At 47.1% G+C, this 72,089-nt stretch overlaps 1 long non-coding RNA gene across 1 annotated transcript; it reads right to left on the bottom strand.

Moving 5' to 3' along the window:
* Nucleotides 1-38,173: 38,173 nt before the first annotated feature.
* LOC142564842 (uncharacterized) lies at nt 38,174-57,316 on the bottom strand. The gene is made up of 3 exons (XR_012824689.1): nt 57,206-57,316; nt 55,442-55,464; nt 38,174-38,261 (listed from the first exon to the last, which is right to left on the bottom strand). It is a non-coding gene; the product is annotated as an uncharacterized LOC142564842 (long non-coding RNA).
* Nucleotides 57,317-72,089: the final 14,773 nt, after the last annotated feature.

The raw sequence follows: 72,089 nt of genomic DNA, 5'->3' as shown, positions 1-72,089 counted from the left end.
GTGAGGGCGCCAGTGATGCCTGTCTAGTGCTTACGTCACACAACAGCCCTTAGACATTGCAGGTTGATGCAATTTTATATTCATGGCAGGTTTCGAGAAACATAGGCTGAAGTCATGCTCTTTATGGAAACGGAACTGATTGCAATAAAAAAAATAAAAAGCAGGAACATACTACTGCTGTAATTGTGGTGATGTGAATCATCCGCTGACGTCTATATCGCTTACTTAGGTCGCATGAAAATTTAGCTCAAACATGTCATTACTGGAGGAGCCCACAGAAACGGGCCCATATTTATATTTCATTAAACGCTCCTTGATATTTCTTATCTTCTTGAATAATATTTCCTTTGTCTTTGTTTATTCTGCATGTATTGCTCGTTGCATGCGGTTATGCGTTTGTATTGCGGCATTAATTGACACTTTACACGTTTTCATGGACACTCAGTGCAGAAATCCTGTTTTGTATACATTGTGAAACGCTTTCATAAAAGCGTCACAAGACTGGAAACTATAGGTTGTTTGCCTGCGCATGCAAAATGCGGAACGGAATGCGTGAGCAGCTTCGACAATCATATGAGTGCCGTGGCGGACCGAGGACGTACAAAAGATTGTGTGCGGCGCTGAAGTAAGGCGGAATGGCCGAGTTGGTTTTGCAGGTACGAATAAGCGTTTTTTACATCCGGCGAGCGCAGTCTCTGCTTTGTGTTTTACAAGTTCCGTGTTCGTGCTTGTCTTGCTCATGCGTGGCGATTCTGGGATACTCGCGATAAGGCGACTTCATCAAGTATTTAAGTATAATACGCCAATTTTTGTGCGAACGATGATCATCATTTAATAAAACTGTCACTTTGGCAAGTTGGTAATGCTTCATCTTGAAATATACAGCGGGCAAAAATGAGGACCTGTAAGCCACATGCAACACAAGGTACCCGCCGTTGTCGCTTAGTGACCATGGTGTTGCGCTGCTGAGCACGAGGTCACCCCAGCCATGGCGGCCGGATTTCGATGGAGTAGAAATGGAAAAACACCTTCGTACTTAGATTTCGGTGCATTTTACAGAACTCTAGGTGGTCAAAGTCAGTCCGCAGTCCCATATGACGACTTGACTCATATTCACTCCGTGGTTTCGCACGTAAAACTCCATAATTTAATTGACGTAAATTTAAATCAACACAAGCGCTGTTCGCATTTGAAACGTTTACTGATTGATTAACACAATTACAAAAAAACACACAAGTACCCGTGGCATGAGTTCCCGCAGCCTTGTATATGAGCTGAAGTTAGTCAACTATTTGCTGCAGAAAGGTGAATCCTTTGTCAAGCAAACCAAGTGAGGTCGATCAAACACAGTTTCTTTTCTTTGCTTATATGATATGCTGCTATTACTTCGCGGGGTATCACATATTTATGCCTTAATGTTATCTCAGCACTCGCAGACAGTGGTGAGCAACGACATGATCGGGATTGCAGGGCTAGATTAGTGGGAGGAGCATTCTTTACCGAAGTCTTACATTAATGCAACGTTCTATTTTATTTCAAGAAGGATAATCATCAAGGTCTCTCTGCGCATTGTTGTGGCTACTCGGATCAAATGTTTCTAGCTGGTCAACAATACATGGATGGTTCAAAGCTGTATACTTTACATATACTGATCTTTCCTTGTCAATTTCCTTCTAAGATTCGTGATTTTCAAAGATATGCGTAAGGTAATAGTGGAAGGCCTCACCGGTGACGTATTAGTTGAATTTTGTGCCCATCAGCTGTTCCCGCGATATTGCAATGGTTGCGTGTAACTCGAGGAGGTGGAACCTGTACTCAACGGTGCAATTGTCCGCTAATCCCGCATACTGAACAAGGTTTGAGGCTTGTAGTGGGACGGCTATAACGTTCCTTACTGTTGTAAAATAGGGAGCAGTGGGGCTGTGGCTACGAGAGAGACAACGACGACGAGAAAGAACAACCTTGTTTCGGTGCTCGGTCGGCTACACTACCTCTCGCTGCTCCAACGTTCTAGTCGCGAACGCTTACTGTTCAAAGTGCTTCGCGACATTTGGTGGAAGGTGCTGGACTTATTGCCATCCTGGAACTCCGAAGCCGCACGATCCCTGTCACATCTCCCATGCCTGAGGAGACTAGCCCTACCGCGCCACCCATGGCACCGCCTCCAGTCGTCTGTCCTTGTGCGCCACGCCAACGGGATCCTCCCATATTCAATGGAACTCACGATCATGACGTAGAGGACTGGCTGTCATCATACAACCGAGTGAGTGCCCACAACAAATGGTCTGAAGCTGACAAGCTTGGCTACGTCCCATTCTACCTTTCCGGGATCGCCCATCTTTGGTTCCGCAACCATGAGGCTGACTTTTCCACCTGGTCAGCATTCCGAACGGCACTTCAAGAAGTATTCGGTCGCCCTGCTGTGCGCAAACTTCGGGCTGAACAACAGCTTCGCTGTCGTGCCCAACAAAAGGGCGAAACTTTTACGAGCTACATTGAAGATGTAGTTGACATCTGCCGGCGTATAGACCCAGATATGACCGAAGATAACAAGGTCAAGAACATCTTGAAAGGCATAGAAGACGACGCCTTCCAGATGCTCTTGGCAAGGAATCCTCAGACGGTCAACGACATCATAACGCTTTGCCAGAGCTATGAGGAGCTGCGCAAACAGCGGCTTTCTACGCGCCGAGCTCTCGCTGCGGACTTCGCGCTTTCAGCTCTGAGTGATGGTGTCACTTCTACTCCTTGCAGTTCAGAAATTTTCGACAGAATCAAGCAATTTGTACGAGAAGAAGTGGCGCGCCAACTCTCTCTTCTGCCAGTCACTCCAGCCTCAGAGCCGCGCTTGTCTCCAGATCTCCGTCACCTGATACAAGAACAAGTCGCTAACGCAATACCACTTGCTCATCCACCGCCTCCTACGCCTGTGCCACTTACGTACGCTGCCGTTGTCGCTAATCCAAGGCCTCCTTCTGCAGGTAATCAATCCAGACTTACCAGCGCCTTTCCCTCACCTCCGCAGGCAGCTGCAACATATTCTCCTGCCCCCCCCAAGCAGCTACTGGCCGCCACAGCAGCCCGTGCGGCCACCTCGCCGATATTTCCAACAGTCTACGCCCGCTGTTCTCAATCCATGGCGCACCCATGACAATCGGCCTATCTGTTATTCGTGTGGCCTACCTGGGCATGTAGCACGGCTTTGCCGCCGGCGTGGATGGTATCCTTCGGATTCTCCGAGAGCACAAAGTAACGGTTTCGACTCTCCGTCCCGTTCTGCTCCTGCCGCTCAGCCCTTCGAAGCCTCGTCTCCTCTTTCCCGACCCTTCAATACCCGTCGGTCTCCGTCTCCCCGTCGGCGTTCTCTGTCGCCGCTTATCCGTCGTCCTGAAGCTATCCGAGAGGAAAACTAAGGACCGCAGTTCCGGAGGCAAGAACTGCGATCTCAGCGAACTCCCCAAGACCTCATTTATTTCCTGCGAAGGTCCTTGAAGTTTATGCAGAAGACATTGCCGTTCATGCGCTTGTAGACACGGGAGCAGCAATATCAGTGATTTCGGACCAGCTTCGTCTTACCCTAAGAAAAGTCGCGACGGCTTATTCAGCCATTTCATTACGTACAGCAAGCGCTGCGCCGATTGAACCCTTAGGGAAGTGTACAGTGCGTGTTGTTATAAGCGGCGCTTTATACCATATTGAGTTCGTTGTTCTGCCTCGCTGCTCCCATGCCATGATTTTAGGCTGGGACTTTCTGTCCTCTCATCATGCCGTTATCGATTGTGGCCGTGCTGAACTCGCGCTGTCGCCATTCGGCACCAACGTTTTTGAAGATACTGATGACACTTCCAGTCGTGTGTTCGCCTCCGCCGACACCGAGATTCCTCCATACTCTGCCGCACTTGTACCCGTTTCCTGCGTTGGGCTTTCCGACTCCACAGTTCTTTTCACGCCGTCTAAGCTTGTTGCTCGCCGCCATCCTTTCTTGCTTCCTTTTGCCCTTCTTGCCATTCGAGAAGGTTCGAGCGCACTTTATGTATCCAACCTGTTTCCTTGCCCTGCTAGGCTGCTCCACAATGAGTGTCTTGGTTATGGCGACGAAATCGAACCAAGCTTCCTTTACGATGTGCCTGACGACCCGGCTTCTCCTCAGGTTGACGCTCTGGCCCTTCAAGTTTCTCCTCCCACGCCGCCATGTGACCCAATATTTTACCAGAGTATTGATCCCAACCTCACTCCAGCGCAGCACGCCCAGATCGTCCATCTTCTAGACCGCTTTCGCACGTCATTCGACCTACAACAATCTCACTTAGGCCGTACTTCCAGTGTTGTCCATCCCATCGACACCGGCAACCATGCGCCTTTACGCCACAGGCCGTATCGTGTCTCCGCCACGGAGCGTAGCGTGATCGCTGAGCAAGTTGCAGACATGCTCCAACGCGGTGTCATACAACCTTCGCACAGTCCCTGGGCTTCTCCTGTAGTGCTGGTAAAAAAGAAAGATGGCACAATTCGCTTTTGCGTGGACTACCGGCGACTTAATAAGATCACACGCAAGGACGTTTATCCGCTACCCCGTATTGACGACGCGCTCGACTGCCTCCAAGGCGCTGAATTCTACTCATCCTTAGACTTACGATCCGGGTACTGGCAAGTGCCAGTGGCTGAGTCAGACCGTCCGAAAACGGCCTTCATCACACCTGACGGTTTATTCGAATTCACCGTGATGCCATTTGGCCTGTGTAATGCGCCTGCCACATTTGAAAGAATGATGGACAACATCTTGCGCGGCCTCAAATGGCAGATATGCCTGTGTTATCTGGACGACATCGTTATCTTTTCACCGGACTTCCCTTCCCACTTACTTCGACTTGAACGCGTCCTAAAGTGCATCGCCGATGCTGGCCTCCAGCTTAACTTGAAGAAGTGTCACTTCGCTGCCCGGCAGCTGGTCATCCTCGGCCATGTCGTGTCGAAAGAAGGTGTACTTCCTGATCCGGCGAAACTACAAGCTGTTGCCCAGTTTCCCCGACCAACGACTTTGAAAGAACTGCGCAGCTTCATTGGATTAGCGTCATACTTTCGCGGTTTCATCCGCAATTTTGCCACTATAATAGCACCTTTAATTCAGCTTCTTCATGGCGGCCACAACCTTTCAACCTGGTCACCGGATTGCGATGCCGCCTTCACACAGCTGCGTCGTCACTTGACGTCCCCACCAATCCTGCGCCATTTCGACCCCAGTGCTCCAACTGAAATACACACGGATGCCAGTGGCGTTGGCCTTGGGGCTGTTCTCGCTCAGAGAAAGGCTGGCTTCGATGAGTACGTCGTTGCCTTCGCCAGTCGTGCACTCACTAAACCTGAATTGAACTATTCTATCACAGAAAAGGAGTGCCTGGCTATAATTTGGGCCATAACCAAATTCCGTCCATATTTTTATGGCCGCCCGTTTGATGTCATAACTGATCACCATTCGCTGTGCTGGCTGTCATCCTTAAAAGAACCGTCCGGTCGTCTTGCTCGATGGGCCCTTCGACTGCAGGAGTATGACATTCGCGTACTGTATCGTTCTGGCCGAAAACATTCTGATGCGGATGCCTTGTCTCGTTCGCCACTAACAGACGAGGCTAGGTTTCCGAACGCCTCATTGTCCGAGTCTTCCCTTGCTGCCACGGACATTCTTCTGGAGCAGAAGAAAGACCCATGGATTGTGTCCATGCTCCGTTTTTTGTCCAGCCCATCGACACCTACTAACAATCGCGCATTACGTCGCCAAGCGCATCACTTCTCCATTCGCGACGGGCTCCTGTACCGTCGCAACTACCTCCCGGACGGCCGCAAATGGTTGCTTGTCATCCCGCGACACCGGCGTTCGGATATTTGCGCAGCGTTCCACGACGATCCCCAATGCGCGCATGCAGGGGTACTGAGGACATACGCGCGTCTACGCCTTCGTTACTACTGGCGGGGGATGTATCGATTCATCCATCATTATGTCCGCTCCTGTTTGGTTTGCCAACGCCGTAAAGATCCCCCTCGTCGTTCAACCACCCCATTGCAGCCTTTGCCTTGCCCAGCACGTGCTTTTGATCGAGTCGGCATCGACATTTATGGACCTCTGCCAACCACATCCGATGGCAATCGCTGGGTAATCGTGGCCATCGACCATCTTACGCGCTATGCGGAAACTTCCCCTTTGTCCAGCGCTTCTGCACGTGACGTCGCCTGGTTTCTCCTGCGCCACATCATCCTTCGCCGCATAGCTCCCAGGGAATTACTCAGTGACAGAGGCCGCGTCTTCCCTGTCCGACGTCATCGAGGCTCTCCTCAAAGAATGCCGCATCATTCATCGCACCACTACTGCGTATCATCCGCAGACTAATGGCATGACCGAGCGCTTTAATCGCACTCTTGGTGACATGCTGGCCATGTACGTTGCATCCGACCAAACCAAATGGGACCATGTTCTACCTTTTCTGACCTACGCTTACAACACCGCCACGCAGACTACCACGGGATTTTCGCCCTTCTTTCTCCTGTACGGACGCGAACCTTTTTCCACAATGGATACTATCCTTCCGTACCGCCCTGACTCCACGGAAACAACTACTCTATCCGAAGCTGCTGCACACGCAGAAGAGTGTCGCAAGCTTTCCCGTATATTTACGTCAGAAGACCAGCAACGCCAGAAGCACCATCGAGAAAGTTGCAATGCTCCTGTATCCTATGCTCCTGGCTCGCTAGTGTGGCTTTGGGTTCCAGCCTCTACCACTGGACTGTCACCGAAACTCGCGTCGAAGTACCAAGGCCCATACCGCGTGATCAAACAAACGTTTCCAGTCAACTATATTGTGGAACCCCTCGAGCTCCCTTTGGATCATCGCCGTCGTGGCCGCGAAATTGTGCATGCCCAGCGTCTCAAGCCCTACTATGATCCGCCTGTGCTGTCCTACCCGTAGGTCACCGAGACGGCTTCCTTTTCCGCGGGGGAGATAACTGTACTGTAAAATAGGGAGCAGTGGGGCTGTGGCTAGGAGAGAGACAACGACGACGAGAAAGAACAACCTTGTTTCGGTGCTCGGTCGGCTACACTACCTCTCGCTGCTCCAACGTTCTAGTCGCGAACGCTTACTGTTCAAAGTGCTTCGCGACACTGTATGTTATGGATATATGTCCCTGTATTCAACGTGACTTCCAAGCGTGGAATTAACTTTTTTGAGGTGCCGTGAAGCCGATCGTGGCTATACAGCATCAGAAATGTGTCCGAAGTGAATACGTAGCGAATCGCTAAAAGCGCTCAGAGCCAATCGGAAAAAGATCAGGAGCAGCGCGAATTGCGACGGCAGTTTTATGCCCCGCATATTTTTACGTCACACAGCCGCGTTTCGCGGTGCCGCATGCGTGATCAGGTAAAATTAACGAATAATTTTATCGTGGTATGTAATGATACGCCCCATATTGACGAATAGGAACGCCTAACTGAACTTTCATGGCAGTTTCCTAACACTTGCGAACATAAAATGTGCCATAATGTGAACTCCGAAGTTTATATGCCAGTATTGAACAAATTGCCAGTATCACTAAATTTTTTTTCGTTTGCAATAATATCTGCCTCGGCAAAGAATTCATTTGTTTTAGTGTAAATTGAGTAACTTTTGTTTGCTGTTTTGCAAAAGGTGTTAGCACTTAGAATAAACGATATAAGTACAGTTTCCGGCCCTTAAGGGGCATTGTTATTAATAATATAAACGTACTTTGTTACGCATAGCTAATGCAGGATTCGTACCTGAAACTCTGCGTACGCTGTCGGAAAGAAAGGGCACTGTATAGATATGCGCCTTGGACCTTGCTTCTGTAAGATGCACAATAGGACGGAATTTCGATTTCTATGCGAATATCCGCTATGGCTCATATTTAGATTGTGCGGAGACTGTCTGAAAATTCCCCAGTATTGATACATACTTGTGTAAGCGTCACTGAATCCTTTCTCAGTATTACGTGCTGCTGGACAGTCGGTTCATATTGAACAGCTTTAGGCAGTGAAACGTGGGCACATAGCGCAAGAAAATGGGCACGAAAAGAAACAAAGACAGTAGAATCACTGCCCTTGTCGCTGCATTTTTTTAAATTCCATATTGTTACTGAGTGGCCGGAGGTATTATGCCCTGAAATGTAACTTTGTTGAGTAAAATCGGCTAGAATTGTGTCTTAGTTGGAAGCAAGGGAAAAACATACTAAGTCTCGTACGGATTTTTGAAAATCTGCTACTGCTACATTGCTGCACATGCGAGGTATTGTGCAGCTTGAAAAGTTCACAAAGTTAGCACAAGTGAACGTCTTCCAGCTACGTAGTGTGTACATATTTCGAGATATATTGCGAGCAATATATCTCGCAATGGCACCGAGACCATTACGCACCCACTAAGTCCCTCTGACATATCATTAGCGTATGAGTTGGCTCTTTAGTGATGGCAATGGCAGAATAAGCAATGATGATTCATTATACTGTTTCAGCATAAGTGTGATTTACGTAGGACACGTTGCTTCTGCTAAAACATACGTCATAATCTCTGTTTCATCAATTATAATGCTTCAAATGTGTCAAATCAAAAGCCTTAGCATTCGATCCCAAATCGTGACCTGTGCTTTAGGTGGGCGATGTAGCTCTAATGATGACTAAGACTTCTTACTAATTACAATATAGTTGACTTCTGCCTAATGGAAATGCGATTTCGCTTTATGTTAATGGAATATGGGGACACGTGCCTTTTCATATTCACAAAATAAAACCAATAGTTCGCTTCTGCATTGCGATGAACTGGGTGGCTATCGTGTCAACACACGTTGAGTGCTTTTTCAGAGCATCACATGGCATGATTTTTACGAAAATGAGCCAAACGCCGATAATGTACACTTGCGGCACGGCATTAGCATGAGTGCTTGGGCCTTTTTAAAAACGCAGTTTACTTCGACGTAAATTCAGGATTTTTACAGTTACGTACACAAATTTCAGCTTCAGGCGAGAACGCCACGTAGCTGCGATTGAATTGGCATCCTTATCTCAGGGGACCGCCGCGCTAAAATAAAAATAATATGTAATTTATATTTGCTCAAGTACCAGTTAGGGTCAACGAGCGCCACAACATATGGTGATAGCTTGTCAATATATAATGAATAGAGCAGGCAATGAGTTGGAAATAATAGATATAGCTTGGTTGTATAAATGCTTAAAAGTAATCGCTTTAAATTGCGTAAAATATATGAGTAATGAAACCATAACCCTGACTAATGGTGCGAGCTATAAACATAAAAGTTCCGTTGCGAAAAGCTGTATAAATAAAACGTATACAATAGCGCTATTGCCTCAAGGGGGTCCTAGAAATCACGGAATGAGAGGCACGTTCCGTAAATCCTTTTTGCACCGCAGCCTCAACCGCCAAGCAGATGACCCGGCCAGATGATTTGTACGGTGTTTACGTGTGCTAAAAACATTAAAACTGCTTTGTGATCGAAAGCCACGGCTACTTCAGAAAGAATTGAATTATGTCGTTTTACGTGCGAGAACCACGACTTGACTATGAGACATGCCTTAATGTTGGACGCGGGGTTAATTTTGAGCACCAGGCGATCTTTGATGTGTCCCCAATGTACGGGACAGGGGTATTTTCGCATTGCGCCCCCACTGAAATGCGGCCACTGCGGCCGGGATTTGATCCCCTAACCTTGTGCTTAGCAGCACAACACTACAGAGGCTAAGGGACCGCGGTGGGTGGTTCAGATAAAACGCTTTGTAAAGAGGGATGTGCTCACGATGTTTTTTTTTTACTCTGGGCTTCTTGTTCAGGGCACGGGACAAGAGCATGGAAACTATACAAGGATGTCGCCATGCCTATCACTTGTGGGAGGTTCACTTCCAGTCGAATGTGCTCCATAGGCATGGCGTATCATAGCCTGCAAAGGTTTTCTCGGTCATCCATTTCCTTTCGCAAATATTTTCGGAACTCATGACGCAAGAAAGGCTTTAGGTGTGTAGGCGGGATAGCTGTGTTTGTGTATGAATATTCTACTGACCCAGTACTTTCGTCTACAACTACACTGCCTTTTATGCGTCTGTGACCCAGCCTAATATGGTGACTTGGCTGCTCATGTAGGCTTAACATAACGGGCTATACAGTTCATTAAAAGCTTTATTTTCCTGTTTTTGTAGACTCAGTAGAGCTCTAACGACGCTCAAGGTGTCGGTGAACGCAGTTGGTTTCGTAACATTCATTAGCTTTATGTGCTTAACTGCTGAGAGCATTGCGTATGTTTCCACTGTTACTTTTGTGCGGATTTAGTACGCCAGCCAATAAGAAAGGCGGTCCTAGAACTTAATAAAATGCGCCAGTAAGAAATTTGTAAGCGTCCATGTAAACGTCTGGGCATGAGTACTTCGCCTAGAGTTCGAGGAAGTGCGAACGTACATGAGTTTCAGATGCTCGTCTAGAAATCTCTATAAAGGAGACATCACACTTGATTGTCTGCCACTACCAAGACGGTAGGAAGCCGACTGCGACTCAGTAGGGCATTCTCTTGTAAGCGCTTTTAAACGCTGGAAAAAAGATTCCTCAGAGGCGGAAGAGTGGCTTGCCGGCGAGTTGATGATGCATCAACTCCACATTGTCGCCTCGAAATGTGTACTTGACACGAGTGCACTTCACGCAATACTAAAAGCTATAGATTAGTATGTTTTATTTCTCACGATGTAGATTATAGGTTCTTTTCTGCTCAGCAAGAAGGCGCCTGTGGAGAAGAGAGATATTTCAATTAGGTGCCCTCTCGCATCACAACCAGAGTCGTCCCACAGAGTACTATGTGCATTGAGATCTCAAACAAAAATATATGGCTCTGGAAGTTTAGAGACAAAGCTTGGAAAGTCTGTTCTGGGGAGTTGATGATTCGGAGGGATGTATAACGAACGTGTGGTAACCTAGTTCAGAAAGAGTGCCGCTAGGATTGCAACTTCCTCAGAGGGGGCTCGGAGAAGTTACTGGAGACAACGAACACCTTTGTCAACTATTGCTGCAACGTCACAAGGCGTAGGGAGTGCGTCGTCGCGGTCCCTTCAGAAAATTTCGTATGCCCGAGGAAGTTTCTTTCTGTTGGTTTACGCATGTGTCATGAACCCAAAGGACCTTTGGATTGTATTCGTGTTGAAGTTCATTATAGTCATTGAGGCTATGGATGAGACCTGGAACGTTCGATTGTAATGCTTGTGCATCTATACGGTTAGTGTTTCCGTGCTGTGTCGCATGGAAATAAGTTGTCTTACGGACCCCTTTGTGGTCCGTAAATGTGGGTGAAACTTGCCAAGCGTCCACACAATGGCCAAACACTCCTTTTCTGTAACGCTGTAATTGGTCTCCGCCTTGGTTAACGTGCGACTCGCGTATGCGACGACGTATTCCGTGTGGCCAGGTTGACGCTGTGCCAACACAGCGCCAAGGCCTACACCGCTTGCATCGGTATGGCTTTCGGTTGGCGCATGAGGGTCAAAATGGCGAAGAATGGGTGGCGTCGTGAGAAGACGGTGCAAGGTTGTGAAGGCGTCGTCACACGCTGGAGACCATGATGAGAGATCTCTAGCGCCACTAAGGAGCTGCGTGGGAGGTGATATAATTGACGCAAAGTTTCGAACGAATTGCCGGAAGTAAGAGCAGAGCCCGATAAAACTGTGTAGCTCTTTCATAGTGGTAGGTTTTAGAACGCAGTAACAGCACGTAGCTTCTCTGGATCCGGGCGAATGCCGTGCTTTGACACGACATGGCCTAAAATTGTGAGCTGACGAACTGCAAATCGATACTTCTTCAGGTTAAGTTGCAACCCGGCGTTGGTCAAGCAAGTGAGTACGTGTTGGAGGCGGAGCAGGTGCGTTGCGAAATTAGGGGCGAACAGCACAATGTCGTCAAGATAGCAAAGACAGATTTTCCATTTGAGGCCACGCAGAACATTACCCATCATTCTTTCGAACGTAGCAGGTGCGTTGCAATGTACGAAAGGCATGACGGTGAATTCATACAAGCCGTCTGGTGTAACAAAGGCAGTTTTCGGGCGATCGACCTCTGCCATCGGAACCTTCCAGTAGCTGGACCGCAAATCCAGCGAAGAAAAGAACTCGGCTCCCTGCAAACAGTCCAGAGCATCGTCGATGCGTGGTAATGGGTAGACGTCCTTCAGCGTAATCTTGTTCAACCATCGAAAATCAACACAGAAGCGGATGGAACCGCCTTTTTTTGTTACGAGGACCACGGGAGAGGCCCATGGGCTTTGGGAAGGTTGAATGACGCCTTGACGGAGGATGTCATCGACCTGGTCTGAAATGACGCGACGTTCTGTAGCGGACACGCGATATGGTCTTTGTCGCAGCGGTGAGTGAGAGCCAGTGTCGATGTAATGCTCGACCGTCGATGAACGGCCAAGAGATGTTTGCGCAACGTCGGAAGAATGGCGGAAGTGCTGAAGGATTGCGAGAAGTTGAGATCGCTGCGAATGCGTCAGATCTTCGGCGATGAATGGGCTTAACACACCAGTCCATGTTGAGTCGGATACGGAGAGGGCACTCAGTTCAGCGACGGCAGTAGAAGGCACTTCGTCGAGGACGAAGACAATTCGTGTTGAATCGGCCAACTCGACGTAACCGAGGCATTCGCGTGGAGCAGTGATAGCGGCGATGCAAGATAATTGTAAATGGGCATCGTGCTGACACCGGCGGCAAGGTCAAGAGCTGCAAAGGGCAAAGGAAGCGCTTTTCGGGTAACAAAGTGATGAGAGGGCATGAAGAAGACCGTCCCGTCGGATATGGCACAAGAGAAGACTGGCACGAATGCTGAAGAGCACGGAGGAATACAGGTGTCTCCTTTCACGGCAATTTTAGCGGCAGGATGAGCATCGACGGAGGCCAGGTCACCAAGATGGAAAAGTTCAATCTCAGCCTGAGCGCAATTGATGATGGCATTGTGGCACGAGAGAAAACCCCATCCTAGAATAACTGCGTGGGAGCACCATTGAAGAACTATGAATTCAATCGTGTACAAAACGTCCTGGATGGTCACACGGGCAGTACAAGCAGCGGTAGGGCAAATGGGTTGAGCACTCGCCGTTCGAAGCGACAATCCAGAAAGACACGTCGTCACTTTACGAAGCGAACAGCAAAACCTGGCATCCTTAACTGAAATAGCGGTACCGGTATCGACGAGGGCGTCTGTAACGACATCTTCGATAAACACATCAATGACATTGGCAGGTAAAGGAGGACGACTTCGGCATGGCGACACTTGCGCAGTTCTTGCCTCGGGAACTGCGTCCTCTTTCCCTTTTCGTTAGAGACGGGTCGTCGACGCACATGGGTAAGCGATCGGCGACGTGGGGAGGGTGATCGGAGGCGTTCGAACCGAGGACGGCTATCAGTCTGGGAGCGAGCTGGTTATGGGTCGAAGGGTCCGTAAGGCGCATTTGAATCAGGCGGCACATAGGGCGTTCGGCGATCGTCATCGAACGCCTGCGATCGGTGGCGGCAGAACCTTGCAACATGACCGGGATACCTACATGCGAAGCATATAGGTCGATTGTCTGGAGTACGCCATGGGTTAGTGACGGCAGTGGTGGTCCAGGGCACGGGAGGGGGAGGGCGGTGCACAAGCAGCAGGAAGCGACGCACGGGCACAGTGCGAGGGGACATTGCGTGACTGGTGACTGGTTTAGTATAAGTAAATGGTGTAGTCACGACATCCTGCTGGTGAACAGCCGGCAGCGCTTCCGCGACCTCTTCATGGATCACGTTACGGAGATGAGACGGCAAAGTGCTGGCAGACTCCTGAGTGAGGTATACCAGAGATAGCTGTCGTGCGACTTCTTCGCATACTGAATCCTTGATTTGGGTTATCAGGGAGGCTTGTTCTGGGGGGCCGGTAGTCAGGCTGCAGAGTTACGCCGCATTTGGTGGGGGATGTCGCCTTGTCAGAGGTCGCTGCTTGCGTAATTCATCATAGCTATGGCACAAGCTGATGACGTCGCCAACAGTGTGCAGGTCCTTGGCCAGAAGCATCCGGAACGCGTCATCATCGATTCCCTTCATGACGTGCTTGATCTTTTCCGCTTCCGTCATGGCAGCGTTCACGCGCTTGCACAAATCTAGAACGTCTTCTATATAGCTGGTGAATGTCTCACCCGTGTCCTGTGCGCGTGTACGCAAGCGCTGCTCGGCTCGGTGCTTCCAGATGGCGGATCGGTCAAATACTTTTGTAATCCACGTCTTGAACGCCGACCACGTTCGGATATCCCTCTCATGATTTCTGAACCAGAGACTGGCCACGCCCGCGAGGTAGAATGATACGTAAGCCAGTTTGTCCGAGTCATTCCATTTGTTTTGAACGCTCTCCCTTTCGTAGGACGGCAGCCACTCTTCAACGTCATTGTCGTCGGTTCCGCTGAATATAGGAGGTTCCCGCTGGCGAACGGTGCCAGCGCAAGGGACGGGTGGCGATGGAAGAGTCTGCTGGTCGGCGTCCGGCATGGCGGAGGGTAGCGTCCGAGAACGGAGTTCCAGGATGGTAGAATGGAACGTTACCCCGCACGGCTCCACCACTTATAAAGGCGATTTATTGAGGTTCCTAGCGACCGCCGGTTGTAGGATGCACCGAGCAGTTCCCGAGCTCGAGCCTCTGCTGCGCGCTTGATGCTGCCGATGCTGCTGACTCTGTGCGCACGTTCGTTTTCTATATTAACACTATATTTGTTATTCGCTCAGCGTTCAAATTTGGACTGGCGATTTTGTGCTCCTTGCTACTAAGTTCCGACTACTAAGTTTCGCTGTGATGAGCGCCACTTCGTTTCATCGTTCAGCCCCGGTGGTGAAGTCTTGTTTGTTTCTGTCCGCACACCGCAGCGTACGCAAAAAGTACCCCGCACTGCTGGGGGTGCTGTTGCACACTGCTCGCAAAAACATCTCTGGGCAACTATAAGTGTGCACCGGTCTATTCAGCGTCCAATAACCGTCGCCACAATGCATAAACAGTTCATGTCTCGCACTTGTACACCTTCACGTGTCGTTGAAGCATTGTACATACAATGCGTGATATCCGGCGGTAAGAACCCTATCTGTCGTTTTTTAGATGACGTAGTGACTCCTATTCGCGCCACTCTTGAAATCTCGTTTGTGATTGTTTCCGTTAGTGGTGGCAGCATTAAAAAATAAAGGTTATGCATGGAGGCGCCTTAGTACTTTTTTTATTTTCATGTGTTGCGCGAATAGAAAAGCAACGAGCCTACCAGTTAACTATATTGGGACGTGCTGCTCGTCATTGCTGGCGCAGTAAAAACGATGTTTACTTTTTTCTGTTCAAGGTGCGACCACAAAACTGTACAAGTTACTGTTCTTCACACCAACATATGCTGTAGTAAGATATGTAGCTACACGAAGTGTGCGCCTTGATAACTGCCCCTTTCTTTCTTGCCGTTTTCTTCACGGTGTAAAATAATTCAGAATGGAAAACGAGGGGTGGGTGGGGGGAGAGTGTCCTGTAAGTATTCACCAAGTGGACGGTCCATTTCAGCGGGCACTCTCAAGCTCTATCCATTTAGCGCCCACGAAAATGGACAGTCCACTTAGTGGACACTTCCAGAGTGTATCCCCTCGTGCCAATGTGCGCAGCTCTCTCAGCTATGGAAATTTCATGGGACTGACAAGCTTTTTCGGGGAGACAGTGGAGCCAATAACACCAACATAGACCCTAGAGGGCACCACTGGAACATTTGACAGCCAGTTGGGACAAAATCAAAAGCCCAGATGTACTGTACTTTCAGAGGCTTATTGATACCGATGTTAAGAAATTTTATTGAAGGAAAAACAAGCAATCAAGGCATGAAGCACTTTGACTAACGGAGTATGATTACGTACTGCTTGGTTTTTATGAACTGCGTTGTATCCTGGCTAACTTCAATTTATATTATGTTTGATGGCATCAAGGAAACAACACAACCGAAATGTTACACACCCAAACACCGCACAAGAAAATATCATTTGTATTCTATTTTGCGATACTTCAGGAAGGCAAGAACTCCGTAATGAAAAACAAAAAGAATAAGAACAACAAACGTATCCTGCGCTCATTAAATGTTTAGACAACTTTAGCAACATATTTTCTACGTAATAAAAGCAAGGATGAACTTAATATTATCTTTATTACCACATCTAGCATATTCGCCGAAAGGCGCGTGGTGCCCTGCGTTTTCCAAGTGCAAGAGATACCAGCATGTTTGACTTGAAGGACAAAAATGATTATTTTTAAAACAGCAGTCAGTCCTAGCAATGGCACGGAAGTAGGAGTCTCGATGGACTGGGATGCAAGTGAGTGCAGTATTCATCTTGTACGAGACTACATTCCTCCGATAGTTTTGTTGCGTCTTTTTCAGTGGTCCATACCATACATGGAGTTTTAACTGCAGTTGAAAATGAAAAAAAGAAGAAAAGATGTTTGTAAAATTAAAGAATGGGCCACGCAGTTTGGACGTTATTTGTGCAAATAATACAAGAAATGTACTTCGGGCTTTTGAGAGCGCATAAATCTGCCAGTTCCTACATCAGACGACAATAACTGGATGCTACTGCCATCTATGAGGTACTGTTCTATATTACGGAATGGTTCCGCAAAGAAACTAAAGCAAGGAGTCTGCGCCCGCGAACGTGTGACCAGCCGAAGACGCACGTCTTCTGATTTAAATATTCATAAACCTATATTAAAATTCGCATCCTTCGACGATAGCGACCCATTCGCTTCTGATGAATTGAGTCAGTACCCAACGTGAATTGAACCAACAACCTTATGATTAGCGTGAAGCGCCTATTAGCACAGGCAAGGATATTAGAACTCCACATGCTTTTTCATTTTTAAATTAATTTGTGTGAGCTCTTAGAGCCTTAAATTGCTTTTTGTTCATGCAAAAAGTTTGGCCAATGCTGGACTGCTGGTAACCACCCGGTTTTTGGCCAATCCCCATAGTGGGCATGAGCCACTCTTAGAAAGAAAGAAAGAAAGAAAGAAAGAAAGAAAGAAACAAAGAAATAAATAAAGAAAATACGCTCCGATCGAGTCTTGGCCAATAGCCAAAGTTGGTATGCGCCATCATAGCAGGAAAACAAAATACATTAAAGCGAATATGGAAGGCCGTATTGACTGGTTACTTGTAGAAAAAAAAGCAACAAAAGCGTAGCATAATTTGTGTTAGACACAGTCAGTGACAGAAATCAGATGTGGGTAACATTCTACTCCTCATAGCTTCCTCATCATGGGCTATGGGCTGGACTGTGAGTACATCTTTGAGGCACCGGAGTAAATGACTGCACCTGGCCGCCTCGATGCCATCGCCAGCAAAGCCAAAGCACAAAGTTGGAGGTCAACGAAGCAGGTACTGTAAAAAACAACGTGGAACTGGCCTAGTTTCCAGGAGGAGACTACGTACATGTTTAAGAATGCAGCCCAAGGTGACAGGCGTGAGTACTGCAATGTATGCAAGCCGTAGCAACTGCACTAGCACAGCTCACTCGCAAACTGGCGGCAGATGGAGCGACAACAAACAGTTTTGAAGAATTCCATCTGATGCGATATGTTCAGAGATAGTGATGCTACCTATGTTCGATACATGGAGGAAGCAAAAAGATAGGAGGGAGCATTACGTCACGCAGCCAGTCTTGGCAAGCGAACGCTCTGTGAAGCCACAGTGGTGTTCCGACATGTCAACTCTTGCGTCGTGATCACGCAGCAAATTCGAAATTTGCCGAGACGTTTGGTTACCGGTTGTCTTTATTCGGTGCGCGCTTGGCCAGCAGCTGCTAGCTGCTGAAATGGAGGCCTCCATAGATGCTCAGCTCTGCCTGTCTCTCTGGTCACATTTTTCTCTAAATGCTTGTTCCGCATCCGTCAGTTCCTCCAAGGCATGTGTTCTGCATTTTGGGCGAGTTGTGAGAGGTTCACAATTTAACGTCAGCGCACTTAGGCTACATGTATACTTCAGCCGAAGTAACCAGACCGTTGTGAGTGATAATAAGCGATATGTATTCGTCACAATTTTGACCGAGACCTTGCCCGTGTGTGCTTTTCCCTGGTATGCGAGCTTTATTGATTTGCATTGTCGCTGGTTCAGTAGCATCTTACGCATGAGGGTTTGCATGCATGCGATTGATCGCATTGCGGGAGCGGAGTCGTCATTCTAGGCGAAACGCGGTGGAACTTATTGCTTCAGATGACACTGACTCCCACAAGAAATGAGGAGCTGCATTTTATAAGTACGGGCTCTGCTGTTTTCTCTTGAAACGCGGTGCGTTGTCAACTTATCTGCTCCCAAGAAAAGCAGTAGCAACTGCAACCAGCGCTTGTTCCAGCTTTTGGAGTTTGAGACCAATGTTCGGCAGGGTCATGCGGTCTCCGCTGTGTTCCCAAGCACTCACCCTGCTTCAAACACTGCGTACTCTGAACACGAACAAGTGGTATGTCATCGAACTCACACGATCTTATTACAAACAAATCATGGGTTATTACGTGCCAAAACCACGATTTCATTATGAGGCACGCCGTAGGGGAGGACTCCGGAATAATTTGGACCACCCGGAGTTCTTTACCGTGCGCTTAAATCTAAGTACACGGGTGCTTTCGCATTTCGCTCCCGTGGAAATGCGGCCGTCGTGGTCGGAAGTCGAGCTTAGCAACCCAACACCATTGCCACTAAGCAACCACGGCGGGTAAAACATAACGTGTATTGGCGAACGAAAGAGAAAGGTGCACTCCAACTCATAAACTAAATTTGCTTTATCCTTCACTCGAGAACTGGCCAGTTTATAAAAGAGCTTTTAGCCTTCCTTTATAAGTGAAGGATATGCATGCTTAGCTTCTGGAATGACAACAGATATTACTATGCAGTTTACTGCAACACGAACCACAGCGCACACTTGCACAAAAGCAGTTAGCAATGTAGCAACGCCGCACACCTTTCGGAGAGGCCTGCAATATCTGCCTTCAACTTCCGACACGATTGACAGGCTTTCTTTCTGATGCGGCTCGCCGAACGGACACGCATAGCGCAACACCGCGATTCGATGCCACAATCCTGAAACTTGGACTAGGCATTAAGCGAAAGTGCCGCAGTGGTATTCATGTTTTTGTTTATTTGAAGAGTTTCAAATAGTTGAGAATGTGTAGTGAAAAAAAATCAACGGGGAGTACTAAAACCTACCGCGCGCTCTGACGTTTTTACTACGTGTTGGGCCGCCATATCGGCTTCAATCGCGTTGCGGCATGCTCCCTCCTATTATTTACTTCCTCCATGGCTCGATGGCAGTACAGCTGGCGTTTTAAGTATGCCGTTAGCAAAGCCGCTGGGTAAATGACTCATGTCGAATAATTAGCATGCGGCCATGTACCTATCTGGAAGCGCCAAGAAATGTTATGACCTGCGCATCATGCCACACATTAAGATTTGTGGGACACAAGTAAAGACATTTTTTGCAAGTCCTTTGTTATATTGTGGTTTCCGCATCGGAACTCAACTAATTCGCTCTTAGGGGGCGCTGTCGCAGTGTTCAGAAATGACTGCTCACCGAATAAGGGAATTCTTCGTCTCGGCACCCTCCTGTGTCTGAGTACTTCAGGCCGGAAAAAGACATTTTTGATGGGAGAGCTGCCAAAGTCCAACATTACTACGGAACATGCCGAGAGCTAGCCATATCAAAGGACGAAAAAGTACATTTTAGATATGAAGAGCACATTGCGAGGGGCCTAGCAACTTCAGAAGTTGAAGGTGATTTCTTTTTCCGAAGCCTGTTATGAAGTTATTCATTATGGACATTAATTGTCATGATGGGATCACCACCGGACATTCAAATCTTAGCCTCAAGAAAGGAAAGCCACATGCTCCGATGTTCCTTCGTCGAAACTAGCTGAACTTCTGTGACGGCAGCTATCCTTCAGCAACTGCAGCAAGTGATGTGTCACTTGAACTTCCAGCTAAAATTGTCATGACGAAGAGAGCCAATGGACAAAGCCATGAAAAGAAAATCTGGCTTAAACAAGAGCTTCAAGGAATCTTGAATTTGGGCATACTCAGGCCATAGACTTGCACATTATTATCGCTTATTACTATTGTGACCAAAAAAGACGGATAATATTGCTTGTGGCCAGACGCCATACTTACTCACAGACAAACCGACTTATTTCAATTTTCAATTTTCCGAACCACCGATATAATTAACCTGACTGGAGGATGCGAATTATTTTCGAGGATATAATTATGTAAAGGGCATTAGCAGGTAGCACCGAAAGAGGAAAGCATCACTGCTTTTATCAGACCTTTCGACGTCTACGAGAGTAATCGGCTTTCATCTGGATAAAAAAAAATATTAGAGCATGGTTTCGGACAGTGAGGAAAGTGCTCAGATTTCATTGAAACATTATGTAGGTTGTAAACTGCTGACATACTAGTTTACTCAAGATCAAGAGTGCACCACAATACTTATCTATCAACGGTTCCGGGGACGCTTCATAACGCACGGCTTAAGATCAACGTTGAGTAAATTTTTCTGCAAGAGGAGTGCTTTCTTAGGCAGGTACTTCGACGGAAAAACTAAAAGTACCAATAAAAAAGCGTTTGGCAGAATAAATAATTCGTTTCTGCTGTTTTACCTTACAAAATCAGGATGTGATTATGAGGCACGCCGTCGTGGGGCACTCCAGATTGATTTGGACCAGCTGGGGTTCTTTAACGTTCGTACAATAGACGGCACCCAGTTTTTTGCATTTAGCCCAAACCAAAATGTGGGCAACGCGGCCGGGATTTAATCCTGCGCTGTTGGGCATAGCAGCGCAATGCGATAACCACTACACCACCACGGCGGGTAGGTTCAGCGGATCAGAACGCTAGTGAAGCCATTCGCTTAGCACTCTATTCGTGCCTTAGGCCTCGTTGGACACTTCCGGGCTTTTTAAAGGATTATGTAACGAAGACAACGTGTGTAACAGCTCGAGCACAGAAGCATACCCTATTAGCGCGGTGTGAGAACTGCGAGCCTCGCTACGATAATGTCGGCGAATATGTTTTTTCAGGCCCTGTCCGAACGTTCCTAGATTTGAACATGCAATTTGAGCTCTGCACAGATGCTTCTCACTATGGTAACGGGGAAGTTCTTGGTGAAAGAGGTGTCAAGAAACCTGTCGCACGGCAAGTGATATTTCTTTTACATAATTACGAAATACAAAGTAAATTACGTTACGACATAGAAAAAAGCATATGCAGTAGTTATGCTAAAGTATTTTAGGAGGTACTGGAAGGGAAAAAAAAACCTTCAAATGGTTTACAGATAATGAAGTCCTTATCTATTGCACGTCACGTAGCCAAAACGAAGAGTCGCACGTTGGATCAGTGAAATCGACAGTATATTTTCGAAATGGCTCATCGGCTAGGGCAAAGGCACGGGGACGCAGATGCTCTGTCCAGGCACTACTTACCTAGTGAGACTTTTTATGAAGGAGTGAATTTTATTAGGTTGTGGGAAGGATCACATGAACACAAGATACAAAACTGCAAAGCGCACTTGCCCACGACAATGGTGCTAAACAATGAAGCGATTGTAAAACGACAATCTGGAGTGTGGAGGTAACGACTGATTTGCAAAAGCCTACTAAAGCTTAACCGAAAGATTTAATTAGAAGCTAGGGTTTGTTGGAAGATGTGACTAAATACGTGGACAAGCTAGAAGTGTAATCTTTGCAAAGCTATAGTCACACCACATGTAAACAAAATGGCAACGCTTGTGTAACCAAATGTAGCTTTCGAAATACTGTATTTGGGCTTTGCAGAATTAAAAAAGAAGGCTAAGGGTATCAAGAAGACCCAACATTTCCTAGTAGCAGTGCACAAGTGCACACAGTTTGCGGCTGCTAAAGCTGGCAGGCAGGATGCAAACTCGGTCATCTCTTTCGGAGAGAGATGCGTTCTGCAATGTCAAGGTCATTGTTGCGGACAGTGATCGACGTTCTTAAGCGGGAAACTTCACCGTTGGGCAAAAGCAAAATGTGTCAATCTGCGCTTCCTAGCGTCCTGTCACCAAGAAGCGAACTTTCTTACATAAAGAGTGATTTGTGACTTGTAGACATTAGAATCTCTGTACCCCAACTTCAAAGGCGGGTGGAAGGGCGCTCTGAAAGCTGTTCATCACAATAACCTGTTACACACTACAGTTTTAGGGTGTAGCTCTTCGATGCTGTCAAGGAACCCTGTTGGCTACCTGTTGACAAATAACTCAATATTGTTTAAGGAATCACGCTTCAGGGAACCCGTAAAAAATTTTGGACTTGCACTAGAGATAGAAGTATTGAAACACAGTGAACGTGAACTTTGACAAACGTCACCAGTCAGTAACGCCTGCAATTGAGCATGGATACACGGAACTGGTAGGCAAGGGGCTGGACTGGAAGTGTTAATTTGTAGGTCTTTGCTTGGTATTGAAGACAGAACAGGAACAACGAATTCTCAAGAAAGTACTGTCATGAGCCAAATGTGTCGAAGACAAGCTCCAGTGAAAGAAAAGTGAAAGAGAATCCGGGAACTGTTGGTTTGTCTGACGAATGCGATTTGTTTGTCACTTTTTCTGATTTACTTGTAACATCTTGGTGGCAAGCGAATAATGAAACAACTGAAGAACAATATGGTGAGCGTGTAGGAGGAATCACTAGACCAATTTCACCATAGGCAACCACGTAAAAGTAAAGATTTTTTTTCTGAATTTGTACAACGGACGTGCGAAGACCATTAGTCGAGCAGAATGATGATAGCAACTTGTACAAGGAAAACTTCGATGTGCGCTTCGCGCGCGCTCGTCGGGGCCATAACATCAAGGCCGAGTAACCGGCAAAGAGCAATCACGACAGCCTAATCATGAACACCCGGGCCAAAGGGCAGCTGATTGTGAAGTGTGGCGCTGTGGGAATCATGGTCGCAACATGCTCACCTGCCGACGATACAACTAGGATATAAAGCTGGACAAGGTGAGGTGCCCGCCAACACGCGACATTTACAGTGTACAACCTCAGCGTTCGACTTCTAACATCGACTGCATGTATTCCGCGTGGTGAACTCTCTGGACACCGCAAGGAGAGACGGCTGAATGTATATCTGCTCACAGTTAAACTATTTCGTTTGCAATTTCTTGAGTTCAAGCCCATTACTGTAGTGCAATGCGTTGCTGACAGGGAAAGACGGCCTTCTAAGGGGGACAATCTTATGGACCAAGTGTGACGAATACTAGTGCCAGGTAAAGGAGGAAACTGAGTGATTCCGGGAACTGCTGGTTTAAATTCTCGGTTCCTTGTTGAATACAGTTTGTTCGTGCCTTCGTGTGATTTCCTTGTAACGGCATATTATCAAAGACCAAGATGTAATGTAAAGATTAAGAGGCGGTGGTGGCAAATACTGTCCGATACCAACTCCGGAGGGATAATAAAAGAAGCCTGGGAAGACATGGTGATACTGGCTGAAGGCGTGGAGAACAACGAGAAGAAGAAGAGAAGGGGGCAAATATAGAATGTCGTAATGACCAGGTAGACGCAAAATAAAAGCAAAGGCTTAGATCGTGAGTTGGAGCTCCACAAAACTTATGCATTATTTCTTCTCGCCTTTCAGGCACTAGGCCGAGCCTTTGTGAACACCATTAGCATAATGTTACTTAGTAGACCTACATACATTTCCTAATTTGTAAGTTGGCGTATTCAGCGTAGGTAGTGAGAATGTAGGCTTTTGTATTCCTGCGTAAGATTATGTGTACTTACGTGGGTATTTGAATTCACGCCCAATGATCAAACACTTTTTGGTTCCAAACACAAATGTATAAGTGGCAGGAAATGTAGACGGCACGCCGCCTGCGGTAAAGGAGAGCAATATATCATTCATATCTCTTCATGCCTGCTACATTCGTACAACTGTAAGGGAAACTTATGCCTTATTTTATAAGCGAACGTAAACATACATGCATGGAAGTATACAGTATGTTTCCTTATAATAAAACAGCGTCAGGGACGTAGAGAAAAACAACAAAACGGTACACTTTAGCACTTTACCAAAGCGCTTTAGCTGTACCAAATATCCATATGTTGCCCGTGACAGACAGCACAATTATAACCCTTGAACTAAATTACTCAGTGAGACCACGTACTACAAAAAATCAGAATGCTTAATTAAATAATATAATTACAGTAACCATAATTTTAATTACTTACATTATGGCAGATATATAAATTTACGAATTGTAGCCGGTGGTTCGCAAGGTGTATCAACTTGGGACAAATTTTCAGGCCTACGCCAGTTCAGAGATGAGTAGACTCCCGTTAAACGGAAACTCAAGGCACATGATAAATATGTTCTTATGAACAAGAGTTCCGCTAACTTAGTGATTTCAGGGCAGCCCTTCAGTTCATACAAAGCCCAATGCGCCACGGACCCAATGACCATCTGGCCTCAGAAATTCGACAGATATGTCATCACAGCCATGACAAGGGACACAACATAATATTTCAATGGCTTCTAGGACATTGCAACCTCAACGGGAATGACCACGCAGATGAAGCCGCCCGATCTGCACATGAAAATGGTCAGTTGTCTTGATACCGCTTTCGCGAAGAGACGCTGCGGCTGGGCTGCGATTTATGTCCCATGAATGTACTTTGCCCCTGTGGGATTCTAACGTTTTCGCCATGTGTCGCTTCCGTTCGTTTCTCCGGATACACGAATACAGCTACCACCTGGGTTAACACGACTTGAGCAGGCCATGCTGTGTCGTCTGTGGCTAGGCGTTGCATTTACAAACCCATAAGCTTTCCTTATTGGAATGGCCAACAGCCCCACGTGCGACACACGCAGCAGCGATGAGACGCTCGGGCACATTATCTGTGTGTACCCGCGATATAGGGCCCAGAGAGAAGTGATGTGCAGAGTGCGGCACCAATTGGACACTCATTCACAATCAGAACCTAAAAGCCTTAGGCCAGTGCTCCCCTTCCCCCGTACAGGGCGACCAACCTGAATTACCTCTGGTTAACCTCCCTGCCTATCTATGTATCGTTTCTCTCTCTCTCTCTTTGACAAAGACTTTTGGAGTGCACATGCTCCCAGGCATGCGAACTGAACTGCTGCTTGCTTTAAACACTATTTTCTTTATCAATCTCTCCCTCAACCTGGACACTTTGGCCCTCCCTAAAAGCAACCAGGTCTTTCATTCTGCTCCACAACAGCACAGCGCACTGCCGAAAAGTGAATACATGCAACCAGCTCCGACTTCTGGCACGGGGCACCTAGATGAGTCTTAGCAAACGGTACTGCAACACCCTCTTGGGAGTTATAGCAACACTTTGTCTAAAAATTAAACCGACATCTGGTGTATCTCGCGAGCAGCACCAAACCATACTGACAAGCCACATCCCCACATACCGTATATACTCGTGTATATGCCGCCCCCGCTACTTTGTATGAGCCTGCACCCCGCACTTTCGGACGCAAAAATTTGAAAAAAGAAAACGCACCAAAAGCGCGTGTAGTTCCACAAATGGCACCAGTCAGTTTTTCCCATTCACCGCACACCATTATCATTATTGTTGCGCGTCGACCTAACAGATCGAGTGAAGGCTCGGCTGGCCGACTGACAGAGGTACTTGACTGTGATTACTGGTGGCTTGACAAGCGTGCTGCAACCGCTTGATGTTTGGGTTAACCGGTCACTTAAGACGGAATTTCGGTCGTGGTACATCGAGTGGTTGGCCGCGGGCAACCTTGAAAAATCTACTACAGGGTGACTAAACGGAGCGTCTCTTCAGCAAGTGTTCGGTTGGATTCTGGACGTATGGCGTTCTGTGTCAATGGGCACCATTGCAAAGAGCGTTAGAGTCACAGGGATATCAAACGCCATGGACGGCACAGAGGACGACTAGCTTTGAGAGCGCGCCGATTAGGCGAGCTCGTCCGACAGTGGTGAGAGTGCCGATGAGCTCAGCTCTTCCGAGAGTGATTAGCTTGAAAGCGGTAATAAATAGCGAGATAAACTGTTGGTATCTGTCACCAGTTTTTGCTGACACAGTAATCGCAGTGGAACTACAGTGTTAATGTGTAGCTATAGGCCTGATTTGTGTATAACCCGCATCTGAGAAAATGTGATGAAAAATGTGCGGCTTATAAACGAGTATATGCGGTATTGAGCATTTTATCAAATCTCGCAACCGGACATGATTGAAATCAACAAGCAGGTTGATGATCTTCTAGCGTAAGGTGAGGTAAGATTCTCGTTATCACCATATGTTGTGCCTGTTACCCTGGCATAAAAAAGAGAAGGTCACGCCCGCTAGTGCGTAAATGATAGCAAGTTAAATGTAGTAAGCGTGCCAGGACATCAGCCTATACTTCGCATTGACGATCTACTAGACCATCTGGGAAAGTCAAAATGCTATTTCACGCTAGGTAGCACCTCAGGCTACTGACACGTTTTGATGCATCTCCGGGCATAGAAAAGATGGATTTGTTACGTGCAGTAGTCATTGCGAACGCCCCTTACGCTCTTCGGGTTGAAAAATTATTGCGCCACGTTTGAGCGTGCGTTATGCCCACTGTAAGAAACATTGCCGATGCGATGTCACAGAATAATTTAACAACATCGTTCTCTATTCTAACACTTTCTCAGACCATACGATGTACATTGATGATGTTCTCGATTCATTTGAACAGAAGGAAATAAGCTATATCTTTTTGAGTGGTGGTTTAGAAAGACATGAAATGATTATTCCAGACACAGGGATCCTGACGGTACTGTAACGCCCAATAAAGACAACGTGGACGCCATTCCTGAATATTGAAGACAGACTTGTACGGGAGAGTTTTAATGTTTTCATTGACAGGTTTCCTACCAGCCCGGATTTTAATGAAGGATAAAAAATAGACGGGAAACTTCCGTTTTCGCAGTTGTAGAAAGGAATAGTATAGCACATAGTTTTTTACAAATTTGACCATTCTAAGCTATGCATACTATTGGGTGACACTTCTAGAAAAGGTGTTTGTGCAGTACTGAAGCAGGGGAACGATTATGGCAACGAACTAATGTTTCTTTTTGTTGAAAAAGTTGATTTTGTCTCCTGAACGAGCTTTTATGCAAAGCCTTAGGGCCCTTAAGGTGAAATGCGCGAATAAATAAATATGGGGCACGTCCGATATTAAGTATACCGTAACGCCCGTGCACTTAGATTTAGGTGCACGTTAAAGAACTCCAGGTAGTACAAATTTCTGGAGTCGCCCACTAAGGCGTGCTTCATAATGAGATCGTGGTTTTGGCACGTAAAACTCCATAATTAAATTCTCTTGTTTCCATAGTCTCCCTTTTTACGAAGGCTGCTTCCACGACACTGTGTGTTCAATACGACGGAATACGCATTTTTGAGTCATTGAGCTTTGAAAGTAGGCTGATAGAAGTAAATAAAAATGACGGTATACTTGTGAATAAAGAGAACTCCGCTATATATGTCCTAATTATATATCATGCCATCTTGAGGCAATTAAAATAAATTATTGCTCTGAAACCTTACCTGAGGAAATCAGCTGCACAACGTTGGAACTCGTCGAAGTTAACTTCATTTCAAATGTTCTGTAAAATCCATACTTGAATTATTTGGTGACCTAATACCTGTGTTATTAACACTGTCCCAAGCCGGTGAAAAGCACTTTGTAATATGATACGACGATCGTTCAGAGTAATGCTTCAAAAAATACACCGGTGAAAAATATGAGTGTCGTTACCTGAAGTTAACTAGAAAACTGAAACCAATGCACAGTTGTGTAGGATTTACCCTCTAAAATACTCGCTAGGTATTTTTGAAATAATTTTGTTTTAATGATTTCCGACCACGACAGGCAGTCACTAAATTTCTGCAACAGGCAGCCACATAAAATCTTAGTACTGAATTTGAAGAACGCTAGTAGTAATGCGTCTTGATTTCGGGCGCGAACAAAATGAAATGCCTTGAAAATAAAAGAGGGGACAGTTTCATACAACAATCAAAATAGTAGAAGATTAAGAAAGCTCAGAAGCCTGGCAATTTGAGAATTTTATTGTTGACTTGTGAGCACAACTCCGATGAAGAACGCAAAATCTGGAATTTATATAAAATGGCGCAGCAATTTCGGAAAACATGCAAACCAATTCGCCCACATCAAGTTTCTGCTGCATGCATTAGAAGTTTTCAGGTAATACAAAAAATACAAAAAACATTGCTGGGTAAAACTTTTCAGTAAATCAGATATCTGCAGATATTTGCAGATATCTGCAGATCATCGACGATACAACGGGCACTAAGGACAACAGAGCCATACTCGGGTTGGACTTGCAGAGCGCCTTCGATAAAGTGAGGCACTCGGCTATCCTGGCCCAAGTATCCAGACTAAACATGGGCAGAAGGACATACCAGTACATCAAAGACTTCCTGACGGAACGGACCACCGAAATCTGCGCGGGAGACTTGCAGCTCGAAGAGAAGAAGCTGGGCAGCGTCGGAACTCCGCAGGGCTCGGTGATCTCCCCGCTTCTCTTCAGCTTCGTGATGATCGGGGTGGCCAACCGGCTAGAAAGAGTAGCGGGAGTCCGGCACACCATCTACGCCGACGACGTTACGCTATGGGTACCGGGAGGAAGCGACGGGCATATCGAGACAACGCTGCAAGAAGCGGTCTACGCCATCGAGGAGCAGCTGGGCGGGTCTGGACTCGTTTGCTCTCCGGCCAAGTCAGAACTGCTGGTGGTTCCACCGACAGGAGCGGGCAGGAAAAGAAAGAATATGGAAGTCAAGTAAGAGCGGCCCAAGATCACGGTCAAGACAGCGGGAGGACAAGTAATACCGGAGGTCGAGAAGATTCGAGTGCTCGGGCTGCTCATCCAGCGAAACCGAGTCAACGGTGAAACGGTCAACAAGCTCGCGGGCAAAGCGGCCGCGGCAATGAGACTCATCAAGAGGGTGTCCAACAGAAGAGCGGGGATGAAGGAGGAGAGCCTGACTAGGTTCGTTGAATCCTTCGCAGTTAGCCGCATAACGTACGTGGCCGCCTTCCACAACTGGAGGCCGAGCGAACGTAACAAGATAGACGCCACCATACGCATGGCGTATAAGGCGGCACTCGGCCTCCTCGGGAGCACGAGCACCGAAAAATTCATGGCGCTGGGAGTCCACAACACGCTGGACGAGATAGCCGAAGCACAGAGAACGGCGCAACTAGAGCGTGTCTCTGAAACGAGAACCGGAAGAAAGATACTGCGGGACCTTGGCCTCGAGCCGAGGGAAGGCGAGCAGCAGAAAGACGTACCTATACCTGATAGCATCAACAGAAAGCTCAGGGTCTGCCCGATCCCGAGGAACGTGAACCCCGAGCACAACAAGGAGCGGAGGTTGGCGAGGGCCAGGGTTATCGCAGACCTCCACGCCAGAGAAGAAGGCGCCATCTACGTGGACGCGGCGGAGTATCGAGGGAGCAGCGACGCATACGCGATGGTGGCTGTCGGGGCATCGACGGGTACAACGAAGACCGCGGCGAGCGTCCGGACCCGAGAGGCGCACCGGGCGGAGGAGGTGGCCATCGCCTTGGCCGTCTCCGACCCCGGATGCACTACAGTGTTGTGTGACTCTAGAACGGCAGTGAAGAACTACGCCAAGGGTAGGGTATGTAGTGAGGCTGCGCGCATACTGCGCAAGGCCGAAGACATCGGACTCAAAAGCGCTGTGGTGATCAAGTGGTTTCCGGCCCACATGGGCAGTGACGTGTCGGAACGTGGGAACGTGAACCACAATGAGAAGGCCAACTCGGCCGCGCGAGGACTAACCAACCGCGCAGCTGCAAGCACGGCCGACTCGGAGTGCTGGTCGCGGTGCAGTGCCAAGGGCAAGATGACGACCTTCAACGAAATAGTGAAGTGGTACTTGACAGACTATGCCGCCACCTCACCCGGGGCTTACCCGGAAGGAGGCAGTGTTATACAGGCAATTACAGACGGGGTCCCTGCTCACCCCGGTGCTAGCTAAGCACGTGTGTCCGAGCGTGTACGCGAGTGACGTGTGTAGACTGTGCGCTAAGGAGAGAGCCACCGCGGCTCACGTCCTTTGGGACTGTAGTGTAAATCCAGGAGAAGCCAGCGAGAAGACGAGGATCCCGCCGCAGCTAGAGGCTGCAACGAGGAGCTATGACCAAGATACACAGCTCAAGGCCGTCCAGCAGGTCTCGGCAGCTCTAGAGAGGCAGCGACCTCGCGAAACCGAGGAGAAGCGGGGCAGCACCCCCAGGAAGGGGGCTCGGCCCTCTCGGATCCGCGGAAGTAGCGAGTAACCAAGATCCGAGGAGCACAATGCACGAGACTGACGTAGTGGCCGCGTCGCGGTAAAAGCTTGTCCTCCCTGCGTGGAGGGAGCCTAACCGACTCTGCAGGCATTTTCACTAAATTTGTTCTCTCTCTCTCTCTCTCTCAGACTCGGCAATACAGCTGTTACAAGGTATGCGTTCATCGCACGACACATGACTCATCCAATTATTACCGATTACGCGGCCTTTTGTAAGCCGTACCCTATGCACTGATGTTTTGATTTTATAACGCCATTCAGTCCACTGCGGCACACGCTTTGGCGCTTAATGCGATTAGCATTCGTAGCCTACTTCAATCGTTTTGAATCTGTCTGTATGTCTGTCTTACGGTAATCCAGCGGATCAAATTGTCTACAAGCTTTGATCAATAGGCATGTGATCGTGGACATGATGCTGTCGTTGTCGTTCCATGATCGTCATTCCGGCTTCATGATGTGACTCTAATCATGCCGTCGTCGTCGCGCTTTCTTCGCAAACCCAGTGGCTCAGGTCATGGGGGAGCTCCAAGGGAATTACTTCGGGGCTACTACCTCACTGTCGGCGACTGTAGCAGTGGACAGGAATGTCCACGGCCGGAACTGGTTGTGCGTTCGGACTGGAAGTGCCATTCCGCAGAGGAGTCCCGAGCATCAGGTGTTGAAGTCCAGTGCTTCCACCAGGGCGTCACGACGTCAAAAAAACAAACAAAAAAAACAAACAGGACGCAGGGCCAGGATGCGAGAACCAAAAACCAGTTCTGTATTCAGAGACCACAAGAGCCGACACGCGAACTTCGTCTTCTCACAAAAGGGAGCTTGGCCGCTGATAGTGTCCCTCAATTCGTTTTCTTCTGTTCTCTTACCAGCCTTTAGCCGTGACAATATCACAGTTATCTGCCAGTAGTGGTGTATGTGCGGTCCTCTGCATTATTGCAGCAGCCTATGCAAGTGCAGCATACTCAGAGCATGTCTATTACGTTTTTAAAGTGAACCTTTCTTTGACTCTTCTTTCGGCTATCTATCTATCTATCTATCTATCTATCTATCTATCTATCTATCTATCTATCTATCTATCTATCTATCTATCTATCTATCTATCTATCTATCTATCTATCTATCTATCTATCTATCTATCTATCTATCTATCTATCTATCTATCTATCTATCTATCTATCTATCTATCTATCTATCTATCTATCTAATCTTACGCCGACCCAGTGGCCGAAGTTGTCTACCAATTTGGGCCGCTAGATATGTGCTCGTTATCGTGAGGCGGTCCTGGTCGTTTCAATGTCGTCATTCCAACTTCGTGATCTGACTATGGTCGTACCGTCGTCGTCAGCCCTTCATGCCGACCCACTGGACCCAAGTTGCCTGATAACGTGGGCCCCTAGGTATGTATTCGTGGTCGGGATGCCATCGTGGTCACCGCAATGTCGTCATTTCAGCCCTGTCACCCGATTCTCGTCAGGCCGTCGTTGTCACGCCATCGTCGGCGTACAGTCCTCATGCACTTGACACTCCGCCTTCGTGATGCCGCTGTGCGCCTTCGTGATGCCGCTGTGATCGTTCCATCATCGTTGCTGCAGCCTCTCCCCCTTCCAATTCTAGTCGTTCGTAGTTGTCCTTCCATTGTCGTCAGTCAGGTTTCGTGATACACTTGGCGCTCTGCCATTGTCATTGTAGACTGCTCATCATACGATTGTGCTCGTAAAATAGTCCTTCCGTCGTCAGTTATTTATCCACTAGGGGCGGAGCGTTGGTATTTTGGAAATTTATGTACGGGAAGCTGAACATTTGTCATACATACCTTGTGATAATTTGCTGAAAGGTGTCATGAGAAAAAATATTGATGTTGCAAACAAGAAAGGAAATGTAAGAATAATAAAACTATTTGGTTTGTGCTTAGAATGTGTCTACGCCAAATTTTATATTAGTCTTTGTTAGCAGAGCTCCGTTTATACGACAAAGTCCCTTTTTGAATCTACTATTTTCACTCCACTGTGAGAAAAGGGGCACATGTAGAAAGCTTTTCTGTGAAGAAATTTTTGTGGTTACTTTACCGCACGTTTTTAATGAAAATAAAGACTGAGTTACTTATTTTTAGAGGTATACGTACTGGTTACTCCATGTTGTAGAATCGCCATTCTGTAATGAAAATAAAAATTTCGGTGTCACTAGGATAGTCTCGCATTTCATTATATTTTCTTTATTTCTCTCAATATATAGCACAAGCCATTATTACATTGTCAGAAAAAAAGGCAAAGCGTGGATTACAAATGGTGAAAGTTGGAAGTGTTCGAATAGTAAATTTTTTAATCGAAGTGAATACCAATAGTTAAGATTTAGCAATGAAATGAACGGGGCTTGTTGATAGACGTTCATTGGCCAGTTTAACACTAAGCGCAATATACTCATGAATAGTTAAGATAACGGCATGCAAGTAATGAAAATAATATGGAATGTTTCATTTCTAAACACAGCGACATAAAAAGGGTTGTCTAGTTCTATAGATAAGAGCTTATATACATTATTCGCATGGTCTATTTGCGTAAATATCACATAAAGCTGGGCTAGCTGGTGTTGATGCTGTTGATGTGACATTCTTATTTAACAGCGCGAAGGGCAAGCTTGGACAGTGTCTGCTGTGACATAGTTACTAGCTCGAATAAGACTCACGGAAATAGGTGCGCCAGGACAGAGCGCTTCTACATTCTATAATCTAAAGCAATATTTCAGTCTATGTTGTGCCTTTAGCAAATGGACGTCCTTTAGCCTCTGAGCCTTGTCTGTGCGAAAGAGCTGCTTTTAATTATCTGGTGAATAATGCAAATAAGAAAAAAAAATGGAATAACTGTCCCAACGTGGGAGCGGCCCGCAGCGCGCTGAGTCGCGTACCTCAGGACCTTATTAAAGTTTTGCATCCATCCATCCATCCATAACATGCACAACCTCAGAGTCACGTAGATTGTTCAATTTTTATAAGAGAGAATTTTTATACGAAAGCCCCGCATTCATTTAAACGAATCTAAACAATTCAAATGTCAATGAATAGGTTTCTTTGAATTAACTCACAGAATAAAATCGCTCATAGGCTGCTCCAGATTGAGGCATTCTTAATAATGACAGAAACTTAGCCTATATAGCCTATATAGGCTAGGTTTCCTACTATAAGCCTATATAGTTTGCCGAAGGATGCTCGCTCAGGAACGGGCTGTCTTTCACAGTAACAGCAGTGTTCCTACATCATATTAATTTCTAAAATTCCTCACTTTCATCGTTCTCTCTTTTTTGACAGTTCAATAAATCGTGTTATGCCTACATATCAGAAATAAATATCTGACAGTTTCAAATAGTCAATTCTCGAATCGAACACGAGTCGAACAACAAAGACGAATAAATTTTTATTGAGAATCTGTATTCGAAATATACAATGAGATCACTTGCAACAAACAAAACCAAATAAAGACGCTAAACATTTGTTAATAGAAAAATGAATTTTTAATGGCGACCACAATGAATAGCGAAACAATAGTTACATAAATATAGTGAGTATATAAGTGCATTCACCAGGGCACTATGCAATCGATTTAAAGAAGATTGTGATTTTTTTGGGGGTAATTAGCAATGCAAGCTCACATAGCACGACCTGTCAAAGTTAAATAAAATAAAAAAAATCCGAAAAAATAAATAGCAGGTATCAGTGCCACGTCTTGGCTTGCCATGGCTTCACACTGAACACTGCGAGTTCGGCGCCCCCATCGAAATGCGGCCGCCGTGGCCGGGATGTAGAAACATCTTGAACCTGACTCATCTCTGCAGTGCGTTTGACGCCCTATCTATGACGTCAAGTTTTTGAAAACTATGAATTGTTTTCAATATACCACAAGATAATTAATCCCACAGAAGTGTTGTCCACATGCATAGATAGCATTATTGTCCCTCCTCACTGCGATCCCATGAGTGCCACAATGTTTGATCACATTGTGACGCGTCTATTACTTGCCTCAGCTGTCTCCGCTGCCTCCGTGTTTACAATGCATGTAAATGGCACCGGTGCACCTCAGCAAACCTCTGTTTTGGCGGATGTCGTCGATAGTGGATGTGTGGACGACATGAAGCTATGGCCCCAACTTCAGAGGACATGTAAGCGCTTTCAGAGCTCATTGTTGCGCCTTTCCCAAATGGTGGCAGAAGCATATACGGGTGCTTTTATTAGAAGCGGGGCTAGACATGAATTGTAAGCTCTCCAAACTTTCCGCTTCGGACTTAAATTGAGATCAGTGACTTTCGTTGTTCGTTTATTTGGAAATAACCTTTAAGCAGTGGCTTGTAATGTTTCTGCTTAAGTAACATTCCTTGGTGTAGTTAATATCTAATTGTGTATTTTCTGACAAATCGCTCACGGGTATGCTTAGTTGCGGTAGATTTCTTCTTGCTGCGCACAATTTAGGCTTGTAACGTAGATATTTTGTACATTTTGATATCTTGTATGAGAGACGTATTATCGCTAGTTACTTGCTTATCTGGACCTTCACAAAACTTTCAGCTTCCAAATTTCGTGTGTTGACGGTGCAGTCCGTCACCCATGCTTCGGTGCATTTACTCAACGATGCACTGATTCATTTATTCTTGAAACTTTGGCAATAAAGAGGGCATAAGTTTGAGTGTGAGACGGGATGGATGTGTCTATATAGCGTGCGAGAAACTTACTATGCCGCGAAGATGCGCCCATTGTAGCTACGTTACAAGAAATACTCGTTCCTGCCGACGTTCTGGGGTACGGATGAGGGAATTTATTTATTCTAGAGCAAACCCTTGAATAGCGAACGGCCGGTTACGCAGGCAGTCCTTGTGTAGCAGTGGTTCGTGAACTTCGTAACGTAGATTCATTGTATTCCTAATATGTCATGTAATTTATTTCCAGGCAACAACTCTACACGTTTTTCCTCTGGTTTTGTACATTTTGCAGCGGAAACGGAGCATAGTGCTTCAGCGATCATCCAGTTGCACTTTCGAGAGCTGATCGCATAGTATAGCAGGGCTGAAGTGGTGATGACTTCGCATTCATGGCATTTGCTGAGGCCATAAATGCGAAGGCGTGGCGCGCCGCCAGAAGTGTCACCTCATTCCTCCAGAGCTAACTCCTCGAAAGCGGTCTTTACTCACAATGAATTGTCATGACATACACAAATAAATGCTTTAAAATATGTACTAAAATTATATTAGCTTGGTTAAAACTGTTTATTGTAAGACAGGAAGATCACGTACTACTATTGTTTTTTTCGCAAGAGTCGATAGGCCGCACCGAAATTAATTTTGGTTAGGAGAAAAAGCAGTTATCTGACGCCAAAAAGAAGAACAACAGGATAAAATGATCAAATCGAATATTTTACAAGTTCTAAGAAATACTGCTCCACTCAACATCCTTGGCCGTTTAATTACGTTTCACCAGAGCCCGGATTTGATTCATTGCCGAGAACCACAACATAACTAATTATATCGGACTGACGACTACGTGATCATGCAACCTCAGTCATGCGCACTTGTTTCTGTGATATAGCCCTGTTGTTATTAATGCGATTATAATTAAGGTATTTCACGGACTTTCCGGGATCTATCTATCTATCTATCTATCTATCTATCTATCTATCTATCTATCTATCTATCTATCTATCTATCTATCTATCTATCTATCTATCTATCTATCTATCGATCTATCTATCTATCTATCTATCTATCTATCTGTCTATCTATCTATCTATCTATCTATCTATCTATCTATCTATCTATCTATCTATCTATCTATCTATCTATCTATCTATCTATCTATCTAGGTAGCTAGTTAGCTAGCTAGCTACTTCGACTCAGTCTCCCAAGTTGTCCAGTGGTTTGTGCAACTACGTATGTGTTCGTTGTCATGCCAACGTGGACGTCCCAGCATCATCATCCCAGCTTCATCACTGGACTCTTGTCATGGCGTCGTCGTCATGTCATCGCTGTCATAGATTGATTGTCCTCCTATTGACGCCATACCGTCATCACGCCGTTGTCGTGTCGTCGTCAACGTTTCAGAATTACCATGTCATGGTCATCACGCCTTTGTTTACGGAATTCGTCATTCCATCGACGCCATTCCTTCTTGTCAATCAATAGTAATAATTCAGCCGTCATTGATTTGCGATAACGCCACAGTGAACATGCCACTTTCGTCATTACTTTATCGTGATACGGTCCTTGTCATGCATACGTTGTTATATACCGGCCTTGTGATATCGTCATATTCATTCAATCATCGTCATTCTAGCTGCGTCATTCAGTTACCATTCTTGTTTATAATGACGTCATTGCTTCATCATGCCATTAACTTTTCGCCATCTCATTGCCCTCAAGCCGTCATCGTGTCGTTATCTTCGTTCGATCGTACTCATCATTTCAGGATCATCGCCGCATTGTTGTGAGGCCATCGCGGTCACACAGCGTACGTTGTTTCATCGACGCCGTTCTTTCTTCGTCATCGAAATGCGAAAGCACCCGTGCACTTAGATTTAGGTGCACGTTAAAGAACCACAGGTGTTTAAAATTTCCGGAGTCCTCCACTACTGTGCGCTTCATAATCAGATGGTGGTTTTGGCACGTAAAACTCCATAATTACATTTAGTTTATCTTCGTCACCTATTGTCACGGCTTGCCCACCATGCCGGCGATTGTCATAGTGAATGTCAGGAAAGTAGGACGATCGCGCCGACAGCCTTGTGTAACAGATAGCTGAAACAACCAAATTATCAGAAATATTACAACCGGTGATAAACGAAGGTACATGCAGCATTATGGGATGTGTCTGCATTGCTTGAGTGCTAATTGATATTGACACGTGTACTTGTTGATCCTTTTTACGGGAACAGCATTTCAACTGCAAACAACGTTATCGCTCAGTGCAAGACGCGCCGGCAATGTTTGGAACTCTTTCGAACCTTACCTTTGATTCTGTTCGTTGTCTATACTCTCGCTGAACCGCGTGTAATCAGTCTGTATGCGCGATGCAAATAGTGTTGCATTTTCTCGACGATATGCGAGCACCAGCGATTAAGATGGGACTATCTACGAGTGATGTGTGAAAACCGACGCGCTTGACCTACAAATAAGATTTTTGACGATTGATAAGTGTGCTCGCCGCAATCATTATTTTGAGTGTTACTCGTTTTGCTGGGCCCAGGTTCGCCTAAAAAAAAGTGACATTCGTTTTTTCCCCATCATCAGAACGTGACTATATTTCGTCGACAGTCGTGCCGAGAGCGGTTCTGCCAGAAGTTTTTTTTTTTCAGTGTATACGAGCACAAGAGTGCTCTCAAAAAAGTGCGGGGGACTGTAATATATCTGATTTCGTGGACGCGGCTTGAATTTAGCCGCGCATTGCAAATGTAAAAATTTCGGACAGCGAGCACTCCTAACGATAACATGCAATGTGTTTTCTTTGATTGTTATAAATAGCTTTGTAAATTTACACAGTTCGTATGTTTCAAGTGTCAAGTTTATTGATCCAGGATATCAGTTTTAAATAAAAGTGCATGAAATATTGTTAATACGGAGGGAGCCGCAAAGTCTGATTTAAGTTACAAGATAATTTGACAATACAGCTTTTCCCAACCTGGTAAGAAATAAGGATTATATTTTCTTACTTACCCGGTTTCCTTTCATGTAACGAACTTGCCGTGATACAATGTTGGTGCTGCTCCAAGTGTATGTAGAAATCATGCACTTGATTGGCCAGCTGATCTCTATTTCACTTGACACTCCAAATAGGTATAAGTCGCCTTGGGAGTTGAATATCTGCATGAGTACACGATATTAAGTTTAGATACACATATGTAATTCAATTGCATTGCTTTTCTACGTTCACCATAGACAGCACTACAGGTTTAAAAGTCAGGCCCACCGTGGCCGCATGTCGATGGGGGCGAAATGCAAAAACAACCGTGGTCCCATGCACTAGGGCACGCTAAAGAACCCCTGATGGCCAAAATTAACCCGGAGTCCTCCACTATAGCGTGCCTCATAATCAAATCATTGTTTTGGCACCTAAAACCCAAAAATTCAATTAATTTCGAACGTCAGGTTGCATTTTTTTTATTTTGAGGGTGCCAATAAGTGCGCGATTTCTTAGCATCGTTCTCCTGCTGGGATGGCTTCTGTTACCTTTTCCTTTGTTTATGGTACTCTGCCTTAGCATACAAATTAATCTTCGATTTTGTGTTAGACGCATCGAAGTAGATTGCTGCGAAAAAAAATGAAATATAATGAGCTGTCCTCACTAAATACGAGTTACCAACAAAGAGAAAATGGGCACTGCGCCATTCAGGTATGCTAGCAACTGCGCAGAGTATAAATTCCAAAATTCGCTAGCTCTAACACCAGCGGCTATGCCGAGTGCTCGTTGCCGAAGCACAGGCCAATATCAACGAATTACAAAGTGATTTTATGTGCGATCAGTTTTGTGAACGCAAATCCTAGCTCAGTGGAATCGCCGAGAATGTTAAATATAAAACTTCCAGGCATCAATAATACCGACTACTACCGAATATAGGACCAGAAAGCTGCTATGACTATTCCAGTGCATTAGTCTTTAATTCCTTTTATTACTTAATTAGAGAACTAAGGGTGTGCGATTAGTAATTTTTCAGACCGAATTGAATACTAAGCGAACAGTTCTAAAAGCGAATCAAGTAGAATCGAATAATTAATACTCCTCGAATACCTTTTGAATAATGAAAACCCTTTCCACCATTATTATAACAGACAGATGACACCCTAGCACTTTCTAGGATGAGTGTTTCCGTCCTTACGCTCCACACTGCGAAGCATGCTATATGAAAATCTCGAATGGAGCAGACAACCGCAAATAATCAAATTTATTAGGAGGGTGCGTGGTCGCGCATTTATGTTATTAAGATTTAAAAGGCTGTCTTCTCACATCCGAAGAATCTCTATATATCGTTACGCCCATGAATGGGAATGCGCGTTTCGTGCAGTGAAGGCAAAGGCGCCTTTTTTTTTCAAGGTTGGATGGTTGTTGCAGATGTCTCCATCATTCCCTCAAACATGTAACATTCGAGCCTATTTATATTTAGTCCCCGGAAGAAGACATGGATACAACGTCGATGAGCAGGATAATAAATAAATAAATAAAAAAGAACTATTGCCGAATTTCGTGTCTGGGAGAAATTATAGCACAATTGATTACTAGTTTAGATGGAAAAGGTTGGCTTCCTGATTTATGTAATTTCTTGGTCTATGTGTTGTGATCGACCGTTCAGCCCGTCACAACCTCCGGTCACGGATAACGCGATCATGTGAAACGAGTCAACGGCCTCGTCAAGGTCGTTCTCTAAAGGGATTTTGTATGGCCACTACTGGAATTCCTTGGTCCGGAAAGGTTTGAGCACTTATCAAGGATAAGGTCCTTCACCTGTCGGCCGCCCAAATTGGCATGTCCACGCAGGAGACGCGGCCAGTGCAAGGATACGGTCCTTCACCTGTCAGCCGCCCAAAATGGCACGTCCACGCCGTAGACGGGTTTATTGGGCTATTCACCATCCCCTGTTTGTGCGCAGTGATGTGTGTGTGTTTCCCACAAAGCACCATTTGGAGGGAAAGGGCAACAAAACTACGGATAGGTGGGACCTGAGGTCATCGGTCTCCTGACGCCGGATTGGGTGAGCGGAATGAACAATGACCACGCAGGGGATAAATAGAGCGACGGTCGGCTGGAGTCATTGGCTGCTACAACTTTTTTTTGAGCTTTCTCTGTACTACTTTGAATTTCCTTGTAAATATGTAATATAAACTTGTTTGTAAACGTCCTGGATATCGGGCCCAGCCCCACGTTCCTTGACTCTTCCACGAGCAAATTACATTCCACATCTGCGGACCCCCAGTCGCCACATTGTCTGCTGTGGAAATGGTGAGAGAGAGAGAGAGAGAGAGAGAGAGAGAGTAAACTTTTATTTTCAAATCAATGGTGAAATTTTCATCATTTTTTGTTTTCCATATTTGATGGTGTACATTGTGTAGTGTTAAATATTCGAAAATTATTCGAAAAATAGGCGCATTTGTGACTAGTGACTGTTCATTAAGAGGACCAAATCGAATAGGATAATAATTATTGCGTTATCTATAATTTCCGATATCTGCGCATCCCTAAGAAATACGATTGCTTGTCAGAGACGCACTGCGATTTATTAAAGGGGAAATAAATCACGATGAATTAACGCATGGTGGTGGCTTTGGCATTGCGCTGCTAAGCCCAAGGGTGCGTGATCAAATCCCGGTCGCAGCTGTCACACCTCAATAGGTGAAAGATGCGAAAAACTGCTGTGTCCCGTGCATTCAATGCACGTGAAAGAACCTTAGAAGGTCTAAATTACCCTGGGACTCCCTACGAAGGCGTGCCTCAATCATGTTGTGGTTTTGGGCCGTAGGATCCCAGAATTTAATTTAATTTATTATGATGCATTTGTAATAGCTGTCTTGTCGTTTCTGGATACTCGAGGAACAACATGCGAATATGGGTGAAACACTCTCGAATAGTATATACCTACTCTAGAACACTTTTCACGTTTATGCAGATCTTTATAACTATAATAGCGAATATATTACACTGAGGACAATTATCAGCCAAACAACTTGTTTCTCCGCAGGTAGGCAAATCAAAATAGCACGCCAGCGCATTGGAGAATACATGTCCTGAAACAGCTGAGAACCATGATATCCGATTGCTAATTTCGTGAAGCCCGCGCTTAGGAGACGCTAAAGGCGAAAATAAGTCCAGCTATGTTAGGAAATCGCATTTCCACATTCTTTTTAATAAAGTTTATCTTCTTGTTCCATTAAATCAATAAAGTTACTCTTGCCGGGATTAGAGTTATAGCAAGCCAAAAGAAACGTCCGCTTGCGACGTCAGCTTTGCCATACTGGGAGCGGACTTCCTCAGCCATTTCAAACTTACATGTGAGTGTTCGCGATCGGCGCCCAAAGAATAACGCCACATCCCTCGATGTACTTGGCCTGCAGTCCAACCTCATCTTATCTGGCATCCGTACGTTTTGGGCGGTGTCAACGTACGACAAAAGATACTTGCTGAGTACCCCTAACTCACGAAGCCTCGAAGCGATGCTCTGCCAGAGAAACAAAGGTGACGCATCTCATCACACCCACCGGCCCACCTGTCGCCGTTCGATCACGGAGGCTCGCTGAATGTTGGTTGGAAGTCGCTCACCCTGAGTTCGAATGCATGCTTCAGATCGGCGTTATTCGTCCTTCCTTTAGCAATTGGTCTTCGCTTCTCCATCTGGTTCCAAAGCAGCACAGTGGCGACTGGCGGCCTTACGGTGATTACCGAGATTTGAATGCCTCACTACTCCGGATCAATAACCCCTTCTCCACATACATGACTTCGGCGCTCATCTCGCAGGGACCAAAATATGCAGCAAGATCCAGTTAATGAGCGCGTACAACCAAGTTCCTGTCGAGCCCAGCGACACTCCGTAGACAGCAATCACTACTCCATTTAGCCCATTGGAATTTGTCCGTATGCCTTACAGTTTGAAGAATGCGGCGCACTTTTCAAAGGCTCATGGACTAGGTTATGCGCAAGGTCCCGTTCATTTTCGTCTACCTTGACGACATTCTTGTTGCAAGTTGCACAGACGAGGAGCACAAGGAGCACCTTCGTCTTCGATTTGAGCGACTGGATGAATACGGCCTGGTCCTAAATGCCCATAAATGCATTTTCAGAGACGAGGCCCTAGATATTCTCGGCCATCGCATTTCAGCCCAAGGCATCAAGCTACTGGAATCACGGGTGCAGGCTATCGACAACTTCCCCATGTACAACCTCCCTCTGCAAGTTGCGCGAGTTTCTGGGGCTCATAAATTTTCACAGCATCCTGTGTGCTGTAGGCTGTAGCTTTTACATTCTGACGCGGCATAAGCAGTTAACCTCCATTTTCAAGAACAACAGTTGCTCGTACTAAGAGCGTTAGCTGCGGCAACTTTCCTTTATCTCCAAATTTTCTACAGGCATCCGCTATATCTCTGGGACCGAAAATCAGGCAGCTGACGCACTGTCGCGGATCGGCGCTGGGCCTGCTGGCCATGTGGATTTACAAGCTCTAGCCTCCGCCGAGCAAAACGACCCTGAGCTGAGCCGATTGAGCAAGGAAGGCTCGTTGCATGCTCCAGCTTGCGGAGGTGCAGCTTCCCTACACAACATAGGTCACGGGCGACATATCGCAGGTAGTTCCTAAGCCGTTCACGGCTTATCACTTTCGGCGGCCAATATTCGATTCACTGCACGGGCGAAGCCATCTCAGCATCAGTGCATAGAGAAAGAAATTCAACAAGAGGGGACACTCGGCAAAAATTGGCAACAGGAAACACGTCACGCCTACTTTCAACTCCATCCGTAAGTTGACGCGAGCAGCAGAAAAAAAGAATGTGAAATGAACTTACAGACGTTTTATATTTTTTATTCTTTCCCACTTAAACTAAAAAAGTTTTGCGTGTAAATGAACTTATACTTTGCGACTTATTTCTCTTGCGTTGCCTGGCAACAAGCTAGCGGCACGCCAGACGCGCGTGCACACGTCATGCGCCAGACATGCCACAGGAGCGAGCGAGGCCGGCTGCGCATGCGAAGTTCGCGTGCTCGGCAACCCGTCTGTTTTGGATGTAGTCCGCTTTTTGGGCTTCCGGCGTTCTCTGGTGTTCCGTCTGCATTTCGACACGGTACCGCTGCACTAGTGGACTACATCAAGGTGAGTAATATTGTTTGACTGTCTGTGAAGCCGTTCAAGCACATTTAGGCTTACCGCACAAAACTGAACTCATATAGTGACGCAGTTATCGAAAAACAGCTTCGCCGTCCAAGCCTAGTTAACTTGAGTTAATTACTCGTACTGGGATATGTTTGCGACGCTTTCTATTAGCCCAAGCATTATTTTTACTTATTTCGGTAGTTTTTCGGCAAGTTCGCTGCACCTGACTTCGTGACGAAAAGCACCTCGGCGGTGTGACGCAGTTTCGGGTGTACTGAATCTTACGCGGACAAGTTTTGGCGCTTTCTCTGAGCCCAGACATTATTGTAACTAATGTCCATACTTTTTGGGGTACTTTTCAAGCACAGTGGCCGCGCTCGGCGTATATAGTGGCGCAGTTAGCGAAAAGCAGCTCGGCTGTGTGCCGCAGTTATAGTTTCGCGTGTACTGAACCTTACTGGGAGAAGTTCGTGACGCATTCTCTGACCCCCCAAAATTATTGTAATTTATTTCGTAACTTTTTCGTATACTTTTGAGGCATGCTCGCCGCGCCTGGGGTTGTGAAGCTGTTGGCAAGAAAGCAAGCCGGCCGATGTGAGTTAGTTTTGCTTGTACTGAATTTTAGTGGGACAAGTTTGTGACGATTTTTATCGGCCTGCAACAACATATACATTATTTCGGTGCTCCCGCTTGTCGAAAACGCGACGAGCGATTTCCGAGAGTGATAACACGTGAGTGTGTTGCTTGCGCCGGCAGGACGCGTAACAAATATGACCGAGAAGCTCAAGAACTTGATACTTCTGTCTTCTGAGGGACTGAAAACAGGCTTTGCACCCAGGAATCCGTCTTGAGTGCGACTAGAAAGCATCTGCGAGCGTGTAACCGGGTCTGGCGGAGAGCCTGTGTTGTAGCCACCTCAGTGTACAGCCGCGTCCACGTCTGTGTAGAGCACACGAGCAGGCGGCCTTGCTCTGCGGGGCGATACCATGCGGCAGTTGCGGGATCTGACGCACTGTGCCCAGGAGCATGCACGGCCTAATATACATGCAAACCTGCATTGCACGAGTGGCAACGTTGAAAAGGACCGTTGTTTAACCGAATATGCACTCTTACTCAGGGCTCTCTCGGTATCTCCATGCCAAAAGATTACGTGTTTCAGCTGATAACACGCGCCCCACTCTCACAACAAACTATGCGCGCATTCCGGCCGTTCCGATTAGGCGGTGACACCAAAAAATGATAACGCCAACAACGGCGTAAAAAGAGAATCGAGGCATTAATTTTATAATGCCGTCTTCTGCCTGCCCTTGGCACTTTTAGATAATGCGTTGTTTTGTATTTTGGCTCAACATTATTTATTAGAGGACATGGCGTGTTCAGCCATTGCCGAAGAAGATAAGCTCCGGCCTACGGACAACGTTTCCACAAGGGGCTTTGTGGGACTTTGCCTCCTTCCGGAGGTTCCCCTTTGCTGAAGCTTCTAGAGCAAAATAAACATTTCATCATTTCAGAAGACGTCTTGCGTTTTCTTTATGAAATTGCACGTGACACAGGTTCGGTGGAGGCTTGTAGAGGTCTTTCGCAATAATTTTTATAAAAACGATAAACCGATTCCGCGCAAAGGCGGCGCGTGCTTCAGCAGTAGAAGCGAAAAAAAAAATGCCGCGCCGATCAGCGGAGCCGGCGTGCCATGTACCAACTGGCGTTCAAAACGCGCGCGCTAAAACCGAAACCGGAAGATGTTAATACCATTCGCCTGGTGCGCTAGTCAATTCGGCCGCTGGGCTCTATGGGAGTGTCCGCTCTTGTTGAAATTTTTCTCCATGATCAGAGTGACAGAGGCGTATCACAGACCGCTTCGTCTTGCCATGGATCAATAAAGACGTTCGAAGCTGGGCAAGAAGCTGCCAAGCCTGTCTAGCCGTCACAGTGACCCGGCACATGCGTTCAGCGGTGCAGCCGTTTCGACCACCAGCAAGCCGTTAAGATCACTTGCATTTAGACTTGGAACTCTATTCTGAACGTTCCACCATTTTCTCCGATGCGTGACGTAGACGCGACGCGTATAAAATGGCGCTGATGGCCATTTCGCTTTCGTAACGTGACGCAAGCTTGACGTTTTGCCTAAGAAACTGAAATGAAGAAACTGAAATGAAGACACTGAACTTAAGGTTCTCGGTAAGACAAAGCAGTTTTCCTCCGCAGTAAAACTACAGCAGCTAGGTCAAAGCGCATGATTCTTCCGTCGAAAACACTTGTCGCTTCCGTCATCTGCTGCGTACAAGCCGTCGTCTGCTTCATTAGCTATAGGAAGCGTGCACCCGGGAAACGGAATGAGTCATCGTATGTTGGCGCCAACGCGCTTGTTTTCTACCTTCAGACTATACATACGCGGCCTACCAGCGGTGATGCGCGCACGTTCTAGGCCACATTATCACTATCTCGTGAAACGCAAGTGACTCAGCCCGACTCGGCTGGTTGAGATAGGTCGAATATCACCGATATCATTGCGCACGCCAGAGATATGCGCTTGCGCGGCGCAAGCGCCGGCGCTGCCATCTTTTGTTCACTACGCTGGTTACTCGCACCGCGTGAGGAAATTTAGGCGCCACCTTACGACATTTCTTTTTATAACTTAAAGCGACGCCATTGTCGTAACTTCTGATTGTGCGAAAAGGAATAAATCTTGATTAGAATACAAACGCAGTAGTGAAAAGTGAATAACATTGGAGAAAGTTTATGTTCAACCAATATTATTTCATATAAACGCGTTCTTTTAAAAATAACGGTCTAGAACACGAATGCCAACACCACCCGAGAACGATGCAAATGCTCTGATCACGCGTTATCAACAAAAGATTTTCATGGCGCCAAACGACAGGGAAAATGTGGATACGCATTCTCTTCGGCCACCATTGCTTATGGCGGCTCATTAGCATAAATCACACTGCCCGTCACACCACAAACAATGGCGGAAAATCTCTGCAATGGAGGCCCAGCGCAACGTCACGCAACGTCAAATTGACGTTTGCGAAATGGCCCTTCCTGTGACGCTCCCCACTGCATATTCCTTCAGCCACTCAGCAACCTGACGTGGCGCCTATCTTGGATCACCACCACATATTCACGAAATCGCAGATGCATTGCACTAGTCTTCTGTGCGCTACCGGTCACTTTCTTTTTGAAAGTCGCAATATAGCTACCAAGGTCCAAAAAATTTATTAGTCGATAAAATTTGCTGCACCACGTCACGTTTCATCATCTTGATAAAAACGCAAAATTGTGGGTTGCAAAACTTCCATTTCCCGGCAGAAATTTCAAGACACGTGAGCTCTCGACAGCCAATCAAACGGCCAACGTGGCGGATAGTGGCGGCCGTGCAGCCGCCATGCGCGTCGAGAATAGTTTTTGGTGAGGCGTCTTCCGCCGTGCCAAGGTTTCAGATGAAGTCTCGTTAAAAAAAAAAAAAAAAACTCAAGGCCGCTATGAAGGGCCGGGGAGCGGCTGCGCTCCGATATCGCGGTGCTGCCACCATCCGTGCGCGCCGCCGCTCGCTCGCACCAAAATAGGGCGAGGGAAGCATGTCTCTTACTCTCAAGCATCCTTTGATAACAGCGCTCGTGAAAAAAATTTGGAAGGCGCTTAAGCCTCGCCTCTAAGAGTGGAACGCTATGATACTCAAAGATCCCTGACTGCTACTCACGCTTCCCGGCGACTGCGGAGTATGTAATTTTTACCGGGAAACGCTTGTGGTCAAACGTTATGCACGAAGGCGGGATTTCTGGTCGTAACGCGTCCTCTTGCAGGAGCCGCGATGCGGCGGAGGCGAGCGCTATCTGGCAGTCTTTCAAGGAAACGGGCGCGCTGCTCCGTGGTCTCTGAGATATTTACACGCCGGCGTGCGCAAATGGCGGGCGCCGTCTCCGGTCTATGCATTCTAGAAACGCTGGAAAAAGGGTTTGAGTTTTCGCGTAACAGAATTATGTTTTCTCGCATATTTAAACTACAATACGAGAGCTGTCATGTCTGTAGGTTGTAAGCCGTAGTTTACGACTTGTTCACGTACTTGAGCTTGAGAAATGAAATTATTTCAGTGCATCCCTTACGTCGCCTGAAAGGCCTACGTATATGCGGTACGAGAATGTTTTTGCCGAATGCGATGCGTGATGCCGGCGCCGGATTTTCTACGACGCGGGCTCCTTAATGCTGCCGAGTTAAAACTAGTGCGGCGAGCGCGGCGCGAACGCTATGGTGGCGATGCGGAAGCCACCCGACCGGCTAGCACGCCGTTTGCAGCGTATGTTGGATGAGCGGGCGGAGGTCTCTGGTTGCCGCTGTCAAACGCGAATACGCTCAAATTTCCCTATTCCGAGTGCCGCAATCATCACCAAATCATCACCAAATCGGGACCAAATTAAAGGGACAACGCTATGAATATTCCTGCACATGCTCGAACACGGGCGCTTTGTGAGGATCGTAGCCAAGATCTGCCTTTAGCGGCTGAATTCTGTATTAAATTATGTGCGACAATGGCACCTCGTCTTTCTTTTCATCATGAATGTCACAAGTAGCAAATTAATAAAGAAAGCATAAACTTCAGAGTGTCACCTGCAGCTCTCGACGAACTTACCGGGGGCAGCATGCCTTCAAGGCATTAAGTGTGGTTTGGTCTGTGGTTGCCCCGAACAGGTTCAGCTTGCCCTTGTGTTTGACTGTAAACTAGCCAAGGTCTATACTTTGGTTGAAAGGATGATAGGTATAACCCATTATTGAAAAAGCACCTGTGAATCTTTTTTTTGTAGAGACGAACGACGTCTCAGTAAACTATATCCGAAATACCTCTTTCAGTGAACCCGTGACGACAGCGCCGCCGGTGTGACGCCTTCACTGTGCAAAAATGTTATAATCTTTTCGCCGTGGTCTACTTTACGGGATTCAAACGCATGGTGCCGAAGGGAAACGGTATCAGCTTACACTGTCCTCATTTATGTTTGAAAGTGGGCCCTAACGACAATGAGGTAGTATGGACGAAGCTATAAAAAAAGGCCAGGCAGTGGGCACTTTCCGAAATGCCGAGGGAATGGGCCTAACCCAATCGGCTACTCAGGCAGGGCAAACTTCTTCTAGTTCCGAAAAATTTTCAAAATCTCACTGAGTTTATTTAAAGCAAATCAACGTCGAACACACTCGTCTGGTCGTCCCTTAGTGGAGAAGTGTGGTCTTGTGGTCTACGTATTTGAAATATTGTAAAGGTGGTTACAGGCGCTTCACGAAGAGAGCCTTTGTAGTCGAAATTACTGCTTCTGGTTATTTTTAAACGAATGGCGTGGGAATTGCCCGTACGTTACAATGCAACCTGATACAACGCTAGATAGCACTTAGAGATGCCATGTTTATATTTTATCTTTTGTTTCATCGCACTCGGAAATACATTCAAAATGTATATCTAAAACCATAATGCGAAGGCTTTCCTTTTGAATGTGTGGGATAAAACTCTAATTGGAAATTTTAATGATTAGGAAAACTTTTTACTATAATGCGCTGAATGGAAACCGGGCAGTTTCGCCACGGCCACCGCATTCACTCGCACGAAGCCCCATACCACAGCGGTCGCAAGACGAGCTCGCAGCTGGCAGAACAAACGTCGCACTAGTTTTTCGCGAGCGCTGTTATCACAGGATGCTTGAAAGTAAGAGACGTGCTTCAATCGCCCTCCTTATCCTCGGCGCAAGCGAGCGGCAGCGCGCCGACGGTGGCAGCGCAGCCGCTCCCTGGCCGTTCATAGAGGCCTGAAGTTTGTTTACCAAGCCTGTACCTCCTCACGTGCGTCGACTGGTAATCAAGATGAGCTGAGGCGCCGCCTCTACAAGGCATCATGGCCGAAACAGTGGTGGAAGCATTTGTTGCTACGTAGATGTCACGGTATACAGTTGCACTTTGTGCATGACTACTGACCTAGGCCGACAATTCCAAAGGTCGCTTTCTTCTGCCCTGGGGAGACCCCTCGGCACGCGCCTTCATAACACCACGGCTTACCACCCTCAAAGCAAAGACATGGTCGAGAGTCTCCTCCGACAACTGAAGGCGTTATTGAGCGCCACGTTCGACAGACAGCACTGGGGCGAAAGGCTACCCCTATAGTACTAATGCGGCTGCGAAAAGCAATCAAGGATGAGCTTGGAGTCAGCGCAGCCGAGATGCAGTGTGGGTCAGCAATCCGCGTTCCAGGCCAGTTTTTCAGCACCCAGCAAGACACTCCGCCAGCGGCCGCGCAGCACTTAGAGAAGCTACATTCCTGGCTCGACCAGCTTCGACCTAAACCCCCACGTGTAGCCCGCTGCCAGCCTATGTTTAGTTTCCCGACAATGAACACAACCACACACATCTTTCTGCGGAGCGACTTTATCAAGCCACCACTGACTCCTTCCTATGAGGGCCTCTTTCCTGCGGTTCCGCGTTCATAGAAAACCTTGAAGATTGACGTTGGCAGCAAAGAGACAGTGTCATGCGACCGCGTCGTCAAACAAGTCTCTTATGAATATTAACACTTCATTCCTTCCGTCATTCACACCTAAGTCTCCGGCATTCCAAGGGGGCGGAGAGGGGGGGGGCTTGTAGCGACTGACCGTCACTACGTTGGCCCCGGTTCACGGAAATCCAGTTTACCTCTTCTTGCCTCGCCATGGGGTCATTTCCACCTGCTCTTGGAATTGAGGTGGCTGCCCGACTAGAGCGCTGCCACAGCCACTCGGCAAACCTGTTTTTACTTTTGAATAAAGCCAGTCGACCCTCAGCTCTTGAGCCGTCAAAGCGTATATTCCTTGCCTTCGCCAAACTGAGCCCTCAACAAAGGAATTACTAACGCTGAAGGACACGCAACAAAAGGAGATGCGGAAGCAATCAATTTCTTTACAACAAAATATGGCAGTATTCTTCTCATGAAATTGAATTCCCAGACTCAGCTGAAAACGGGTCGCGACCAGGTTTACCTAATGAAAGATGTTTTCAACAAGTGACACAAGTGCCCGATAAAACGAGCGCGCAACTGAATTACTTGGAGAAACTTGGGATTTCATGAAGCAGAACCTTTTCTCGCACCTCAGTGGTCCGGTAAATATGACAGCATTCTTGCTTTCTTGGTCAATGTAAGCTTTATGGCAGGCAAACAGACAGCTTGATGCGCGTAAGCGTTTGACCAGTTTGGATAAGTACGGTTCGCTGTTAGGCACTTTAAATAAACAAAACGTGATGCGTGCTAATAGCGATCTCATTGGGTTAGCTCGTAGTAAACGATAGGAAATAGGATATAGGTTTGTCTGCATCAAAAAAGGGAAAAATAATTATGAAAAAGAACAAAAATAGAGCTCCGTATTCTGTATTATAGTGAGAAAGCATTAAATATTCGATTACGCAAAAATCCATCGGCGTCGATGGCGTGACCGAACGGTGGTACCAAAAATAGCCGACACCGCAATGAGTAAAAACGTAAAAAATTCTCGGATGAACGATAACTGGGACGCAGTGGGACACTCCGGAATAATCTTGGCCAACATGGGTTCTTTAACGTGCATCCAATGCATGGTAAACCAGCGTTCTTGCATATTGCCCCCATCAAAATACGGCCGCTGCGGCCTAGATTTGGTCCTGCTACGTCGTGCTTAAGAACACAATGGCAAAACCAGTAAGTATCCGCGGTGGCTAAACATTCTGTTGTTTACAGCAGCAGCTACCGTGATACTGACACCGACAGGGGTAAACTTCTGTGGATTTATGAACAACAAAATATTCCGCAAAATTAGGCGACAAGCAGTATTCGCTAGCACGAGCTCACACACAGTGACACATGGGCGACAGCGGAAATGCGCATACCTCTACACTGATTAACCTGCCAAAGTACCTAATTAATTGGATAACTGCGTACATAACCAACCGTAAGCAGTTCGTTGAAATTCACAACTTTTTCAGATGAGCTTCCTGTAATTTGAGGTGTGCCACAGGGCAGCGTCTTAGGACCCTTATTATTTCTAATATATATTAATGACATCGGCAACATAATTACAGCGCCTGTGCAAATAAGGTTGTTCGCGGATGGCTGTGTGCTGTTTAATGAAATAACTTGCAGTGAGGACCAAATCCCACTTCAATCTAACCTTCAAAACATAGCACCCTGGCGTCGTAAGTGGAATAGGGAACTAAGTTCTAGCAAATCAGTTTTAATTGAAATTACCAGAAAAATTAACAATTTATCATTTCCTTACTGCGTCGCTTGAAAGCCTCTCACACAAGTTAATCAATACAAATATCTAGGTGTTACAATAACTAACAAATTATGTTGGAACACGCATGTTTCCAACATATGTAAATCGGCTTTTCGTAAATTTTCCTTTCTGATAAATAAGTTGAAACAGACTCTCCTTAACACTTGATTAACAGCTTATTATACAATCATCCGTGCTAAACATGAATATGCATGCATTGCGTGGGATACTTTCACCCAAAATAACACTAATTCCTTAGTTGATACATCGCAAAGCCCTAAGAAACATTTTTTTCACATACCACTCAACTGACTCCCCAGTCACCCTAATGCTAACACACAACATTCAAACATTGCAATTACAAAGAAAAATTCACAGACTAAAATTCATTTTCTTGCTTAAGAACAACCATTCATCTCTTAGCCTACACCCTTTTTTAAAATCACTTGTAGCCCGCCGTACAAGGCATCGACATGCTGAATCTCTAACACCTTATCTCGCGAGGACTAACCTTTTCAAATATTCCTTCTTTCCCCGAACCATATCAGACTGGAACAATTTGCCTGTAGCACATCTATTTAGCATTGAGGCTATTGAGCAATTGAGATGTTCAATTTGTTTCCTTTCTATGCGTTCTTTTTATATAATTTAATATATAAATATACAAATAAATTATATACTGCTTTAATACTGCGGAGGATATGCATTGGTGCTATTTTTTATAACTTTGATTTGCTGATTTCGCGCGGTGGTTTACATTTTGTTCAGTTGTATTATTTTTCTTATTGTACATTTGCCTTTGCAATTATCAATCCAAAATTTTTTGCATGCTACCAATGCCCCTCCTGCTTGGGCCCTTCCTGGGGCCTACAGTATGTTCTCAAAAATAAAGAAATAAATAATAAATAAAAGAGCTTGTCAAGAGACAGAAAGCGCTCTATGCTTAAATACATGCGACGGCACGCTTGGGCTGCTGCAGGTTACGCAGCCAAGATAGACACAGCTCTGGATGCGGGTAACAGGATAGCGCGACATCTATGATTTGAGCCAGAAAGCAGCTGGTTCACCGGGACACAAGTTGGAACGCCCTATGAGGTGAGTCGGTGCTCCTGTTTGTGGTACTCCGTGCGCGTGACCTCAAACAGATAAGGACTCGTATCAGTATCAGCAAAAGGTATGCAGTGCCTTGAGACATCTAATTATCTTTATAGCTTATAGCCTTCTGTTGAGTATGTTATAATAATTACAGCCGTCGAAATAAAGCACCGACGTTGTAATGAATGTGTCGTCACCCATGTATTTGCAGAATATGCGCGATGCAGGATATTGAATTTATGACACCGCACGAGATGCGCTTGTCATTCAGAGCGTTCATGCATTTCGAACACCTTGCGATCGCAATTATAGGGACACTTCGAGCGCACTTCTGCCATCGGCGTTGTCGAGAGGTTCCGTATAAACTCAAAGGGCGATAAATTCGCGGACGCGCGCCGTATGCTTTATGTGAGAGTGAAAGCATGTGAGGGTGAGCCAGCGTTCGGGGCTCAGTCTCTCGCCCGAAAGGGAGGAAAGCGGAGAGGAAGCGTGCCATCTTCCGTCGCGCGTTAGGACCGGGGGGGAGGGTAGGGAGGCTGTAGGGGTCGTTCTACTTCGGGTGGCACCGGTGGTAGCGTGCTCTTGGGCCGCATTTCTACAATTGCTAGTAGGTGCAGTAGGGCGTGGCGTTTCTCGAGGGGCTCGACGTTTCCTGAGGAGGCGGGAGTAAGAGCGGGTGCGAAAGAGAAAATCTGGGGGCCTTGCTTCTTGAATATCTGACTCTGCCTAGGCACTACGGTGGGAAAGTTTATTTGCGCGTGTTGTATGCGTTTGTCCCTAGGCCTGCCGGAATTGCGGAGTGGGGTCGAGTTTCTTTACGCTCGGACCCTCATTTACATATGGAGGGTCTCGAATCCGACGATATTGATGCTTGTAGGTTGCATGTGTAGGTTTATTGACCAGTTTACTTTGCCCAAGAAGATCACGTACTCGTGACGCCTGCGGCAGAAAGGATGTTCCACAGCCGCCGCCAAGGTTTGCGAGTGAACGCGCTTGCTAACACTCCAAGGGTTAGTTTTAGTAGCAACTCATAAGTACCACACAGAGTGGATGGGGGAACGGCGCCGCCCTAGCTGAATTGGTAGAGCATCGCACACGTAATGCGAAGACGTGAAATCGTTCCCCACTTGTGGCAAGTTGTTTCTTATCCAGTTTTATTTCCCTGAATTTATAATTTCTTTAATTGGAATCAGTAAGTGCAAGTAATTTCCCCTGACTTGTACTTGCTGTCTTCGTTTGTCTCTATGCTGTCGCTTCCCGTCAACTGCAGATAGGAATGCGGCGGCCGAGCTTCGATCATCGCACGTTCCGTGTATATATACTTGAGTGCTATCATGACGCGCAATGCAAGTATGTGACAGTGTCAAATAATTACAGTGTCAAATATTTACCGCCAACTAGGTTTACACGCAATTCCTTGTACAGATGGGAAAACATTTAGAGTGTGGAGAAGATAAGGTTAACGCGAGACATCAGCTTACCAATACGGCTTTACAGAAACGAGGATCCCGAATTATTCTATAAATTTCTACACCTTTCTCTTATCTGGCGTGCCAAAACTGCTTTACAGGAATGAGGTTCCTGAATTGTTCTATAAGTTTCTACCCATTCATCCTATGTCGGTTGTTAAGCGCTCAGAGAAGGGGATAGTTTGCCTGTTCAGAGGTTACTAGAAAATAGTGACGATACATCTCTGCCAACCTTAGTGTTCGAGCATCCACCATAACCATGGTTATGGTGGATGCGCGAAGGCCTAAACATAAACGGAGGCTTCTCGCAGAGAGTTATTCAAGGATCATTTCCAAGCTGCATAAAAGGCCATTAGGGGCTATTGCAGAGCAGGCAACCGTTTGCCAATGACTGCAAAGAGTACACTCAATAATGAATATGTCCTGCATCCCCATCTGATGCCTTCGAGTTCGCGGAATATGTTATTAGTAAAATTGACTTGCGGTTCCAGCTGTTTAATATTGCGAACTCTGTGGCAACTAGTTCCAAACACCAGCCCAAAAATGTAGCTCAACCATGCCTTAAAAAGAGCCTTACTGCTCAATAGATGCACGTGAACCGACAGGAGAACGCATGCCACCATCTCTTAACAGAAAATAGAGAATGGGATGAGGATCTTTAGAATCACGGGTTCATAAACGCTTATTTAATGATACAAACGGGTAAACGGGACAATATATCGAATTTCTAAAGAGATGATGCTTTAGTCTATATATGATATGTAATAAGCGAACATTGGGCAAAAATATGCGTTTTAAACAAGCATGTGGTGGAAACGGATTAAGTGAGACCCACGGGCAGGTAAATTATGTGGTTTTACAACAATTTATTACAATGCCAGACTCAGACCTAGTCAGTGGTGTCCACAGTTTGCAATATCGTGTACAACTGTACGCATTCTTATACCTTCGGTGAACTAAAGAAATATGGACGCACACATGCCATAATATCATAATGTTTTAAGCTATGAGCTAAGCTCTTGAAATAAAAACAGAATTAGAAAATTCCTTGTAACAATTAGGACACCTTGCGCTGGCTGCTAGGGCTAGGGCGCCAAGCTGTGAGGACGTGGGTTTCCGCACTCTGCCATTGCTTTCACGAAAGACCACGCGACTACATACAGCGAATATTTAAACAGTGACCACTGGGTTTGCCGAGCGCGAACACCAGTGCACGGGACGTCCGGTACCGTCGCGCGTACTTCAGACACAAGCCGGGGAGAGGCGCCCCCCAAAAACATTTAGTGGTGCTTGCATGACGGCAAGTGGTGCACTTTCTTTCGTACAGATATATTTCTATTATTGCTTTGGAAGTACAAAGAAAACTGGCTTACTTTGTCGTCCAGAAGGAGAGGAACTTTATTGCAAAACATGTCCGAGAGTAATGCGTATATGAAATTGAAGGACAAGAAAAAAACGCATTATTAAGGAATAAGTGCATAAATATCATGTACAGAAATTGTTGGCAACGTTGCATGAGTTAGGAATGAAGTTGCTTAATGAAAACGCTTCTGCCCATATTTCATGCAACGCCATGATCGAAATTTGTCATTGTTTACCACAATGGGTTCATGCCTGCCAATTTGACTCATAACACTGCTTCCTTTGTTGTTTTGGGACACGCTGCTATCAAGGACATTACAGAAGGTCACAAAGCACAGGGCTGTATGGGAACCAGTTAGTCATATAAAAAATAGGAGAAGTGTGGAGTATTAGATGTTGATAAGGAAATATGGTTCTTTCTTGAACTTGGTTAGTGAGAACAATTTCTTAATATGTAATGGTAGGTTATTCCAAATTGATAGTGTAATGAAGGCAGAGGCGTTCCTTCCCTAATTAATGTGCATTTTTGCCAAGAAGACACTTTTATTGCAAGAAAATCTAGTTGGGTATGAGTTTAATGAAGATATTATCCCAAACATTTTAGATGCAATTAAATCAATATATGTATAGATCTAAGTCTAGGTTTAAGAGTAACAGAACTAAATTATATATCTAACAAATTGTATAGTATATATTTTTCTTTTGGTTGTAGGAAAAATGTTCTGATAGTTGCGCAACGTATCTTGGGTGGTTAATTTCATGCTACCATAACCGTGAGCTAAAATTCTTCTATAATGACTGAAGAACCATCATCATCAGTAGTTCATTCTTAAGCCCCCTCAAGATGAGAGCCTCAGTCAGCTATCTCCATTTACCCCTGTGTTGCGTTAGCTGATTATAAGTTGCGTCTGCGAAGTTTCTAGAATGCCCTAGAATGCCCCACGTTCAAGAATTTATCCTCGAGCTCTCAAGTTACGCAGCATGAAAATCTGATTGCAAGTTTTTTTTGGGAAATTCCTAGGAGGAAATACAATTATGTCTCATGTGGCTTGCCCTGCGTAAAGCATTAGCATACGACGGGCGATAGGGATGTCCAAAAGAAGAGACCGATGCAGCACTAACGCACAAACACGTAGCCTTAGTGCACAGCCTAACAGCATGACCGTGCTCCACAAGAACGATCTAGGGCTGTTAGACAATGTAGCAGTCATTTACTGCGGCATTTGCTTAGTATGCATCTAACGTACAGCTTGCTGGAAATCTAAGTTTCGGGCTACACACCACGTTCTACTTATAGTAAAATAGGTGCAATGCACTGCTGCCCATCACACTCTAAAAACAGTGTCACTCTTCGGATGTTTATTTGCCACACAACAATAATCGTCATCTGTCTTGCCCGAATTTCCTTCCTTTAACGCTGAGAGCCAGGTACTTTCATATCAAGAACGGCATATTTGTTATCAGCATGACAGAGCATTCTCAACCGGAAAGTAACGAGCGCAGAGTTTTCAAGAAAGGATACGCAAGCACGAGAGATGACGATAATTGATGTGGGACAAATATATACCCCCAGGTTGCAACTGTTTTTAGAGTGCACGTATGTATTGGATGATGACTAGGAGGCTACGTGATCGAACTTATTAATGATTTCCCGCCAAAGCGACAATTATTTGTGCACTTCGTAATGGTTCGTTTTACTTCTGCTTCTGCTCCTTTTCTAATCTTTACTCGTTGAAAAGTGTACAAACTACTGATAAAAATAACTACTCACTCACCACAAAATTTTCGCAAGACGCACTCTTGGTCTGACTTCCTTCGAAAATATCCTTCTTTACAACGGCATATACCTTTCCCGTTATTACAAATGTGAACGGATATTCCAGGGCAAAGGCTTTCGTCGTATTTGCCATTTTTACAAGTGTCCTCAACCTCAGTGCTGCCGCATTCTAAAAGCAGGGTGAAACGGCATCGCCAAAAATAGAAAATTACATTGCATTCATATGTTTGAATTTTGCTGCCACATAATATGACGCGGCTATTTAGTTTCTTCCAGCATTTTATGTGTCGAGTATATAAAAAACCGAGGAACACAGAATATATACTACGGGAATGTCATATATTTCCAAATTACGGCCATATACAGCTAGTATAGAAGTTACATAAACATTGGTATAGTTCCTCACAAAGCATGGCCAACATTTTGATAGGTAGACCTATCCTTGTCAAAGGCGGCCTTGCCATCCTCGGCGGTTTAGCTTTAACGAGTATTGGCACGAATCTTGTCGGGCTGACGTCACGGGCGGTCGTTGATGGCGGCGGCCAGCTGTAAAGAAAGATACTGAAAAGTGCTGTCATTTGGTTTTTAGGCATCCTGGCGGGAAGGCTAGGGTTGGACGATGAGGGCAGAGAGCGGGGAAGCGGAGAAGTGGCCGGAGAAAACCAAAAGAAAGAGAGAGGTGGGGCGGCAGGTTGTGGGAGGAGGCAGAGGATGGCCGGCCTTCATAGAACAAACCAGAAACCGTGCGTACGTTCCGTAGTTGACGTGCGCTTATGCTTCTGGCAAAATGGTTTGAGAAAAAATGATGACCTGAGTAGCCTACTAGGCAGCACGCCGGGAAAATTTTCAAAGGTGTTAAGATGATGACGTGGACTCTGTGGGAAAGAGCGTGGGTTGGCAGATAGCAGACGCGGTGTATAGTAGCGGGTTCCTTACAGGGACGTTAACCTCAGTAGACTGGCGTAGGCGTCGTCGAAATGGCATAGAGAAGTGGCATGGCACCATTGCATCTATAATTCTAATTTAGACAAAGGAAGCAATTCTTTGCGCACATACGTTTGGTAAACACATCAACGCAATTGATATTGACTTGGATTTCGACACACGCAAGGCTACATCAGTAAAACTATGCGAAAAAAATGAACGAGCACGAACACACTATAGATTGCAGTTCAGCACCGTAATAATACTGGACGACTGCATTGTTGAGGCGCGTAGCGCGTAAAACCCTGAAAATAAAACTGGTGAAGGCTGGTGTCGGCACTTTGCTTAGGAGACGCCATTGTTGGAAAGAAACGCTAAAGGAGAACGTTATAGGAAGTAACTATGATATTATTTATTTGATAAGTTGCAGCGACGAAGTCTAAAAAGCTTTAAGGCATGGTTCATTGTACAATATAAAAATTGGCGTGGTTTTGCGTTGCATCAGTAAAGTTAATTGATAATATAAAACTACGAATTCCCCGTAACTTTGAAAGCACTATACTTATATTGCCATATCCTTTATGGTCACCGCGGGTATGTGCCAGGCGATGAAAACGACGCTGAAGTAGCGCGCGAGTAGAAAAACAAAGGCGACAACCACGTCGCGTTGACTGCGCTGATAAAGAGCTTTTACACGTCCTGGACAGCGGCTTTACTGCCTCCTACTAGGCTCTGACACTGGTGGAGGTGCTGGGTAGGATTGCCTCATGCTCGGCACCCCTTCGCGGAGCCATACATCGAACACGGAATCACCTGCGTTGGTCAAAACTCCTGTTCACCGGTACAGTCGCCGCCTGCTAGGCCTGACGCCCGAGTTCAACCCTTTGCAGGACCCTGCAGAAACGCGTCGACCTTTCACCCATTGCTACTGCAACTCCATCGCAGGTGACGCTACAGAATCCTAAGGTCGCAGAAAGTTTCCATGGTGACGCTTTTGAAGATGCCCAAGATTGGCTGGAGCAATTTGAGCGTGTCGCCAGTTATGATGACTGGGGCTCCCAGCAAAAGCTGGCTAATGTCTATTTTGGGCTTCAAGACAGTGCGCGGACGTGGTTTGTGAACCGGGAGAGAAGTTTGACCACATGGGATGCCTTCCACACCCAGCTGCTAGACACATTCACTAGTAGCGACAGAAGAGACAACGCGCAGCGCCTGCTCGAATCCCGTATCCAAAAAACCAACCGAGAGCGTTGCCGTGTTTGCAGAAGATATGACCCGCCTTTTCCGCGGAGCACACACTGAGATGGCTGAAGAAAAGAAGTTACGCCATCTCTTGCGCGGAGTGAAGGAGGAACTGTTTGCCGGACTCGCAAGGAACCCACCGACGACAGTGGCCGAATTCACCAAGGAGGCTACCGCCATAGAACGGGCACTACAGGAACGGTACCGCCAATATGATCGCAAGAACTCACTGGTGAATGCTTCAATTCTATCTGAGAGCTGCGGCACAGCTCTGCGTGAAGTCATCCGAGAGATTGTGCGTGAGGAGATCCGGCAGCTGGGGATTTGTCCTATGGCGCCAACGGTGGCTTCTGTCGCAGATATCGTTCGGGAGGAAGTTCGACAGGCCTTTTCGTCGCCCGACCGGCAGGCGGTGCCGCGACGATTAATCTACGCGGAAGTTGTCTGTCGTCCAACTACCGCCACTTCGATGCTGCTGACGCCGTCAACCACTACGCAGCCATCACCGCCACCCCCGACGCCCTATTTTCGACAGTCACAGCCGCGCCAGCTATGCCGTATCGCCGCCAGTTGATCGCTGCGCCTCGGTCTTACGGCGAATCCCCTGCCGGCTACCCGCTTCGAAAGACCGATTTGTGGCGCACGGCTGACCGCCGGCCGCTATGCACTCATTGCGGCGAAGCAGGACATGTTTACCGCGCGTGCCACTACCGCGCTGCTGCGTATCCAAGGTTTCCTAACTGCAATTACTCTGTTTTTGATGCTGCACGTACCTGCGACGAAAATACTACAAACTTTCGGCCGGAAGGTTCAGCGGAAGGCCGGAAGGTTCCCCTTCTCCGGCTCGTTACACCCCACCGACCTGTCGCGATTTTCCTGACGCCTCTAGGGGCAGGTCCCCTAGCCCGCGCCGGCGCAACTAAAGGCAGCGACCTCCGGGGGTGAGGTTGCAAACCGTCTAACTTTTGAAGAACCCCCATCAGCGACGACCGACGACTCGAAATGTGCGACGACTCCAACCACACCCCCTGTAACCGACGCCGTCAGCGCCGATCTTGTCGTTTGCATTGACGGCTCTCGTCGATACTGGTTCCCATTTTTCAATAATAAGTCAAAAGCTGGCTGACAGGCTGAGATAAGTGAAGACGCCGTGGACTGGGCCATACATCAGAACTGCCGGCGGCCAATTGATGACGCCTATTGGAAAATGCACAGCCAGAATAGTAATCGCCGGAGCAACCTTCGTCGCCACCCTCGTCATTCTCTTTGAGTGCTGCTCTTAGGAGTGCTGCTCTTGGATGGATTTCTTGAGAGAGTACGATGCAAAGATTAATGTCCGTGACCTCGTCGTCACATTTTCTACGAGCTCTGACGACGTCGACCCCGCGGAACACCAGCGACCCCGCTTACGTATCGCCGACGACGACGTCACGCTTCCGCCGCGAAGCTGTTCTCTCGTACCTGTTATCTGCGACAACTTGAACACCGGGACTGGCGTCGCCAAACAAATCGACGCAGTGGTACTGAGTCAAGGCGTTTCCATCGTCAGGGCCGTAATTAACGTACACGACGGACGTGCTGAATTCCTACTGAATTTTACCAGGGAACGTCGACACATTCTTAAAGGCACGGCTGTTGCTTACTTCGAGGAATTTACCTCAGTACAAGAATGCCTCTCAGTCGAACACGCGACGTCCACCGTGGCTATGCCTGCACCTGTGGTTGACATCAGTCCCACCTCTTCGCCCGTCTAATGCAACAGCCTTGTTGAACTCATCGATGAGTTTAAGAGCTGCTTCTCATGAACGTCACGAGTCTGCCAGACGCCGCTCAATAAGCACCGTATTGTCACCGAAGCCGACGCAAGACCAATTCCTCAGAATCCTTGTCGTGTAGCACCGAAAGAGCGCGAGGCAATACAGACCCAAGTGAAAACGATGCTTGAGGACGGGGTTATTCGGCCATCTAAGAGTCCTTGGGCATCGCCTGTCGTATTGGTGAAAAAGAAGGATGGTAGCCTGCGCTTCTGCGTCGACTATCCAAAACTCAACCAAATCACAAAGAAAGACGTTTTTCGCTACCGCGTATCGACGATTCACTGGACAGGCTACGAAACGCACGTTACTTTTCGTCGATGAACTTGAAAAGCGGCGACCCGCCGTGGTTGCTCAGTGGCTATGGTGTTGGGCTGCTGAGCACGAGGTCGCGGGATCGAATCCCGGCCACGGCGGCCGCATTTCGATGGGGGCGAAATGCGAAAACACTCGTGTGCTTAGATTTATGTGCACGTTAAGGAACCCCAGGTGGTAAAAATTTCCGGAGTCCTCCACTACGGCGTGCCTCATAATCAGAAAGTGGTTTTGGCACGTAAAACCCCAAATATTATTATTATTATTGAAAAGCGGCTACTGGCAAATAGAAATTGATGAGAGGGACCGTGAGAAGACCGCTTTTGTGACGCCCGACGGACTTTATGAAATTTAGGTGCTCCCCTTCGGTTTGTGTTACCCGCCGTGGTTGCTCAGTGGCTATGGTGTTGGGCTGCTGAGCACGAGGTCGCGGGATCGAATCCCGGCCACGGCGGCCGCATTTCGATGGGGGCGAAATGCGAAAACACCCGTGTACTTAGATTTAGGTGCACGTTAAAGAACCCCAGGTGGTCAAAATTTCCGGAGTCCTCCACTACGGCGTGCCTCATAATCAGAAAGTGGTTTTGGCACGTAAAACCCCAAATATTATTATTATCGGTTTGTGTTCTGCGCCAGCAACGTTTCAACGACTAACGGACACGGTACTCTCAGGCCTCAAATGGCAAACCTGTCTGGTGTACATCGACGACGTGATTGTTTTCTCTGTCACATTCGAGGAACACTTACGGAGACTAAAGACGGTCCTTGAAGCAATACGCTCAGCTGGTCTAACTTTAAAGCCTGAAAAGTGCCATTTTGGCTTTGAAGAACTTCAATTTCTCGGTCACGTTCTTAGTCGGGAAGGTGTCCGATCTGACCCTGATAAAATCTCTGCCGTTACTAATTTCCCGAAGCCATCAGATAAAAAGGCCGTTCGACGTTTTCAGGGTCTTTGCGCCTACTACTGACGCTTTATTGCGCAATTTTCGCGCATCGCATGTCCATTAACACATCTCACCAGAGAAGATGTTCCCTTCGTGTCAGGCGATGACCAGCAACGGGCATTTCACGACCTACGGCAATGGCTGCAGACGCCTCCCGTGCTCGCACACTTTGATGACGACGCTCCTACGATTCTTCATACCGAGGCTATTAATGTCGGCCTTGGCGCAGTGCTTGTACAGTGGCAGGACGGCACCGAAAGAGTGATTGCTTACGCCAGCAGGAAGCTATCATGGACGGAGGCTAACTATTCCACTACAGAAAAAGAATGCCGCGCACTGGTGTGGGCCGTCCTCAAATGTCGGCCATATTAGTATGGTCCCTGTTTGACCGTTGTCAGTGATTATCATGCACTTTGCTGGCTGGCTAATTTAAAAGATCCAGCTGGTCGGCTAGCGCGCTGGAGTCTTCGGCTCCAAGAGTTCGACTTCACGGTTGTCTACAAATCAGGGAAACGACACACCGACGCCGACTGCCTTTCTCGGTCTCCTGTTGAGACTGCAGTGCACGACGATGATGACGCGGCTTTTCTAGGCGTGGTAGATACTGTCGCCGTTTCGCGCCACCAACGCGAGGACGCAGAACTGGTTCCTGTTTTCGATTATTTGGAGGGAAAAACAAGCAGCGTGCCGAGATTATTCGCGAGAAGGCTGCCTTCGTTTTGCTTGCGCAACGACGTTCTCTATGAAAAGAACTTTTCACCTAGTGGCAGGAGCTACTTGTCATTCCCGCATCTCTTCGCGACGATGTCCTACATGCCTGTCACAATGAGCCAACCGCTGGTCACTTGGGTTACACCAGCACATTGGCAAGAATTAGGCTAAAGTACTATTGGCCGAGACTTGCGTCGATCGTGAAATGTTACATACAGACATGCCTGGATTGCCAGCTCCGCAAAGCCCTACCCGGCAAGCCAGCTGGACTGCTGCATCCTGTCCAGATACCGCAAGCGCCGTTCGAACAAATTGGCATGGACCTTCAGGTCCGTTTCCACTGTCTACTGCCGGAAATAGATGGATAATCGTCGTCACAGATTACCTTACTCGATACGCCGAAATAGGCGCTATCCAACGCGGAACAGTAGCCGAAGCAGCGCGATTTTTCATCGAAGCCGTCATCCTAAGGCATGGCGCTCCCGCAGTGGTCATAACAGACAGAGGATTTGCGTTCACGGCTGCGCTTCTGGACATCGTTTGGCGACTAAGTGGTACCACCACTCACCGAAAGGCAACGGCTTATCATCCCCAAACCAATGGGCTGACAGAACGTTTGAATAAGACTCTGGCAGACATGATGAGTATGTACATCGAAGTCGACCACAAGAACTGGGACGAGATTTTACCATACGTTACATTTTCGTATAATACGGCGCGCCAAGAGATAATGCGCGTGACGCCTTTCAACCTCGTTTACGGCCGGGAAGTGAAAACAATGTTGGACGCAATGCTGCCACACGAGTGCGGTGACGACGAGACTGGTGCCGAGGAGTTTACGCAACGCGCAGAGGAAGCCAGGCAGCTTGCGCGTTTCCGAATCCAAGAACAACAGGAACACGATGCCCGTCACTACAATGTTCGGCACAGACCCGTCACATACAACGTCGGTGACCAGGTGTGGGTCTGGACTCCGATTAGTCGGCGGGGGCTGTCTGAGAAGCTCATGCGAAGATACTTCGCTCCGTATACAGTTCTGCGCCGCATTAGCAGTGTGAATTATGAAGTTGTCCCCCACAGCCATAACTGCTCCACACGCCGGCGGCATCTGCCCGAGGTTGTGCACGTGCTTCGTATGATGCCATACTTTTTTCATGACCTCAACTTTGCACCTTCTGTGCACAGCCTTCGAACGTTGGTGCATCGGGATGATGCCTCCTTTTCAAAGGAGGGGCAGATGCCACATCCTCTATGGTCGCCGCGGGTATGTGCCACGCGATGAAAACGACGCTGAAGTAGCGCGCGAGTAGAAAAACAGATGACGACGTCGCGTTGACTGCGCTGATAAAGTGCTTTTACACGTCCTGGACACCGGCTTTCCTGTCTCCTACTAGGCTGTGACAATATAACTTAGGAAACCATATGGTTGGACTTCATAGGCGCTATCTGATTGCGGTGATATAAGAAAAGAGTGGCACAGGCGTGCTTTCATTACCACTGGCCCGGTAAAACAGAGTATTGAGTGCTCACGGCCGTATTACCCAGTTCTTCGGTAATCTTTCACGGACATGAGGTGTAATTGGATTTGATCAGAACAAGTTGCAGCAGAAAAATTATCAGGGTCGTGTGAGCTTCCCTTCGCTGGGCTTGGCGTATAATAAATGATTCACTAGTAACCTCACGGCCTAGTGCCACATTTTGCTTCCAGAGATAATACTATTTTGATGAGATTTAGTTACAAAGGCGATAATTGTTCAAAATATATCTAGCAGCAGCGAACAACACGAACTCTCTTGCAATCCCACCAGGAGTCGTCGTCGTCTTCGAGTTGTCACCGAAAACACGAGGCACGTCTGCTTCGCTATATTGACCCCTGGCGTGAAATAAAGCCATCCTGGTGACTGAGCGAGCAGACAAGATGAGGGTCCTGTATGGCTTTAGCGACCAACATGATCTGTCTGGCGACCACAGCGAAAGTCAGGCGACGATGTAACAGGCTCAACAATGCAGTTCACAGGGGAGGTGATGTTGATGATACGGTACGGGCCATGGTACCACGAAGTAACTTCAAAGAAAGGCCACGGGTGTGAGGAAGCATCTAGAGCCAAACAAAGGAACCGGTAGGGAACCTGGGCGTGGCCTGACGAATGTCTATACTGACGTCCATGATCCTTGATGGTCAATGAACGAGCCAGCTGGGGGAAATCTTTACCGCAGTGGGCGACTTCTGAAATTGTGCACTCATAGGCGTCAGGTTAGTAGGGCAGCATTGTGTACCGTGGACAAGGAGGTTCACGTCCTACAAGAAAAATAAAGAGAAAAACCAGTGGTCGCTTGCGTCGCTTTATTATACGCAAACGTAATGAACTGTAATACGGTGTCCCCATTGGTGTGATCCTATGAGACGTATGCTTCCTCAGTACGTCGCCGAATGTGCGGTTGAACCGCACCGCTAGACCGTTCGGTTTTGGCTGGTACGCCGTCGATTTCCGGTGAATTATGTAGCACTAGAGAAGGAAGGATTGTATTGTTTGTGATAACAAAGCACAACACCTATCAATGAGTAGTTCTTGAGGGTCACAGTGACGAAGTACGAAGTTAGGAATAATCAACATAGCAACGTCGCACGCGGTCACTGTGGGCAGGGCCACGGCCTTGGCTTAGTGCGTGAGGTGATCGAAGCCCACAATAATCCCCCTGTCTCCACATCCGCTGTAAGGAAGTGGACCATAGAAGTCGGTGCCTTTGCGGTATAATAATCAAACAGGGCACGGAAGCGGCTTTAGTGCGCCAGTAGTGTGCTGTGAGGGTTTTTGCTTGTGTACCGGCTGTGCTAGATCGAACGTACTGCTAGACAAACATTGCACGCCAGTAATGTCATTGAAGCAGCCTTGTGTTGGTTTTTGAAACGCCGGCGGGCGTGCTTTTAGGATCGACATGGAAGTACGTGCACGTGTCTGAGCGCATATGACGAAGTATAGCCAGATGCCAATTCCGGCCATCGTGTACCCAGCTGCGGCGGTAGCGGATGTCGTCTTGCCCAGCAAAGTGGGCTGATTGACGGCGTGGAGTCCACGTTGTAGTTACGACAGACGAGGTGGCAAGGCAGCCAAATAGAACAAGCGATGGCTCCTTGCATCGCTCGGAGGGCATATCAATGGCGGTCCGTGTTGACGAGGCTGTGAACGTAGAGTTAACAGAGAGAGAAGCCACATCAAATGTCATTGGAGAGCGGGGGAGCGTATCAGTGTCGGAAGGCTTTTGACTGGAACGCTATACGACACGAATGTCATAGCCCAGCAGAGGATATGAATATGACCCCTCGGGCCGTTAGCCGAGGTGCTCCGACGAATATTTCAGGGAGGACAGCCAACAAAGGGCGTAATGGTCAGTGATCATGCTAAAAGGATGATCGTAGAGGTAAGGCGAAAACTTGTTGAAAGCTCGAATGATGGCTAATTACTCCTCCTTCGTGCTTGACGGAGTAATTCCATTCAACTTTAAGGGGCACGGCTCGCATAAGTGATGACCACTGAGTGACGTAGGGCCAAGACCACACCAAGGCTGGCGCCACAGGCCAAGGTGTGAACATCTGCCGGTGCAGTTGAATCGTAATGTTGAAGCATTGGCGGTAAAATAAAAAAGCCGCGCTTTCTTAAAAGGCTTCGTCGCATTCTGATGACCACGACGAAATAGCTTTGCTTGCGGTAAGCAAATTCATCTTGGTTGCGATGATGAAGGCGAAGTAGTGGACGAAATGACGAAAATAGGAACATGCGTGTTGAGCTTCAAAGGGTATTGACGGATGTGGGCTTGGAAAACTGTGTGACAGCGTGAAGCTTGTCGGGATGAAGTGAAGCACGGCTTGAACGAAAAAACCAGTCAGAAACACAAAGGACAAGAGGAGAGATTCACACCACAACGACTGGACTATCAACTGAGGTTTATTAGAATCGGTGTAGTCCCAGCAAGGCCAGCAGAGCATGCGTAACTGCATCATCGCTAATCACATAGCATGAAAAGACAAGAAACGCTTCTATCGTGACCGACTTAGAAATTCCTAGAACTGCAACTAACATTCATTGATGACGGGAATTTGTGCTGGATGTTTTCACCTAGGGGCAAGAAAGCTCTTTTACCATTTGGATCTGCACATTCAAAGATTGTAAAAAGAGGGATTGCAATCAATTGTTTCCGCAATATACTTGAAAGAAGCTGTCACCACGCCATTAAAAGTAGCTTTGACGCACAATCCCAACGTTTAGAGGCCGCAGGGTTCCCTCCGCCTCTTTTGAAAGCGGTGGCTGAATCGCTGCTTCAGAGCCTAAAGAAGGAACGTACGACGCTGGTCGATGGTGGGGCAACTGAACGTAGGAAACTTGAAGTTATGCCGTATGTGCATAAAGTGAGCCACAATATCAAGAAGGTTGCCGCCAAGCAGGGAGTCAGTGTTGTTTTCTGCCCCTTGTAAGCTTTCGGGTCTGTGCTCACGCATTTCTCGAGGCAGGGCAAGGAACCACGTTTGCACAACGCAGCATGAAAACCGTTTTACGGCATGTGCTGCAGGGGTTGTCTATAAGTTGCCTCTCACGTGCGAAAGATTTTACATAGGCCAAACCGGTCGATGTATTAATGACCGCCTGCGGGAGCACCACTCCTCCCTGGGGTCAGATAACGGTGCAAACTTGCCTCGCCATTGCAATGAGTGTGGTTGTTATCCTTTGTTTAGCAATGTGACGATTCTTGGTAGGGGCAAGGGCAAAGAAGAGCGAGAAATCTTGGAAGCGTACTACATCAGTTTATTAGGTGATGACTACGTTAGTACAACCTCGGTGTGCTTACTTGAAAAAGAATTTGAATTTCTAAGTCGGTCACGATAGAAGCGTTTCTTGTCTTTTCATGCTACCCGCCGTGGTTGCTCAGTGGCTATGGTGTTGGGCTGCTGAGCACGAGGTCGCGGGATCGAATCCCGGCCACGGCGGCGCATTTCGATGGGGGCGAAATTCGAAAACACCCGTGTACTTAGATTTAGGTGCACGTTAAAGAACCCCAGGTGGTCAAAATTTCCGGAGTCCTCCACTACGGCGTGCCTCATAATCAGAAAGTGGTTTTGGCACGTAAAACTCCACATATTATTATTGTCTTTTCATGCTATGTGATTAGCGATGATGCAGTTGCGCATGCTCTGCTGTCCTTGCTGGGACTACACCGATTCTAATAAACCTCAGTTGATAGTCCAGTCGTTGTGGTGTGAATCTCTCCTCTTGTCCTTTGTGTTTTTGACTGGTTTTTACGTTCAGGTATGTACCAACTGGCCCAGATTTCAATCCTTCTGCAAAGCACGGCAGCAACCTTGTCGGGACCTGGTCAAACGCCATATTTACTGATAAGGTGGCCCAACACTTTGATGTTATTTCTGGCGAAATGGCATTTCTGTGTGCTGAGCTGGAATCCAGTGTTGGAAATGCATGTGAAAACTTCGTCCAAATGCTCAAGGTTCTGACGAAAAGTTAAGAAAAATTATGTCATCTAAATAGCACAGACAGGTTTTCCACTCAAGGCCAAGTAATACTGTGTCGATCATGCATTCACATGTTGCAGGAACATTACATCAACCGAAAGGCATGACGTTGAACTCGAAACGTCTATCTGGTGTTGCAAAAGCTGTCTTGTCCTTGCCCGCTTCGTGCATGCGGATTTGCCAGTACCCGAATCGGAGGTCTAGACTAGAGAAATATTCTGCACCCTGGAGGGAGTGAATGGCATCATCGATTATTGGCATCTGGTAGACCTCTTTGCGCGTGATCTTTATAAAGGCTCGAGAATCGGCGCAAAATTGTACAGAGCCATCTTTCTTGCGAAACAACACAACAGGAGGCGCCCAAGAACTGGACGATGGCGGAATGATGCTCGAAGATAATAGTGGCAGGGGGCAGCGAGAGAGAGCGTCGGCATCTTGATGCTTTTTTCCAGACTTGTAGACAACGCCAAATCGTACTCTTGTAAGCGGACCACCCAGCGACCAAGGCGTCCAGACACATTTTTGATTGACAACCAGCACAAGGCGTGGTGGTCGGTTATGACCACCATGCCAACTGCCTATGGTTTTGATGCGATGTACTGCGACGGAAGTACGCCCCAAAAGCTTAGAGTGAACGTCAAATAAGGCACTGTGTTTTGCAGGAGTGGCAAAAGGTCTTCTTTCTGCGCAGCAGTAAGATCGGTATTTCTCTCGGCCGTTAAAGCAGCGCAGCAGTATTATCAGTTGTGGTAAACAAAGGTGGTCATTCAGTGTGAAGCGGTACCAGCGAAAGAGGTTCGGTGTCAGTAAAGCAAGTCACAGTAGTGCCCTGGGAGAGCACAACTGGCGAAGAAGTAAGGTTACGAACAGCGACGAATGCTCTACTGTCCGGAAACCGCGCCAGGCTAGGAGTAACGATAAGCCCACCAGAAATGCAGTGACCGCTCGGCGCAAGGAACACATAACCGTTAACAATAGTGCCAGAAGTCAGGGTGAGAATATGCTCATTGCCCGCGGAAATGAAACAGTCGGTAGACGTGACGAAACGCAGGCTTTCAGCATTGACAGCGGATGAAGATTCAATGTCTGTCATATGAATAGTTCGCTGACGGCAAGAGATGCACGCTGAGGCGGAGGACAGGAAGTCCCATCCCAAAATCACGAAGAGAGCACGACAAACTGAATGTGGTGAAGGATGCCAACAATGAAAACACGCGCAGTGCAGACACCGGATGGCTGAACAAGAACTGTATTAGCACAACGAAGCGGTAGGCCATTAAACGGTGTCTTTAGTTTTCGCAGTCGAGAACACAAGTCGGAAAGCGATGCACCTGTGTCAACCAAGGCTTCGGTTCGGACACCTTCAACACACACCAAAAGTACATTTGACGGGCGCTCCGGTTGAGTTTCACGTTGTCCAAAGGATGCAGCTTTCCCTCCTGAAGCTGCACCGTTTAGTTTTGCGGCAGTGATCGGAGGACGAAGTAGCCGGTCGAAGAGGGGAAGAGGAGCGCCGCATCGGCGACGGAGAGCGACGACGCGGTAAACGCAATGAACCGGCAGCGTTGAAGTCATGTGGAGATGGAGAACGCCGTGGATAGCGATCGTAGTAAGGACGCCGACGTTGTGGTACAGGGCCAGAAATCTCACCCCTTTCATACCCGTCATGGCCACGGTATAAGGCCGCTTTGATTGTTCGTGTTCTTAAGTGTCGCGAGTCGCCCACGTACTTTGTGCATAGAGAGGGGGTTCACTTCCCCCCATGTCAGCGGGGCAACCGTTTCTGTGTTATGAGGGGTGAGAAGGACCGCGCTGTGTCGGATGACGTGTCACGGCAGGCGCCAGGGGGGCGAGGTGCGGATTCAGGGAAGGCGGTATTGTGCGCACGGAGTTGGCAGTCCGCCGACGGCCACTTGAGTCCACACAGACAAGCCTTGAATGGAACTGCTGTACGCGGTATCGTGGTTCTGGCTCCCGAGTACTTGGCTAATTGGAGGCGCCGCCGATGTTAAGAAGGGCTTAGCAACATTGACCACGTGCTGCATGTACGGAGTGGGGATATATTCTTCTACGCGTCCGGAAGGCAACCGGCGGCCTTTGATGCTGGGTGCGGAGAAAAGCCTGTGTGGTGTCGACGGACAGCTTAGAGTGCGCTTTAGAGATGCGGTGCGCATGTGAGGAGCGCATTCGGACGGCGACGTCTTGTAAACACGTACTCGGAGAACTTTGTCTTGTAGACAATAAGTTTGGAGGGCAGGGACGGTCATCAATCTCCCACGCGGACAAACCTTAAGTGCAGCTGCAGTACGCGGTGTCGATGCCCCGGCTTCCGAGACGTTTGCGGCCTAGAGACGCCATCGGCGTTTGAGGCGGCCTTACAGGCCTGGCGCGCTTTGCTGACGCCATCACTGACTACGTAGGAATGAGAGGGTGACGGAGTTTTAGGGAAGAAGGAAAAGAGCTCTGTTTTCCAATATGTTTACTTTTAAGAGTAAGCCCAACCTTTTTGGTTGTGGCTTAACAAACGTTTGACTCTCATCTGTGGGATGTGGAAACGGCCCTACCGCCCCTTTTTTGGATATTCGGGCTATAAAAATCGGAATGACATGCTGTCCCTCAGACTTAACTGAAATCAAGATTGCTGATAGGCCAGTAAGGCTCCGTACTCTGTACGTTAAAAACGAGTCTGGGCTCTAACAGTCATTGAGACAGTGGAAGAGTGAGACTATGTTTCCCAATTGTTCAAGTTTGTAATGCATTTGTTTTACCTGCCATGTACATAGAAAAGTTTACCTATAAATATTTCTTGTACATCTGACCTCCATCGCTGCCTGTCTGCATTTGATCAACCACTGCGGATCATCGTCCGAGAAACTTCACGCTTCACGGAGAAGCGAGGACAAGAGAACGAACGAAACTTTACTCACGCCTTTCATCTTGCTGACGGCCTCGGTAAAACCTTTAAATGTGGCCACAGATGCCGCAATAGTAGCAAAACGGGCGAGGTGGGCTCCATGCGTTGTAAAACGGAAGAGGTGGTGGCCTTGTAGTGATAGGATTTAAGGAAACGAGCAGTGACGGTGCCTGTTGTGGTGGTTGCTGGGAGGGTCGCACTATAGAGGGAACCTGAGCGTAAGTTGGGGTGCGGGCTCGGGACTTACGGGCAGGTCACAGCAGCTATCTCTTCCCTCGCGATATGACGTAGGCCGCCACCAGGAGTCATCATATGGATCTCAGGAGGGGTTGACGAAGCTTGGGCGAGCAGTTCCTCATGGATGATGGAGCTAATCAAGGCACGTATCTCGGTGCCATTGGACGCCTTGAACTCAGATGTGCCAGAGTGTAAGCGGAGAATATGAGCTCATCGAGACGCTGACACGTACTGATGATGTCGCGACGGTACGGGGGTTC

The sequence above is a fragment of the Dermacentor variabilis genome, chromosome 11, assembly GCF_050947875.1.
Source record: "Dermacentor variabilis isolate Ectoservices chromosome 11, ASM5094787v1, whole genome shotgun sequence".
In the NCBI taxonomy this organism is placed as follows: Eukaryota; Metazoa; Arthropoda; class Arachnida; order Ixodida; family Ixodidae; genus Dermacentor; species Dermacentor variabilis.
Note: the sequence above shows the minus strand (reverse complement) of the source record. Positions and strands in the feature narration are given on the sequence as shown.